Source organism: Thalia democratica, chromosome 5, assembly GCF_965202585.1.
Source record: "Thalia democratica chromosome 5, ktThaDemo2.hap1.1, whole genome shotgun sequence".
NCBI lineage: Eukaryota > Metazoa > Chordata > Thaliacea > Salpida > Salpidae > Thalia > Thalia democratica.
In genome coordinates, this window is record NC_139169.1 from 49,747,001 (window position 1) to 49,819,089 (window position 72,089).

The 72,089-nt window shown below is 24.5% G+C and overlaps 2 protein-coding genes across 3 annotated transcripts; both read right to left on the minus strand.

Moving 5' to 3' along the window:
• Nucleotides 1-16,087: 16,087 nt before the first annotated feature.
• Nucleotides 16,088-49,629, minus strand: LOC145835486 (uncharacterized). Of its 2 annotated transcripts, XM_082943103.1 has the most exons (17): nucleotides 49,567-49,629; nucleotides 43,907-44,044; nucleotides 43,068-43,204; nucleotides 36,516-36,582; nucleotides 34,297-34,397; nucleotides 31,466-31,538; nucleotides 29,594-29,766; nucleotides 28,562-28,596; nucleotides 28,250-28,338; nucleotides 27,662-27,699; nucleotides 26,108-26,302; nucleotides 23,599-23,727; nucleotides 21,167-21,292; nucleotides 19,918-20,043; nucleotides 18,602-18,706; nucleotides 16,619-16,735; nucleotides 16,088-16,413 (listed from the first exon to the last, which is right to left on the minus strand). In XM_082943103.1, the coding sequence occupies exons 1-17, from the start codon at nucleotides 49,592-49,594 to the stop codon at nucleotides 16,312-16,314; spliced, it is 1,779 nt and encodes a 592-aa protein (XP_082799229.1). In that variant the 5' UTR covers nucleotides 49,595-49,629; the 3' UTR covers nucleotides 16,088-16,311. The 2 variants fall into 2 exon arrangements, with proteins under 2 accessions (XP_082799229.1, XP_082799231.1); XM_082943105.1 differs by lacking the exon at nucleotides 16,088-16,413 and having other exon boundaries at nucleotides 16,614-16,735; nucleotides 18,595-18,706.
• On the minus strand, nucleotides 49,628-50,426 carry LOC145835487 (histone H3.3A). The gene has a single exon (XM_082943106.1). It carries the CDS (start codon nucleotides 50,395-50,397, stop codon nucleotides 49,987-49,989), a length of 411 nt encoding a protein of 136 aa, XP_082799232.1. The 5' UTR covers nucleotides 50,398-50,426; the 3' UTR covers nucleotides 49,628-49,986.
• Nucleotides 50,427-72,089: the final 21,663 nt, after the last annotated feature.

Genomic DNA, 72,089 nt, shown 5'->3' on the forward strand with positions numbered 1-72,089 from the left:
TTGCTAACAAAACTGAAAACGAAAAAAAAATTACTGAAGATTTTTACATAAACCAAAAGAAAATTTGAATTTATTTGCTTAGTTTAACATTTTACCTTTCTAAAACATAAATTCCAATTTATATCAGAGTTGTGATTCATAACATAATTTTTATTTAGATACATATGTAGTACATGTTATTTAATTTTTAAGCTAGATGTTTATGCAGGCTAATAAAATTATTTTTAAAAAACAGTAAAGTTTAAATTAACGTATATCTAAAATAAATTTTGAGTTGAGTAAAAATGAATGAATTGTGTACGTTTTTAAGTTATTGCCAACTACTTTTTGACGATGAAAAATTCTGTAAATACAATTCACTAAAAGGAAACAACTATTTTTGACAATCTATAAAATGATTAAACATTTTGTTTAATATACACAGGTGAGGTATGTATCTAATACAATAAGTTAGACAGTAAATTGATTAATAAAAGCGTAAATCATAAGAAAAGTGGGTCAGAATCGCGTTGTACTAGACATTGACTTATAAAATCTGAAAAATTATGTAAACATACTTTAAATACTAACAAAACTAATCCAGATTAATTTCAAGGTTTTATGGCTATTAAAGATGAAGAAAGGTAAAAGACACAAAAAATTATTTTTTGATTTTACCATAATTATTCTAAATTTTCTTACCAAAGATTTATCTGAACATTGAAAGAAACATTTCCTATAAATTTGAGGTGTTTATCTCAAAAAATATATTAGGAAATATACTTTTAGTATTGCCGTTTTAGTTTTTTTTCTGCTATAAGGAGTCAATTGTACTTTTCAACTTGGCGAAAACTACAAACTAAGATAAATTTCTGATAAGTGATTTACCTGCCACCAATTAGTGATCTACAAATTTAGGATCCGGCCGAATATTTATTTTAAAATTAAGATTTGGCTGGATCTAAATAGACTCCTTATGGGAGGAAAAAACGGCAATCCTTTTCAAACTAAGCTTTATCCTAGTCCAGATTCTTCTAATATTTTTATAATAGAATTCTAAAGATTAAAGTTGTTTATAAAATACATAGAATACAAGCTTACAAAAAATAGATTTATTTAGTAAAAAAAGAACTTGAATCAATATTTTAATAAATCTATTGGTAAAGTTGGAATAACTTATTTCAAAAACAAACGTCTTGCTAAAAGTTAGAAAAATCAAGCTACATAAACATGATCTTTTTTTTTTTGATATGGATGCAAGCCACAAAAAAATGTGGTTTTGTACTTTGTATTGAGTAAAATAAACATAATATTTACTTCAATAATAATTGAAATGAATCACCAACAAAGTTGAAATATTTTACGTTGAACTTGAGACTAAATTATTTCTGTTACAACAAACGAATTAGAATAATTACTTTCACAGTATAAAAAACAAAGTAGAATTAAAAATTACATTGAACCGTCATAACATAGAAATAAAGTATCAACTATAGTAAAGGTCTACAATAATTTAGGAATTAAATTCAGTTTTTAAATTCGACTCAGAACTAACCTTTAACCATTACACAAAAGATATTAACTTAAGTAATTTTTTTAAAACATAAAAAGAACTACAATTGCAAAAAAAGTCTCTACAACAAAAATTCCAAAACTGTCATTCAAAGTCCCGCCTTTAAAGAAATTTAAAAAGCTATGGCCCCTTCCAACAAGTTTTTTCAAAAAAAATACAAATAATAACGCTAAACATCTTTTTATATTTTGTTCTTCGTCATCAACTCCAGAATATCTAATATAAGTTTCAAATAATGGTCTTATGGCTCCCTCTTTTACAGCTTATGGCCCCCTAATTTTTTCAAACTTTCCCAAAATATCTAGAATAAGTTTCAAAGCTACCATCAAAAACGGCGAAGTCTTTCTTTGTTCTTTCTCATCAACTCCAGAATAATTCAGAGTAAGTTTCAAATTGTGACCTCGTGGCTTCCCTGTGGCCCCTTTACTGCTTATGACCCCCCAAATTTATGTGATGGCCCCTTCTCTATATTCTTATACTACAAAAATACATTGCAGCTTTTTCAAGTTATTGTTAGAAGTAAAACCTTTTCACTGGTCTGTGTAAGAAATCGATTACGCTTTTGCTAGTACAAGTTACCAGCTTAAATAAATATTTTTTTAGAATACACAGAAGATGATGGTGCGGAAATATATATCCTTAAAAAGCTGGCAAGATAAGGGTATTTTGTTTTGTTTAATTTTTGTTCACCAATTTTAGACTTTTGCCCCTTCAGTTTCAGAATTCAAATTTTCTGTAGCAAAAAAAATGCTTAATTTCAGCTTCAATGTCTTAATTAATATAATTCTATTGCTCGTTTTTATAGGTAGATGTGTTTTTTATCTGTTTTAAACAAAGAATACTGAATTGAAAACTTCTCTGGATCAAAATTTGCAGAGCGATTTCGTTTCTGTGAAGGTAATAAAGGAGGATAAACGCTTTAATAAGCCTCATAACAGATATGCTTTTTCAACATTTAGTTGTAGCAGCTCTTAACCATTTTTTGAGATAAGAAGGGAAAGCGGAAAGTCGATATCTTAAATTAAGAGGTGTTGTATCTAACAGCAATTTGTTATCATTCAAGCCTAAGTCGTTGTTATTGTTACAGAACCTTCTTTCAAAAGCCTCTCCTTTTTTGACTAAAGTTACACAAACGTTTGAAACTTCTACTAAACTTGCTGAATCACACTTGATAGCAGTGCAGAGTTTTTACTACACTCCTTTGTTACAAAGAAATTTTTAAGTAGTTGAATATTTTAATTAACCAGCTGCCATTCTTCAGCTGTAACAATCAAATTAGGAGCGAATTTAACCACATTGTACTAGAAACTAGATTTTAATTTTTTTTGAGCACCTTCAGCTTAAGGTAAGTTTAGTTGTACCTTGTATCTAGAATTGAACAAGAAGCAAGGTTTTTTGTTTTGCGAATGCAAAGTCAAACTCTATCTGGATAGCTATTAGCATTTCGCACACAGAAAAATTAAAATGGTTAAGCAAAAAGATGAAATTAAACTCCTTAACTAAATACCATATTTTGTTTTAGGGTCTAAGACTCTTTAGAAACTCTTAATAAAAGAATCTTAACAAAGAAGTTTAGAGTCTAACTAAACCAAAGGTTGGAAGGCTTTTATTAACTGCAGGCCTAGAGTTTTTACTCATAAAAGCTGAGTTCGGGCTGCAGTTATTTAAAGTAAAGTATAATACATAATTAATAGTAGAATGATATAATACTAAATAATAATGTAATCTTATTTTTGTCAAACTGCATTTTAAAAGTATTTCAGTTAAATAATGTTAAACTTTTATATTATTTTTTTTCTAATAGAATTACAAGCTAAAAAATACTACAAAACTTTAAAATTCTAAAGTTTTGAAACTATAAAAAATATATACAGTAACTTCTCGCTTATTTACGCACATTGTGTCCACAGAAAAAATGCGTAAAGATACGAGAGATCGTAAAGATACGAGAGGTACCAAATATGGGTAGGTGTCACTTTTGCACGAGCATAACTTTTGCACGAAGGGTCACTTTTGCACGAGGGAACACTTTTGCACGGCGACTCTTTTGCACGAGCGTCACTTTTGCACGGAGGGTCACTTTTGCACGAGGGGACACTTTTGCACGGCGATATTTTTCACGATAACAATTTTTTACGGCAGCATTGTTGCACAACGTCACATTTTTACGATGAAACTTTTGCACCGCGACATTTTGGCACGATGATTTTTTCGCACGGAAAATCAATTTTGCATGCAGGCCGAATAAAAGTTTTTTAGCTAGTACCAAGTCTGTAACATAAAAAGAAACTGAAAACAAAAATTTCATAATATACCTATATTAAAGGCAAAAAATGAAAGATCTAAAATTTTAAACAGTAAAAGTTAATGTTAGAAACAACTAACGAAAAGATAAAAAAAAATTAATTATAAAAAATTCATACCAGGGACAATAAAGTTATTTTATTTAGAAATTAGAATAAAAAATACTTTAAGTGTAAATAAGTTGTTCTAGTTTATTTTGAATTGTAATATATTAATCAACAACTATGCCTTTTTATATATTTCACTATACGGTTACAAGTTTATTGTTCATATGATGAACCTATGCACCAAAACCTAGACCACTTAAACTGGAAGACACATAAAGATGTAGAACGATCAACATCAAGTATTTAAATTCATTGACTAACAACAAAAATAAAATCCTAACGCTCCAAGGACATTAACGTTAGGCTCTCATTGGCTTATTTCATGATCATGGAATGCTGGTGTAAGCATCTCTTGATACTTTTAATAAACATAAGTTGAAACTTCCAAACGTTACTCTCCCATTGGCTTATCATGATTATGCAACATTATTGTAATAAAATAACTAAATCTAAGTTTAAATCATGAAAAATGCGCTATTTTATTGCTTTATTTATTCTCACGCTAAATTAAAATATAAAAATAATCATCAGGTAAAATCTGAAGTACTCCGGCCGGAACCGGATCCGGGCTTTTTTTTCAAATTAGAATCCGGCGGGAACCGAATCCGGACTTTTTTTTCAAATTTGAATCCGGCCGGAGCCGGATCCGGGCTTTTTTTTCAAATTAGAATACGGCCGGAACCGGATCCGGACTTTTTTTTCAAATTAAAGTCCGGCCGGATCCGGATATCAGACAAAAATGGCAATATCCGGCCGGACCCGGATAGTGAATGCGGTACATCATTAGTATAAACTAGCCTGATTCAGAATGAGGTTTTTAAAAACTAAAAAAAAAAAAAGAACTTTAATCTAATAATAAGTAGAACAGCTAGCCACAAGGTTTACAAATTTAGGTGTTATTTACAATTAAAAATCTGTAATCAAGTTCTTGAACAAAATACACTAGAAAATTACAAAATATTGAAAACTGGATCAGCTCAAACTCATTCAAAATCTAAAAGAAAATTATCCTGAGTTTTTATAAAAAACTAAACTAGCTTGAGGCAGTCCAAGATTTTCTAAAATTCCCAAAAATTTTCAAACTAGCAGGGTTGCCACTGTTTAAGTCAATAAAACTAGCTAGAGTGAGTATAAACAAGCCTGAGTCAGAATGAGGTTTTTAAAAACTGAAAAAAATTACTTTAATCTAATAATCAGATAACAGCTAGCGAAGGTTGACAATTTGGTAGTAAAGTTGTGGACTGATTGTGGTACACTTAACTTATTAGTGCTACCCATCATAATTAAATCCTACCTTATTTAATTAATATCTAAAAAATACTAAATTCAAACTGAGACTACTTTTTATAATCAGACACGACAGTTTTGAGTGATGAATCTTTTATATTAAACACAACAAGAAATACTAGCATATACAAAATTATTAATTGCTTTGGTAACACTTTAAAAACTGGAAGCTATTTAAATCTATATCAAAAGACTTAAAACAATATACTAAAAATTAAATAAAACTTTTAGTAAACAAGAAACTGTAAAAATTTTCATAAACTATTTAACTATATACCTGGCTTAAATATTTAAACAATTAAACACCAGTTGAAATATTCACTTTTAAAACAAAACACGACTAACAATAAGCATTCACAAAAAGTTCAAGATATTTTTTTGCTTCAAGCTGCACACCAAACTAACTAACTGCTTACATATAAACTGCCTGTCATGTTCTGATGTTTTGTTGCATCAGTATTTAGTTTGAAACATTTCGTCATATGATTCTCATTGGCTCGTACATTCAACCGTATTAACTCTAAATATTCTCTGAGCTCAACTTTAAACAACAAATAATGCAAGTATTCATTCCAAAGTTTTCAGTTTTACAACATATGTAAAGAGTTGCATTTCTGAAATTTTTATTTCATAGTTTAAATGTAAACAAGTGTAAATTAGTCACGTGTACAAAATGAGCCAATCGGGGTAGTTGTTTAATTTTAAGTGACGAAAATGACTCTTATTAATTTACACAGGGTTTGTTTTTGAAAAAAAAAACTTTTCAGTATGCTCTTTTTTACTAACTAGATCCGGGTCCGGAATTTTTTTATTAAATTAGAATCCGGCCGGAACCGGATCCGAACTTTATTTTCAAATTAGAATCCGGCCGGATCCGGATATCAGACAAAAATTGCAATATCCGGCCGGACCCGGACCCGGATAGTGAGTCCGTTACATCACTAGTTAAAAGCAGACTAGGGGCTTTCCCACTTTAAACAATTTGTTTACTTTATTTATAAATATGAAAACAAAAGATTAAACAATACATATATTAAAAAAAAATGGATTTAAATTTGTATAAAATAATAACACTTGTAGAAAATTTTTACTTATTTAATAATAAGTATGTATATTTTATCTTTATTTGTATGTGACTTACTTGATACTTAACATTTATATTCTATTCTAATTAGCAAATTCAATTTATAATTAACAAAATAAAACAATTTTGCTTCTATTGACAATGAAACAACTGAAGAATACTCAGAAAGTATTTTAGATGAAGTTGAAGTGGCAAACAGTGAAGTTGATTCCACAAACATGCCTGGAATTTGAAAGGAACATCTTAAAACTGTTGAAGAAAATTTTTCAGAGCAAGAAGGTAGAATTTGAATTCGAGGTTTTTAAACCAATGTTAATGAAAACCATCAGTCTTAACGCGCATCTGTGTTCTTCCAAAGTTGTAACTAGTGCTGGTGAGCATTACAAAGAGTTATAGGCAACGTGCGAAAAATTTTCAACACTTGCTGTGCAAAGCAAGTGTTACAGAAGAAGAACTTAAACTAAAAAAAACGTCAAATGAAAATTAGTGATATGTTTACTTAAGATTTGTGTAGATTTGTCTTAAGTGTAAGCTCTATATTTATTAAGTACCACTGCTACTTTTTGCTAGGAAGTTTTATTAGATTTCTTTTTTAGATGTTTATTCCAATATAGGGCAAGAGTGCTGTATTATTTATTTGTACTTAAACTCTCATTATTTCATTATACTTTCATTATTTATCACAGTCATATTTTTTCAGAATTTTACTTTTATCTCTTATTGTTAACAAAAGTTCTGATATACTGAGATATTACTAAATCTTTATCAATTAGTCAAGGAACATAAGTTTACAAAGTCTAAAGATATAGAGAGGTGAGTTAGCATTTAAAAATATATTTTAACTTTAAAATATACAATAACACTAATCTGAGCAATATTAAAAAAAAAAAGTTTTAATTTTTTAGAATTCTAAAATGCGTAACGAAACGAGAGTCCGTAACGTCACAAGTGCGCGAAGATGCGAGAGGTTACTGTACTGTTTAATTTTATACCTTTTTTTCCTATTATATGAAGCTCGAAAGCAGGGTTTCCACTAACTCATTGACTAAATCGCCCCCTTTTCAGAAATTTGAAACAAATTGCTCCCCATGACTTTATAAAGTGCTTATTTTTCTTGAGTACTCACTTTTGAGCCAAAAAATAGTATTCGAAATGTAATTTAGTCTGGAACTTCTTATGCACGCACATCTGGGCTGTGTTCAAAGTAATTTACAGTGCTTGAAAAATAATTTACAGTTATTTTCTATAAGCCCAGTAAAGTGTATTAAAATATTTTAATATTAAAAAGCCTTTTGTAATCTGTAATCAATTCTGTTTAAATGTGAATTGTTTTGAAACTAATAAACCTTTAGGTTAGTCGTAGACAACTTTAGTAGTCAGCAAGTCATTTTTACTAAAAAAATCCTTTCTAGTGTCGACTTGTTGAAAAAATGTACTTGCTGGCTAGATAATTAAAAAAACTAACATATAAGAAAATTAAAAGAACTCTAGCGAAATTTTAATAAATTGATATACTATTATTGTGATCTAGGAAGTACTATTGTGAACTGAAAACCAAATTGAAAGCGTATTTCAAAGTATTAAGTATCAAAAAGCTTTTTTTTTTTTGCACAAGTAGTTTTCAAGTTACTTAGCTGGCCAAAATTTGTCTGGATCTGGACCGTACGTTACCCATCTAGAATCTTAACTGAAACCTGACGTTATAATAATCTCTTATATAACGAATTTCGGACATTTAGAAGTGAATACTAAGTAACTTATTTAAGTCGCACAACATACTTAAATTATTTTATAAATAGGCATATTCTAAAACTACTTTATTATAAATTAAAAAACTACAAAAGAATGAACAGCTTATTTTACACATAATGAAATAAATATTAAAACATCATTGCTAATCTAAATTTAGGAAGTTTCACCGACTGGTTGATTATGTCACATGAAAAGTGGTTTTATCAATAGTTTTTGTTAATGCAGAAAAATTATTAATTTCAATGCTAAAAGATATTATAAGTAAGTTAGTTGTAAACTTAAAAATTTAATTTTTAATTTTTTAAACTATATGTTTCGTAGTATAATACTATGAAACAGTATTTGTTTTGGAATAACCTTTAAAAAACTAAACCTTAATCCTAACAATATCTTATTTTCTTTATTTAAATTGAAAAAGTAAAATTAAAGGTTTTACAGTAAATTTTGTGAACAGAAAGTATTCAAATATTTTTTTATTTATTAAATTTAAGTTTTGTTTTGTAACTGTAGCAGTCTTTTCGATGGCTTATTTAATTCTGTTAAAAAATGAATTTGTTTTCTAGCTATCAACCTATAATAATTTAACAGAGGAAAATAGTGAAAAGTTAAAAGCTAGGGTTGAAATATTAAAATAAACAACACATTTTAATTGTCAAAATATTTTGAATTAAGATATAACAAAAAACAGTTGTACTAATAGTTTAAGTTCCTTAATTTACAGATTTTTTAACAATAATAAATCAAGTTAGAAAATAAAACTGACTTTAAGAATCTTTTTAGTGAAATAGTTAAAGTCGTTTCAAATAGAGACCTCAAATCTATACTCTTTTAAAGTCAAAAATTCTTTTTTGAAATAAAAACTTTAATGGTTTACAATATTTTTTTACTTATACAGATTATACAAGTAATAACAAAAATCTGTCAAATAAATATCTTTTAAACAAATATTTTATTCACTATGGTATAAAAACTTTTAGTGTAATGTAAAACAACAAATATAAACTACATGATTAACCAAGTCAAAACATAACTATTAATAACTTTAAAACATAAACCACTCAATAAATACAGTAGACTTCCGCTTGAATTTGCACTTTAAACAAAATCAAATAGTGCGTACTCAAAAATGCGTTATCACTTTTTTTACAAAATGGCAAAATTCAATATGTTATAATGCATTAATGTTATGAATGGACGTAAAATCCACTAAAACATAAAATAAAAATTCATTAAAAAAATTGATCTATATAAGCTATTGAATATAATAAAAAAAAATTATTAATACTTCGTTAATTATATACTTTATTTAAGTTAAATTTAAGAAATTATAAATTTGCACTTTTTTTGGATAAAAATTGCGAACTCAAGAGGAAGTCTACCGTAATTAATATTTATTAGGCATTAAGCAAACCTGTTGTACAATGAATAACTTAATAAAATTGTTAGTATAAAAAGACTACTTAAATACAATACTGACCAGCCTAAATAAGAAACCTTTAAAAAAATCAACTAAATTTTTTAGATAAAATTTAAGAAGACCTTACAGAAAATAATTTCTGCAACTGAAGTCTAATCTAATGTGAAGGATGAACTTCATGACTGCTTGCAGGTTTTTTATATCTGGTTCTCAATCAGTCAAATAAAGCCTCAAGTCACCTCCTATACAAATATCTAGATTATATCTTTTACTTAAGATTTTGATAACTGAACTGAAAGCTTTCTCAACAACATAGCAAGAAAGAAAAGCTGTAAACAACAATCTAACTTCCTCCCAAATGATTGGATACTTATGCCTTATTTTTTGTTGAGTCCAAAAGCTTTCATATCGTTATTTTGAAAAATTTTCTTCAAGGTCAGTTTGTAAGTCTGAGAACTTTTTATTAAAGTTTTACCTCAGGGTCAAATTATTAATGGCAAGCTAAAATTAATAAAATAATAAGATATAATGTAAAAATTTTATAACTGCCAAAATTATAAAATCGCCCCCCATTTGCCCCCTTACTAGTTATCTCCCACCCTTTCGCTCCTTTACTAAAATTCGCCCCTTGACTTAATAAAATCGTCCCCAGGGGACGATATCGCCCACTTTGAGAAACCCTGCTCTAAAGTTTGTTTTTATATTGTATATGTATTATTCTACTAAAGTTTCTAATTTTAAAACTCCAAAATACAATAAACAAAGTGATTTTTTCAAGTTATAAGACGCTAAAGAGCGGTAAACACTTTTACACTCTGGAGTTTCTTAAGCTATAAAATAATAACCAAATTATAAAAAGTCTAATAATCTACTGAATCCACAAATTTCGGATCCGAATCCGAGTATTTTTAAAAAATTAAGATCCGGCCGGATCTGGATCTGAATAGTTCTTTCAAACTTAGATCTGATCGGATCAAGGTATTTTTTTCAAATTAGGATCTGGCCGAATCCGAATCCAAAAAGGCATTACCGAGTCTGAATACTTAGATCCGGTAGATCATATAATTAATTTACTATCCTCAAAAACAGGAATTTGATAAATTTATTTTATTAAAACAAAGGTTTTTAAAAGTTTATACATATCCCGCCATTGAGGATAATACGGTAGTTCTTGAATTTCTAATGTATTAATGGGAAAAAACTACGAAAAAAGAAAAAATTGTAATATTTTTTTTTATGTAGTTTCTATATTTTTGAAAAAACTTTAAATTAATCTTTTCAAACAAAGCTTTAAAGTACCTTAAGTAAATTATATAAAAAAAATAGTTATAGAAAAGTTTCCTCTAAAAAAAACAATGTTTTTATCTGTTTTTCTTTGATGATTTGTTTTCAATTTTTGAATAAATAAAGGTTTGACCTCCACAAAAATCCTTCAATTCGTCTCGCGGCAACTGGCATAACTTCTGTTGTAAACGAATTTCTTTAAATAGGTTTGAAGCTTTAAACGCACTAGGAGCTTGGCTTTTTATTTAATAATAAAAAAAAACTTTATATCTAGTTGCTGGCCAACTTAGTATCTTTATGTGACAGACGACAATAAAATACTGAATCCTACTGAAACTCAAAAAGTTAAGGTATTACAGCTGAAATACCAAAATAAAAATCAGTTGTCAGATTTTGTAAAGTATGACTGAAAAATGTCTGTATATTAGTTTTATAAATATATACTAAACAAAATACTTAATATAAAACAGTTCTTGACTAATTAGTAAACTCTTTTTTTTATTTTTGTAGGTGTTTATCAGGTTTAAAATCTAATACAGTTTCTTCTGAATACTTTGAATAAAAACTTGTTACAAGTTTTTAAACAGCGTAAAATGTTATTATTTAACTAAATATTCGAAAATAGTTATTTGAAGTGAAATTTGTATTAGTTTAAAATCATAAAAAAAGCTATATACTTAAAAAAAAAGTCGTGTTGCTTTTTGCTAAAACTAATATGAATTCTACGATTAGTATAGGCTGATTCTAAATTAAATACAAAGCTCGGCATAAAAGTTTTTTTACTTTAGTTTATCAAAACGGCTTAATTTCGTCATAGTTTGTAATTAGACGCTAGAAAAAACAGAATAGCATACCATCTTAAAATGTTTAAGTATATTCATGAAATGATGAACAACTTTATAATAATCAGGTTACCTTAATTATTCAAGGTTTTACTAGAGAATATTAAAAGTTTTATACTTTCAAAAAATAAGTAGTCATCAAGTTTTTGTCATTATTACTTTTCAATCCTTTAGTTTATAAATAAACAAAAAATATTTTTTTTTAATATTGTCCAAAACATTAGCTTTAATGATATACAATCATAGCATCTTTTAAGCAAATAACAAGCATAACAATTAAAAATAGTAGGCGTTAGAATTTCACAGTGTAACTTTTATTAACACAGAAATTTTAATCTAGTTTATTTATCAACATTTTAACCAAGTTTCCTTAAACTTTTTTTTCTTTAGTTTTTTATATCCTTTTAAATATACATAGATGTAAATGATGATTAACTACATGACAGTTATTCAGTTTAATAAACTAATAAATATAAGAATTTGTTCTAACAATTTTTAAAGCTTCGTACTAAGTTAACAACTCCGATAAATAACTTAATTACTTGACTAACATAGTGTAAATTTAAAGTTTCATTTTCTATATTATCATTCACGGATTTGTGTGATTTCATAAATGAGAAGAAATTTAATTATCTGTTTAAATTTAAAAATTATCAATTTTTACTACAAACATAATATGCATGTCTAAATAGAAACTATATTTTTATGTCTAGATAAAGTACTAAGTAGTATACGAAAAACAATTAAATCAACCTAACATCACGTTAAAAAACTTTAAAAACTATTGTTTCCTTTAAAACTATGCTCTATTTCAAATTTTTATTTGAAAAATTTTTAATTAGCCAATCTCTTAAAGTTTCAAATCAAAAAAATAACAAAGCAAGAAAAAGGTTAAAAAATTTTGAGTTAAGTTTCTTTAGTTTATTTATAAGTTTTTAAACAAATAAACAAAATTTTCGTGAAAGAAAAAATAAAGATTACTTATATCTTGTTTTTTACTAATTTAAAGAAATATATCTATTTTAAAAAAATAAGGATTTTTTGAATAGTACATCAAATGCTTTTAGTGATAAAAAAAAGGTAAATAGTTTATCGAAAATAAATGATATCAATATTTTGAATTCAGATACATTGTTTATTGAACTGAAAAAAAAAGCGCTCAAATACTTGGTTCTAGAACCTGGTGCACAAAAAAAAAATTTCGGTTATCAAATGCACACCTTTTGGATACCTTTTAACGCCTTGTCGATGACAGATCTTTTATTTAAAGTTTACAGTCTATCTAAGCATACTAAAAATATTTATTTTTAAAGTATATACTGCTATTTCAATAAAACTAGTTAAAATTGAAAAAAAAGTTTTATAAATGTCTTAAATGTTTTTGTTTTAACAATTTTTTCTTATAAATAACTTCAAGTTAGCAAGGTATAACTTATTCTAATTTAAACCTTTTAAACAAACTTTTATACTATATGACGTAACTATTTTTAGCTAGAATTTTCAAATTCATTGTATATAACTAAATTTACACTATATTATTATCAGTTTTTAGCAAGATTATTCTGATGATGCGGTAAATGAAATTAATTATTAAAGATCTTTAAAATGAGTGACTTATGTTTAGATTTTTTAGTTAAAACCAGTACCAAAACCACACTAATCAATAAACTAACTCGAAAAATTTATTCAAATTTTTAAAACAATTTTCTAAACCACAAAAAATACTCTACATAAGAAGCACTTAAAAAGTATTTTTTTGTTTATTTTTAATTTTTTAATTGATATTCAAACCAAGTGATCACTTAAAAATTATATTTTATTGCTGCTTCCTCTTAATATTATTTTGAGTTTTCGCTTATAGTAAGAATCTCATTAACTCTTCAATTATTCTGTAAGAACACTTTTTAAAATTGCCTTTATAAAACATGATAAACTGTGTGTATAAAAACGAATCCCGGGTCTCAGTCTACCTAAGTCTTGGGTTTGATGATCCAAGTGGTATGATCAAACCTTTATGTTAGCTTGAGCTTGTCTAATGACATATGTAATTCTAGACCTAGGCTCTGTGAGACTTTCTTAGTTTTTTTCTCTGCACCCTTTTTAGTAATAGTGAATAAAAGCTTATCAACTAGGTATAGGCTAGTAGTTATTGCAGCAGTGCTGAGATGGTTTTTACGCCAGCATTCAACAAGTACTAGACTGCATCGTTTTACCATGAACAAAAGACCATGTGACAGTCTACGATCTGGTTTCGTCATCATTAGGACTTATTAGGCAGATATAGTCACGATTAACCGTTATATCAGTGAAAACATGCTTCCTTTTGCACTAAAGCGTTGTATGTGGGTGCAGCCAAAAACTGAAGCAACTAATTTGTTTACAATTTAACGCTTCAAAAAGAAATATTAAAATAAAAATAAGTCTAACAATACATAAAAAGATAATACTAGCAAGGATTTTTTAAACAAGTTTCTATAACAAAGTGTCAGATACTTGTCAAGCTTTTTATGAAGATTTTTCGCTTTCTTATATTTCATTTCGTTTAACTGATTGTTTTATTACTAAAGGTTTAAATATTTAAATGATAAAAAAAAAACTATGTGTAAGAAACTTTTTAAGCATGTGGTGTACGACTCGATAACCGAAAGGTTCCTTTGTACACCAGGTCCTTAGACCAAACTTCTTGAGCGCTTTTTTTATCAATAAACGATATACTTCGACGAAAAAAGGATATACTTAAATGCAAAAAAACATGTGTACAACAAAAATTTTCTGGTCAAAAAAAACAATACACTAGTTTCTTCTTTTTACAAGAGCTTCGTTTTATTCCCGATACAATTTTCATAAGAGAGTTCATGAAACTTTGAATTACCATAAAAATTTTGTATTAGTCTTTGTCAGTGTTCTCCACGTTGTACACACTAGCGAGCATAGAAGAAGTTTTGCTGTAAGGACTGAACTCAGTAAAGTAAAATATATTTTCAAATGAAAATATTGTCATTATATGTTGGAAAAATCATAACAAGTTAATTTTTTATTAAGACAGTCAAAACATAAAAAATAGAGTATTTTTCTAATTTTCTATGTTTTATGTAGTCTGTTATGAAGTTTTAAAAGGTTGAAGACCACTGGCCACGTTATTAAGCTTTAAAAAAAAAGCATTAAAAAAAGCTTGCCACTTTCATAATAATGCGAAAAAATGCTTTTCAGGCGTTTCCAATTACTCAACTATTAATATCTTTTTAAAATAATAAACATCGATTACAACTTTAAAAGTTTATAAACATAAGTCACTAAGTAAATACCTTAATACTGAGACTTATATATGTTTAAAAATGCTTATAATTAAGTTAAGTTTATTAGAAGAATTTCCTTTTTAATTATTTAATCTAGTTTTGGAGAAATAATATTAAACTAAATTTTAAGTTTTATAGCTTCTACCTTAGGTAATATTTTAATTTTGGATTTAAAAGTATAACAATTATACTAAATCCAACTTATAATTAGAAATAAAACTTATTTTGTTTAATACTTTAGCTCACTTACTGATGAAACTAGAATAAAATATTTAAAATTCCATAAAAAAACAAACATTAAGTGTTTAAAATATTAGTTACTTACGTTTTCTAAAGAGATCTAAAAAAAACAACCATGTTGGAATGCAATAACATTTTTTTTATAGTTAATTAAACTAACGATGCTATGAATAACAGAGCTTGAATTTTTTTTTTTGCTAACGTACTAATTGTTCTAGTTTTAAGAAATTTATTACTGTTCAAAATAGGTCTTATACAAAAACGACATTGTTTTTTTGTTTTAAATTGTAGGTTTTTTCACCATGTTAACTTTAGGCTTTAAATAAATAAGGTATAAAAAAACAAAATTTTGTGTTTTACTTTGTTTTGCTTTTTTACTAAAACCTTAAGTTTTTTATTGTTGTTTTGGCTATAACTAAAAAAACACACTTAGAAAAACATGTTATTTTAATGTTGAAATTGCGAAAAGTTTTTACTACTCAAAGCAAATTTTTAAAAACGTTGAACAGCTAAAAATGTTTAAGTGACTTCGTAATGCAGATGACAGGAGCAGAGTATATTTATTTTTTTTACTTTTTAACACTTGAGGCGACAAAGATTTGAAAAATGCTGCAAAAACTAAACTCTTTGGCGACACAAACTAACTTAAACATTCATTATTAAACTTTTTACATAGTCATTAACGTTTATTTATAAAAATAAAACAGTGAACTTGTTTAAGTTGATAAAAATTATTCAAAGAAAAATGTGCAATTAAAAAAAACAAAAATTCTAGTTCACTATGTTTAAAGATATATAAATAAACGATTTTTAGAATTAGTGTATCAAATACAGCAAAAAATACCAATACTAGAATTAACTAACCTTATAACATAATCTTTACAAAATTTGATACTTCTGTACTAAGTACAAGACTGTAAAGTATAACATAAAGAATTTGAAAATTAATAATTAAAGGTAATATTATTACATAAAAAGAATTAAAAATTTTAAGTTTTGCAAACTACTTACTTGACAAATTTTTAAAGTAAGACTATAAACTGTTTTAGAAAAAAAAGGGTAATGTATGTTGTACTCTTTTTGAAACATAATAAAAAACAAAATAAAAATATTTAAAAAAATTGTTTTACAAAAGTTAAATAAATATCATGACGTTAAAACAGACTCTTCATCACTAACAGTACTTTCGTTTTTTGTAATGCCATCTTCTTTTTTCTCATTTTCAACTCTTATAGCTTCTAGTTTTACCTATTTCAATATTAATTTAACATAATATTTAAATTTAATCCTTATAATTTTTTTAAAGCAAAAATTAATATCTGAACATTTTTGTATTGGAATTCCAATAGAAATTAGTTTGAAAATATTGTTGGTATTTACAACTCGAACAACCTTGTTTAAAAAAATGCAAAACAAAGGTAGGTTAAGTGACTGAAAAAATTAAAAGATTTACTTGCAACGACTGCGACAACTCAACAAAATCTCTCTGAACTTGTTCAGATGTATGAAGGTTTTCCTGAAGACTTCGAATCTGATTTTTGGACGTTAAAAGTTCTTTCTCCAGCTTTTCCTGATAATTTTTTTTAAATCAATTGTTTTGTCATACCATTAGTAATTATAGTGAGTATTACAACTAACTCTTCCAATTTAAATAAATGGTATTTATGATATAATAATCATCAACAGTTTTATAAACTAACATATGTTTTTATAAAATAAACTCCGAGTTATAAATTTGTCTAAGTATATGTAGTATACTAATAGGTTACAGTATCTATAACATTAACAGTAACTAATAAAATAAGAGTATAATATATTTTAAATCCTCAAGGAAATCATATATGAACAAATATTGTATTAAAATAAAAAATTGATTAAGAAATTAAGTACATTTAAAAAGGGGACGGGTCAAATATGCACGAAGGGTCACTTTTAAACTACAAAAACATAAGAGATAAAGTTAAGTCATAATCTTATTACAAAACAATTTTGTATAAAATGCTATAAATCAAAATTATAATACTTATAGTAGCTATCAATATACAAGTATGTAGTTAGTGTTAATTTTTCCACAATATTTTTTTATTTTATTCTACTATAAAGAAAAAAAAACAACGGTTAATTTGTTGCTTAAATACATGTAGAGAAATAAATTAGCTTAGACGTAAATATTCGAATATAAGTAGTATTTTAAGATGAGTGAAATTTAAGAAGAGTTTTACAATATTTTTAAGAAATGTAAATAAAATGGAAATGATGTTTAGCATAATAAATTTTGGTGTAACATTTTAAGAAAAAGTTTCGATTTTGATCATACCTATTGTATACTTTAAATTTCTAATTCAAATGAATTTTGTATATTTATTATTATTGTATTTTTTTGTACATGACATTGTTTTTGATATGACAAACTATGCTACTGTGGTTTCTTTTTTTCTTTTCGGCATAATTAAGGTCACTATAATCTAAGAAATGGTTAAAAATTTTTGTCGTATAACCAAAACGCGCTAAATTATTAAAAAAAAAACTTTTCAAGTTAATGCAAATACTTTCCATTGTAAAATACTTTACAAAGTAAAGTAGACAAAAACTTTTATTTCAATACAAAACTATTGCAAACTACGCTATACGGTTATTAATAACTTATGTTTTAGCTACTCATGTTTATAATTTTAAAGTTTACAAATTAAGAAGAAATTTAAATGTAACGACTCTAAACGTTAAAAACATCGTATAAAACGTGACCTCTTATACATCTAATAATTTTAGACACAAAGTTATTAAAGGTACAATGACAAGAATCCTTTTACATATTACTTATTTCATTTTAAGTTAAAATATATCTAAGCAGAGTATAACTCAAACAATTATTTGTACAAACATTTAGTGCCATAATACAAAGAACTTATTTTTTGAGTATAAAAGTCATAATATAACGAACCATTTTTTAGTCAAAATCGGCCATATACGTGGCGTGATCACAGAATTAGAATATAGTCATTTGATATTAAAAATGCCTCTATCATTAAGTAATGTAATGGCCCAATAAAAGTACATATTGTATCTTGAACTAATACTATACTTATAGGTTAAATTGCTATAGTGAATGTTAAAGTAACAAATCTCAAACACATACAAAATTAGCACTTCCTTTTAGTATTCCTCGTATTTAAACTAAAAATGCTTAAAAAATTTACCAAACTTCTCAATTCTAAAAAAACTTGTATAATATTTATTAGACATTAAGTTACAAAATAATACTTTCGTGTTAAAATAGTTTGTAGTAATAAGATAAAAAATAAAAAAGTATAAAAGTCATTAAATAAAACTACTTTTAAAAGTAATTGCACTAAATTAAAGATAATTTCAAAGGCTTAAATATATATAAAATGTTTAGATTTTCAGAATGATTACAAGATAATAAATCACTTTAAACATTTTCTTTATTAGCTGCAAGTATTTTATCTCTGAGACTGGTCACCACATCTCTAGATTTTGTACGTAAGGAATCTGTTGCCATCTGATGCTTTTCTATTTTGACCTGACATTACGACAGTAAAGATTAGCTAATAAAAGTTTCCTTTAAAAATATAATAGTGGTTAGTCAATTTTTTAAATAATTTTGTTTATTTCTTACAAAGTACTTTTATCTCTCTAATTTTAAACTTAAAATCTAAAAGTTTTATAGGATTTTTAGTTTTAATTTTATTAACTATAAACATTATATAAACAAAATATCATACTCAAGATAGCTTACTAAACATAATATTTTTACCATAACCAGACTAAATGTACTACCGTATCTAACTCCCGATCATTTGAAAACTGATCCTTTTAAACTAGATCATTTCAAACTTAAAAATTCTAAACTTTTACTTTTCAAATTTAATATTTTCAAACTGTTAATTAGTTACCGTACAATAATAAAATTTAACTGGTAGTTGTTTAAATTTTAATTTAAAAGAGATGATAAATTGCTTATTTTTGCTTTATTACTCATTAAAACAAACTGAGTCAATAATATATTTTCTTTAACAAACAGATCATTAAACTAAAAAAATATCTAATTAATGTTCAAAAAAATTCGTTAAAGTAAAACATTTAATAATTTAAATTAAATAAATACTTTAAAACTGCACTTTTTATAAAAAAACAGTAAGTTAAAAACCAAATTAACCAATTCAGGGGAAAATATATAAAGCTTGTTAGTAGTAAAATTTAAATGTAATTTCAGGCAACATTATAGTTTAATTGAAATTACATAGAATCAAATTTAAACAATTACTACAATATATATTAATTAAAACTAAATTATTATTAAATTAAGAGTTTGAAATTTTAAGTTCGAAAATAAAAAGTCTAAAGAATTATATTATATGATTAAGTCTAAAACTATTGAGTTTGAAATTATTATCTATAGAAATGGTCGGTTAAATGAACATTGCATTTTTACACCTTGACTACTTTAATATATAAACATTATGTTTATTATGTAAACTAAAAATAAAAACTATTTGATTGGAATAAAAAATTTTACATTTCATTAATGTTTATTAATTTCAGGACTGATACTATTTGAATTAGAGGAAGCTGTTACTAAAAACTTTAATCTTTACCTACTGACAAAATAAAAATTTTCTTCAATATACTAGTATACATTGCAAAACATAAGTAAGTAAATAATTCATCATGTTATGTAGGAAATTAAACATATTAACAAATTCATCAATTAATTGTTAAGTTAATTGAAACCTTTAATTCATTGTTTTCTTTCAGAGCATTTTCAAACTGATGTCTCATATTTTGTAGAGGAGTAAGCTGTGACTGTAATTGATCAATTTCTAATTGTAAAGTATTTTCCATTTGCTGCTTTGAATGCTAAAATTTCATTATTAACAAATTAAATTGTTTTCAAAACAAGTAAAACAAAACAAGCACACAAATTAAAAGTTCAAACAGCCTTAAATTTGTAAAAATATTTTAAGCAGAAAAAAAGGTTTGCTAAATGTTTTATAAATGACTACTATGTAATTCAAATTTACAAGTTAAAGTTTTCAAATAGTTAAAATAAATGTCTTAAAAACAAGTTCTAGATTTTAGCTATTTTGTTATTCAATTATTGTTTAAAAAACCTTTTTATGGTTTATTTTATATAATTATTTTTTTAATTTAAGCTTTAAAGCACACTCAATCTTTGTTTTTTTTTAGAATATATATTACAAAAAAATTTCAATTATCTATAGCAAAAAAAGCCTTTTTATACAAAAATCATTGACTTGTTTTCATCATAACACTTTTTACATCCTACATATACATTTTACATTCTGTAACGTTTTGTGTATGTGAGAACACTGCTTTTAATGAGTAGAAATTTTTACAAAATTTTAGGCTTTAATATTTCTTAATAAAAAGATAATTATAGTACAGGCATTTATCTTATAATTTACAAAATATTTTTTAATGAATTTAATTAGCTTAATAAATTTGTGTTTGTTTTTATATTATGTATGTGAAAAACATCGTTTTAAATGAGCAGAAATTTTTACTAAACTTTTGGCTTTAATTTTTTGAATAAAAATATAATTATGGTAAAGATAATTTATCTTATATTTTGCAGAGAATTTTTTAAACCATGCGTTCAATAAATTTAAGTAAAAAGTTTTATTTTTAAAAACTTAATTTCACCTATGCTCTTAAAAGTTAGTTTTTTTTTTTTTGTAGAAAGCTGTTACAAAAATTGTAAATAAGTTTAAGCAGGAAATTTAAATATTACTTCAAATAATAGTTCGGGAAAAATATATACTATGATCTGATAACCTGATTTCATGGTTACCAACTTTAAAAGCAAACAATAAGGTAAATTTAAGTAGTTTTAATCTAGCATGTGTTAAAGCATACATAGTTAAATGAAGAATTCCCTATTCTGATGAAATAATACATCAATAATCGAATAATTCAGAATTTCAAACATGTAAGTAAATATCAAAAAAAAAATTTTAACCTGTATAACATTAATTTGGTTTTTGAGAAATGAAAGTTCACTTTGAAACTTGTTTTCCATTTGGCTTTTTTCATTTTCAGCTGTATTACAGGTTTCTTTATATGTTGTCACTTCACTTTTCAATTGCTGAAATAATACTAATATGTCTTTAAAACGTTTTAATCTACGTATATGTTTTATATTTATTTGTATTTGTTTACTAAACCATTACATAAACATAAAATCTTAATTTTAAAATACAAATGTAAAAACATTCTGTAACTTTTTTTTTATTGAATTTAAGTTCAAAACTTATGAAAAAAAAAACAAATGTAAAAGAATGTTTAAAATAAACGTTTTTAGATTCTAAAAAGTTCAAATACTGTTAGTAAAAGTTTTGTCTGATGTAACTAGCTACAACATGATTAATGATGAGTTATTTTAAAAATAGGTTTTAAAAATTTATAAACAAACGCTTTAAAAAAGTATATAAGTTCTTTAAAGAAAATTATAGAACAGAAAACAAGTTATTAAATTATATGTTTCTGTGTGAAACTAACACGGAAGTTGTTACTAAATGATTTAACTAATAAATTTGGTTAACTATAATATTTTTTAGTACAGAGAGTCTACCCTCTAAATTATTTTAAAGTTAAAAATGTTGCATATGTTATTTTCAAAGATAACAAACTGTTATAAGTAAGAAAAAAAACCAAGTTATTTTTTCTTTTACCAAATTTTTGTTATAATTAATTTTATATCGGAAAAGCCATGTTTAAAACTTTGTTTTTAATATTTTTACAAAATAAAACACCCGAATGATTACAGATTTCTTTTTCTGATTAAAGTTATTTAGCTAACAGCTTTATCTTTTATAAACAAACTTACAAACAATTATTTTAGTTGTTTTATTTTAAAGCTAAGCAAACAAAATCTCTTAGAAAATTTGAACATTTTAGTTTCTAATTTTGAAATTGAATCCATAAAGTTTTTATTTTCTATACCTTTTCTAAAGCATATGCTTTTGCTCTATAAGTCAAAAGAAACACGTAAACATTAAAAAACTTTAGAAGCATATATAAAACAAATGAGTTGAAGAATACTTAGGGATAATATAATATTAAAACAGGAGAAAATAAATATTCTAGATGAACCTTTTTAAATACTACAGTGACTAATATTTTATACAAAACTAATTAAGCCAAGATGTTATGTACTGCAGCCATATGTTGCCGCAATACGAGGTTGCTTACGGGTTAATAAAGGGATAGATTAAGGATAAAAGAAGATATTGTGATCTGCGTGTCCTTTTATACAGCAACCATTTCATAGTTTAAAAGTGCGAATAGAATGCAATACTTTTTAAACGAAAAAGAAAAAGAAGAGGATAATGAACACTACACAACAAACCAAAATCATAAGTGATAACACAACAATTATCACAATAAAATAACTAAAAGATACATATAATTTAAGATAAAGAAAATCATATAAAACATTTATTTTTATCACACCGTAAATGCTACCGTAAATAACAGACTAACTGCACTATAAATGCACCAACTGACTCTGTCGAATAATAAAATGTTGTATGTTTAATATAGAAAGTAAAGAATATTTTCTTTTCTTACAGATTTATTTATTACATTACCAAAAACTTATATCGGTTTACAAACTTAAAAGACTCAAAAAAAAACTTAGATAAAACACATTACTTTACTACCGTCTTGAATAAAATGCATTTGTATTACATATTTCCACTAACAAACTTAGTTTTTATTTTAATTTATAAAATAAGAGACGCTCTTGTGGTATAATGTGAGTAAAAAAGCTCGGTAGTTTAAAAAGAAACTGCTAAGCGATGCAAAGAAGCTTTATATTATGAAAACAAGTAAAGATTCAAAAACAGGAATGAACTATATTAAAATTTTAGTTACTTTAATTAGACAATTACAAAATATAGATATTAGTCAGGGTTGCCACTCGTTTTTTAAAAAAACTTTCCAGGTTTTTAAAAGTACACATTTTTGGGTCTATTTTTAGTTTTAAGTGAATTTCTATATAAGAAGCTGTGTAAAACAGTATAAAAACATTGAAAAGATACTGTTAAGTTACTTTAAATGTTTTTTTTTAATAAATAAAATTGTTGATGATGACAAAAAATCTTATTAATACGATAGATTTTTTGTGTCAAATCGAAATTTTACTACTAAAAGTGTTAAAATTATTAAAAATCCAGGTTTTTCCAGGATTTTTTTTTCAAAATTTCTCAAATTCCAGGTTATTCCAGATTATTTTTGCCTAAATTGTCGAATTCCAGGTAAAGTGGCAACCCTGGTTAGTAAAAATAATAAATACAAAAAAATACATCTTTTTTAATTATTAATTAGTTGGTCCCAGTTTTTCATAATTAAGATAAACACTAATTGATTAAGAGTAGTATAAATTCTCACCTCAACAGTCTTGATGTGAAGTCGCTCCGAGAGCAAACTTTTACCGTGGATAACATTCAACTTATCTCTTTCCTGGGTGACTATCATCATTTTTTTTTTCAATATTTCATAGTTTGATAACAGTTCATTCTAAATTTAATTGAAAGTTAAAAATAATTTGAATGTCATTTAAAATTATTTATAACATTCATTAACTTGTATCTAATTTTCACATATAATATATTTTATAATATGTAGTTACACACCAGTAGTTACCATTTACGTAAAATATACTGTTTCATACAATTTTTCTGATATTTCACAAAATAATAAACGAACTATAAGTTTTTACGTTCAACTACCTTTAAATATAAAAATACATAAACACCTAGGTTCGGACCTTTAATTGATAACTACTATTTTGTTTGTCATTCAATGACTATAGTATAGTATTTATACTTACTTAAAGCCTTTTGTAAAACCATGAAATTCAACAACAACATTTTTTCAATTTTTTAAATATCAGTGGAGCTAAATTGCGCTTAGCTGAAGATATAGATTTATGAATTTGACTTTTCATAAAAATAAAAGTTTTTGATTATTTAAAAAAAACTAAATTATACGGTAGCCTAATATTTTGTCAATATATTCTTCAACTAAATTTAAACTTATAATAATACAAATTTTAAAATTTAAAGTAGTAGCTTTTTAGGATTTCTTTCTACATGCTTTTTGTGTAAATTCTTTTTTAGACTCGATAAAGAGGTAGATGAAACTCATATTTCAATTAAAATTAAAACAGCTAACAGATGATAAACAGTGTAATATATTAAATTCGGACTGTATCGACTAAGTTTTGAAACAGCAACTGAAGCTCTGTAACTAAAATACAGCATGGTAAGACCTAAAGCTGTTATTACTACTGAATATACTTTCAAAAAAGTTTTCATTGAAATATAGTAAATATAGTCTCTATTTGCTGTTATTTTCGCTTATTAAAAATTTTGAAAGAAAACAAAAGTAATGGATTAATTTATTAACTAAAACTAACAAACAAAACTTTGCATCAGATTTGCTTAACTATAAAAAAGGAAATCAAAGATTTACGTGATAAGATCCGTCTTAGATTTTTTAGGGTTGGTTTTATAACACTATAAAAATTTTATCAAAACAGAAACTATACAAATGACCTTGTACCGAGTGGCAAAGCTTCATTTAGGTTTTTTAAAACTTACTTTGAAGTTTATAAAATGAAGGGCTTTCTAATCACTAATTATCAAATAAAAACTCGAAATATTTTTTAATCCGAGCTCCAATATAACATGTGACTTATTTGTTTTCTGATTCATTATTAAAATAATCGGCGAAAGTCTACAGAGCTTAAAGCCTGGATTTTCGTATGCCTAAGACAAGCTCAAGTTTAACATAAGGTTTGATAATACCGATTCGATCATCAGACCACAAGCTTTCGGTAGACTGAGACCGGTTTTGTCCTTATGACATTCACAACCGAAAAAACTTGCAGTCTTTAAACTACGAACGGTTTATTATGCTTTCACGTGAAGCAACCGTTTGCTGATAGTATTGATCAATAACGTCAGCATTATATTTTGCCGTGCATCGTTTAATATATTGTTTACTAGGCAAGACAGCTGGTACGCTCGTATTTAATACGATCAACAAAAACATCGGCTTGTCTCACGGCATATGAAAGTCAAGGCTTAGGCTCTGTAGACTTTCGTCGATGTTTTCGTTGATCGTATTCAATACGAGTGTACCAGCTGTCTTTCCTAGTGAACAATATATTAAACGTTGCAAAGCAATAGACAATAAAGACGTCACTGATCAATATCTGCAAACGGTTGCTTCATGTAAGCATAATAAATTGTTCGTAGATTGACATCTGCAAATTTATTTATAGTGACTGACCAATAAATCGTTTAAAAGACGGGACTGGTCTCAGTCTACCAAAGGCTTGTGGTCTGATTACGAATTGGTATTATCAAACCTTTGTTAATTTATTTCTATATAACACTTCTATAATACTAATAAAGTTTAAAAGTAGCATCTAACTTAGCTAACAAAAATTGAAATAGAATCAACTTAATCAAACAGAACAAAAACTTCATACAAAAGACTAGTCTGACTTTTCTTATTAATACCTTTAAAAAGTTTATCACATACTCCCTTAATGGGTCGAAGATTTGCCAACCCTGAGTAATAAAAAAATAGATTAACAGTCTAACACAATTAAAATATATATCGTAATTTGAGTATTGTGGTTACAGTTTCATTTAAGCTATTCTATGCTTTACAATAGATATTTTAATTTTTCGTGAGCTTTTTAAAAAGTTTCAAAAAAGTCAAATACCAATAGCTAGCCTGATTTTTATTCAATTTCAAACTGACTTGAGTTAGCCTAAGTGAAAATCAACCGTGTTTAAGCTCATTTTTTAAATAACATTATAATATCAACATTAATTTAAATGTTTTGAACCAATTGGTTTACTAAAAATTTATTTAAACTAACAATTCTCTTATTATCATCAATTTCTTTTATTTTACGATGGTTTTGCAGTTCTTTTAAAACGCTTTCAAACTCATGAAGTTTATTTTCTAATTGCAATGCATCATTACTAGCATGTTTTTTTAATGTTTCAAGTTCACATTCAATATGCATTTTTTGCTTGTGTTCTTCTTCAAACTTGGTCTTCCAATAACCTTGCTGAATATTAAAAAGAAGCTTTTATTAAATACAAGGTTTGAACACCTAAACAAGTACAACTCTAAAAAGGTGAAAAGTACTACTTATTTTTCTAAACTGTTTACTCAGTAAATAACTTCAAACTCGTTTTATCACTTGATAAGGAAGTTTAGTTTTTTATTTCAAAAACGTTTAGGTATAACAAAAATTAAAATCAAAAAGAAAATAAGGAAAATCTGCTTATATGTATATATATAATTTTTTAAATAGTTCCATCTAAGTATATACTTTTCTTTGTTCTTAAAAAAAAATTGTAGTAATAAAAAAATTTAAACGTAGGATGAGTATATTTAAATTACATACGTTTACAATTTTAAGTGCGTATATTCTATTCTTTTAGCAATCTACTTACATTAGTAGTATTGCACACAAATTCAACAAAATTTTAGAATCACATCTCTAAAATATAAGTAATGCTTCAAATTACTTATCAGTAACTCTATCGTAAATTTGCGGAAGGATTAATGATACGAAGGCTTTACAGCTGATACATTTCAAAATGAGTTATATAAAAAACAACATCAAAATTTATGATGAGTATAGAACATAACGATACTAATATATCTATAAAATAAATAAAAAACATTCGTAGTAATGGATAGTAATTGTATATTGTGTATATTGTAGTTTATCACTTTTGGATGATTAATAACTAAAATAATATCTAGTATTTACAATTTTAAATTAGAAATATGAGCTGACTAAAATTTAATAATAACATTCGTAGTAATGACAAATAGTGGTATATTATAGTTCATCACGTTTGGATGGTTAATATCTGAAAAAATTATCTAGCATATACAATCTTTGAAGAAACAAAAAGAACCAAGTTTAATAGAATATATAACTTAAATTAAAAATATGAGCTGAAGAAAAATATGTAAAGTATAATAGTAGATACGAACTAGTGTTTAAATTTAAAACTAACAGGGGATTGTAATATGCAATCAATACTAGTTATACAACTTATCTACAATTGTATATATAAAATTTTACGACCTTTAATCTTATTGTAACTTTTAATAAAAATACTTTACAAAAAAAATTAAAACTTATAATATTTTGTGAATTTCAAGTATGAACAACACTGTTTAGATTAGATAATCTTACTATACTTGTTTATAGCAAAATGATTGCATCTTTCAGGGACATTTTTTTTTGCTATATAAGGACGTTTTTAATCAAGTTAATAAATAATAGATAACTATGCATAAGATTTTAAAAAATAATCATTAGTTCAAGGTGTATATAACAAAACACAGTAAGTACAAGCACAGTAAAAACTTTTAAACTACTTTTGATAAGAATTATCAAACTAACTTCTGATAGATTTGAAGATTCTTGATTTGCAGATCTATCTGTAAATTTTATTATTTAGTTACTCTAGATTTTATTGTAAATGCTAAAACAAATAAAATAATTGTCATATTATATTTATTAGCATTATACCGGTTTAAAACTAAAAAAATAGCACATAGAGCTACAAAGTAAAAACTGTTGTACATTTAAATTAAGGTAAATCTATTTTTAAAAGTTGTAAACATATGCTTGCTTAAAAACAGAGAATTTAACGAGGTAAGAAAGAGTACGTAAAGCAAAAAACGAACCAGATAAACTTAAATGAAAAGCGCAGCGCAAAACTTAAATGAAAATAAAAGAGAGTAAAAAGTGCAAATTAAATAACTGCTCTGTTTTCTTGTAGCCTTTCAGCTATTTTCTCATGAATTAAACATATACCGTTAGCCGGTAATTTTACGTAAAACACATTTCAAAATAAACTTTAACATGACAGTTTAAGTACTTAAATGAAAACAGTCTTCACGATAGTTTAAATTATACAATTAATAAAGTATAATTAAGTAAATAAAATCAAGCCCTTTAAAGGTTTTCTATATACAGCTATCAAACTTTTTGAAGTTTTCTCATGCATGAGTGAACTCGAATGCTCATCGCCAATCATATTACATACGTTCATGGTATCAGCATGAATTCCTCCGCTAAATATTAGTAAACAAATTTTCAACTTAGAAAACCAATACTGTTAAGAAAAAAGTTGTATATACTACAAAATAATCAAAGCAGAATTATTCGTATACTTACTTAATTTTATTTTTTTTGAATAACACATCTACTATGCAAAGATCACATGGTTATTTCATATTATGATTTTTATTTACTATTTAAAGATATGTAACAATTCTTTTAATATAATTTCCTTACCTTTCATTAAAACTGCTTTCATTTTCTAAACCATTCTGTAATAAACGTTTTATTAGTTATGACAATTCAATATAATTGTATCATTAACATAAACAAGCTTTTAATAAAGTAATATTATAGTTCTTTATTTTGTTTTTTCTAGTTGAGTTTACTAATAAGTTTTTTAAAGTCTTATAATCAAAACTTCTTTAAAGTATTACAAAGCTTTTTAGATAAACCATAAAACAAGAATTCGTCAATTCAACTAAGTTTAAGTTACATTCGTTTCTAAAAACAAGAACAACCAAAACGTTACAGGACAATAGTGAAAGTACTAAGTAAGTTATAAAACGAAATAAGTTTATAAATTATCTTTTTTTAGCTATTTAAAAATGATATTTTTGGGTAATTAATAAACGTAAGTATAAACACCCTTAAACTTTTAAGTACTCATTTATAAGCTCAAAAATTAATTTATACCAGTTGAATTTAGTTTTAATGTAAAAAATGTTTCTTGATTACATTTTTTATTCAGCTGTAATAAAAAAAGTTAATTAAAACATACATAAATTTTCTGATAATTTACCGTAAAAGTCATTAAGCCTGTAACATCTTAAAATTTATTTTTAATTTAATTATTCATTTCGACATGTATAGAAATACTTGTAGGTAATTTTTGTATGTTTTATTTCGTAAATATTTTTATGATTTTAATGTTTCAGTAGTTTTCTAATGAAATAATTTAAGATTTTTTTTTATGAAAACTTTTACAGAAACTGTTTTTATAAACACTAAGTTAATAGGTGTTTAACGATTGATAAATTTATTTTTGTATAACATTTTAGTTGAACTACAAAAGAGTATAACAAATTATAACAAATTACTTTAAACTTTACTTAACTATAAGTATTTTTTTAATTTTTTTTATTTAATAATTTTATTGTTATCTGAGATAAGTAGCTACATGTTTGGTTGTTAATAGATTAAAGCAATCTTACTAAATAAATATTATTTAAACAACTTATAGTGAAAATTTAATATTATTAAACAAACACTGCTCCTGTTTGTCTTGATTAGTTTCCACTGTTGACTAGTAAGTATGTTTTGTAAATACTGTATATCGCCAACACATAATCCACTATCATTATCTGGCAAGACCTTAACTTTTTTTACAGCCAGCTTGAGTGTTTCATGATCAAATAACTCATCTTTTAATTTCTTTGAGGCTGATTTTTTTATAAGTAAATTATACAAAACTTATAAAATGTATAATAACTAAATTGAAAACTATGCTGGTATTATTCAAAGTTGAAAGAAATTTTAGACTAAGATATAACTATTTTCATTTAAACTTAAATATAAATAATATAAAAATTGTATACATAACAACTAACTTAAGGTAGACATTTACCTTGTAAAACTTAAAAATATTGTGTAAATTAAAACTTTTTATTTGTGTACTATATACTATAATAAAAATTTGCATTTTTTCACGAATAAAAAATGTTACAGTATAAATTTACTGAAAGTATACAAACTCTTTTTTAAAGAACAATCAGATAGCTTGAGGTTATAATAAAATATGTTCTTACAGTAATACTGTTTTAAAATTTAAACAACGATAAATCTTAAACTAAAGAAAAAATATTAAAAAAATTGTAAAAAATCTGTTGTAAATTTACATAGTTTAAATACCTTGTGAAAAGTAAACATGATTAAAAATAGTATTATAAGATATAAACAAACTTTAATTTAAATCAGGTAGAATTGTAATGTTGAAAACTGATAAATTGTTATAAGATACAGATAGCAAAAAATACATATGCTGTAAAATATTACAAGTTTTCGTGAATCATTTTATAAAGTACTATATTTTAAACATTTTTGTTGAGCTTGATAAACTTAAGTAAGTTTTACTAATACAGCTATTTATTTAATAAAAAAAGCTTCCTATACACAATACTTAATTTCACACACCTTGTACTTAAATTAGATATGAAGTTTGTACAATTGTAATTTAGTTATGTATATAATGTAATCTACACTAATTTTTTGTTTCAAATAGTATTAAAACAACAGTAAAAATATGTCAAAAAGAAACATTGAGAAAGTTTTTTTTTTTTTTATAAAATTTTAACACATTACTTAAAAATTGTTTTATTTTTTAGTTATAAACTAATAAAACAAACAAAGAAAAGTAGTTCTGCATCTGAACCTAAAAATTAAGTTCTAAATTCAAATTGAAAAAACATATTTGCCTCGCTAACAGGTAAAATTAAACTTTACAAAACATTTAAAAAAAGAATACTAAATAAGAATAACTAGGTCTACAAACTAAACTAAATAGTAATAAAAATATTTTTTTTTATCTGTACAATATATAGTATAAAATATATAGAAGTTTGTTTAGCACAAACATAAATTGCATAACTTAAATTCATCATATCTAAAAATTGTTGTATACTTTTGAATTTAAAGTTAAATAAAATATAGTATTAAAAAAAACTTGAAATAAATGTAAGTGATCTACCTACTAGCTGTATTTAATAATACGTGTTGTCGAATTTATCGTGTAAAAACTCAACAGCTAATATACATATACACTTAGTTTGTCTAACTAAATAAAGTTTTTGCGGTAAATATAAATTATAAAATTGTTTTAATTCTATAAAAACATTTTAAACCTTTATTTTATTTAATACATTACCAATCTTGCTTAAATAATTATATAAACAGCTGATTTTCCATTTGAATAAGTATAATTAACAATGTTTAAAAAAACAATTCTTACAAAATTGAGATTTTTTTTAGTGATTATCAACAAAATATAACTATTAAATTAGTATTTGTGCGATTCTTTATTAAAAAAGGCTGACTACCTACCACACCTACAATTCTAAATATTTTTAATAAAAATTTTCTCACTTTCCTGCAACTGTATTCTGAGATCTTCATTTTCTTGAAGAATTACTCGATTATTTTCAGCTTGTTTTTTTAACTGCAAAGATTAAAAATTTGAACGAATTGTAAATTAATTAAGATTAGGTAATTTTTAACTTACCTATAAAAAAATAAGTAATTTACAAAAGTAGATTATTTATTTTAAATTTTCAAAAAAATTTGTTTATCAATATACAAAATCTTTTAGGCTTATTTTATAATTTAAAAAAATTAAAAACCATTATAATTTATAAGACTACTATAAAATCAGAAAAAGACTTTTTTCTTGTGTTGGCTCCACTGGACTGTCTTTTAAAGATCACTATACAAAACACAAATACATTTTCTAAGTAAAAAACAGGCAGTGACACAACTTTATCAAAGTATATATGGAAACTTATACTAACAAAATAGACTTGGTAATTAATTTGGAAATACTAGCAACAACAAAAAACAGTTATTATTAGAAAATAGTTGTAAATTATGTAACATTAAACCTATATAAACAAATATCTAACTAAAAGAAACAGACTATAAACCGGTGGTATACATCAAATAAATGTTACGTCAATTTAAATAGGCAATAAACTTAAAATTCTGAGTCTTAAATTTTTTACTTGTGTGTTTTTATTTTATTATTACGTAACAGCTAAGTTTTTGTAAGTTTTGTTTTGTTTGTAATCTACTTTATAACAAAATACCTACTGACGAACGCTTATTATACGCTTAAACGTTGTACAAAGAAAAATTTTGTTTTAAAGTACTACGTTTATATATGATATATAAATATTCATAACTTACGAGCTAAAAGTTTGTTAATACAGATCCTAACGAAGCAAGTTTGTTGGAATAGATAATAGTAACTACAACTGCTCAGTACTTTTCTTTATTAATACATTTTTTAAACATAAATTATGCATATATAAATTAATATAAATGTTAACTTATTTTATTATTTTATTTTAAGTGTGTGTTTTTTTTTACTTTTATTGTAATTTTACTCTTTTTTTTTTTAATAATATTACATTTATATTACGTCTAATTTATATATCTTTAAATATGATAAGTAATAATTTTTAGCTGAATTTTAGTAAACATAAATTATAAGTTTTCATAGTACTATAATTTAAATTTACAAATTAATGCTTAATGATTTACGCCATTTCACAATGTATAACCGTGGGATTATATAGCATATATTGTATCTACTTTAAACTACTAATCTTTAATAATTTATGGCTTTATAAATACATATATTCATCTTCTTTATCTTCTATTCTTTTCTTGCAGTAACGTTCTTAATAGAATTCCATGCAACTATGTTTTTTTTTTTGATACAGAGAAACATATGTTAGTTTGATAAAGAAATCACTGTTCAGTTTGCTGATATTATTGTAGGGTATAAAAAGTTTATTCGCAAAAAATAAATAATATTAAGCTTTTCGGATGAGCTCTTGAGAAATTTTAATTTAATAAAAAACTTAAACATAACTAGCTTAACAAACTGTACGGTAAAAGAAAGAAACTTAAGTTTAAAGATATACAAGAGATTCAAAGCAAAGGGGTAACAACTAACTATACTCTAAAACCAACTCCTTAAAACTTATAATTAAACAAAACTGTGTAAGAAATTTAATAGACTTTTATAAAAGTTCTACAGGCCTCGGCTGTTGGTCGAGTTCTGTGAACAAGCGACAAGTGCATCTCAAAGACTCTGGTGTACAATGAGTTGGTCCTTGGGAACATAAAACCTGTAGACCAAAACTGCATTATGAATACTCTTGCAAGCGCGACTGGACAGCTAAAATACAGAAATTGATGAGTGAAAAAAGCTGACTGATAATTTAAACAATCTGTGTTTTCCCAGCAATAAGAAACTACGAGAAAGAAATTTTTTGGAGACTAAAAATAGAGGGCAAAGAAAACAAAACTTGTTTATTTACTTTTAATTTTTTGTATTTATTACGTTCTGCCTTTATTTTAGGTTTTAGAATTTTTTATAGAATTAATAAAAATCTATAAAAAAATAATAGATTCTGTGGGCACTCCAAATATGACCGATTTAAGCCTCTAGCATAATTATTGTATTTTTTTAGTAAAAGTCAACTAAATTTTAATTCATTCAAAGGATCTTCAGTAGTAAGAGTAAATTAAAATTTTAGAAAATTAAAATATACAAAAAATAACAAATCATACAGAAAAATACAGAAAAATCAATAATTGTAAATAACTTTTAAGATGCACAAAAATATTTAGTAGACAATCTTAGTAAATTATTTAACAAAATTATTTAAATTACAACATTTCATGTACCCATTTGTTGTTAATAAGTAATAGCCAAATTTTTTCCATTAAACAATTTTATTTAAGCAGTGCTTTCAAAATTTAACTAATTTTCTTTTCAAAACAAAATAAATGCTTACAAAAGTAATTAATCAAACAAATTAGAGTAAACTTAAGAAATATTCAATAAAAAACTAATCGAATTGACCATAAAAACTAAAAAAGATAATTAGAACAAAAATAGTAAAACTGTTTAATGGAAAAAATTTGGCTTTTAACAATAAATTGGTACATTAAATCATGTAAACATCTTTCTTCACAGTCATTTTAAAGTCAGTACCGAATTTCCAAACGTTTATAAACAAAACATTATTAAACTTTAATAGCAATTTTCAATGTATTTTCATGTAGGCATAACTTCATTTCCTATGTTGGAAAGAGCAGTCGCCTTTTTTGTGCACAGCTTAAACAACGGGTTGTATTTCAAAATAAATACTTTACACCACAAAAGAAACTAGATAGAATATTTTTACTTGCTGCAACTGTTGACAATTTTTTTTCTTTTCCTGATCCCATCTTTCTCTTTCAATTTCAAATTGCTGATACATCTCACTACGCTGTTCTTCCATTGAATCTAAGGTTTTTATCTATTTTTCAAAAAGAAGTTTTATACTAGTAAACAAAGTTATAATTTGATTATTTTAAGTATTTTTGAGTAACTTTTTTCACATGTTAGAACCACTAGTAACAGTTAAAATAAAAATCATCAACAGCTTTTTCAAAAATATACAAATAAAAAACACTAATTAAACAACAGATTCGATAATTTTAGCATTTGAATAACTTTAACTTACCAGCCATTATATGAAAACAAACTATAATTTAATAACAAGACAACTTTACTTAAAAAGAAATAAATTTTGCTACACCAACAGTTTAATCAGGAATGAAAACTAAAACAAACGGAACATTATTCTTTGTCAAGCTTTAAAAATTATGCGTCAATTCGCTCACTTATTTTAGACTGCAAACATGACCTTTGAAAATGTCAAAAACTTGATTACTATAGTTTTCCCGTAACTTATATACTAAAATACTTTGTAAATCTTTTTTTTGTATAACACTTAGCAACGCTCAATGTTTATTCTAAACTTCTAATATAACTTTACTTAACTTCTTAGATAGCAAACTAATAAAAATAATACATATTTAAAGTAACTGTAGAGTTTCTTATTAATACCTCAAGTAAATGTTAAAAAGTTGAGTAATGACAAATAAGAACTTTTTATACGAAACGCAGTTCAAAACTTAAGGCATAATTTGGTAAACCTACAAGAAAGATAAAAATATACAGTATGTAAACAAACATCGATAAGATACAAAACTAGGCTCAACCTAACTAACAAAGTTTTACTGAGTTATTTAGTCATATATTAAGTTTAAATGACAAAAAACTTTAATAATTTGTTTTTAACTAAAGAAGTTTTAAATTGATTAAATAAAAGTTTTCAACCTTTTCCATGCTAGCATAATTAATTGTTCAAGTAAAAATTTTATGTGTCCAAAAAGGCTTTAATGTATATTTTTATAATCTTATAAACTACAAAAGACTTCAAGCATAATTTAATACTATTTTGTTAATTAACATTAAACTTTAAGATTTTACTTAATTTGACCCTGGTGGTAATAATTAAGTATTCCTAGAATCTAATTTGTGTTATTTTTAATCATCTAATTTGTTAGTATGTGAAACAAAAAAAAATTAACTAAAATTACAAAGCACATAATAAGGCAATAACATAATAACCGACTAAATTTATTTATGAAAATTTTATATTAGTAGAATATGAAAAAATTTAACAAAAAGTACCTATAAATAATATTTTAAAATAAACATATTCATAAAAATAAGTTAGGGATTAATCCGATCGACAAATTGGCTAGAATCAAGTCTTTTTTCTAATAAAGATCTGACCAGATCCGAATACGGATATTCTCAAATCGATATCCGGTCAGGTTCCGGTCAAGATACTTAAATCTTTAATTTAGTTACATTTTGTTAAATTTTCAATAGATAATTGAATAAAGTATACTAATTTTAATTTATTTGAAAATAAAAAAAGCAATAAAATTTAAAGCTGTACGAACAAAAACTAAATCAAATGTCATAAAAGTAAGAAAGCAAAATAATTATGAATTAACTAACCAACATGCTTATATTGATGTAGTTCAGAAAAACACATTCAATTTAGTGCAAATAAAAATTTACCTTTACTTCATTAAGAAGATTTGTAGCTTTTATAGTTACAAGAAAATGATATTTTTACATAAAAAAGTATCTAGTACTGTAGATTTGTTAATACTTGATTTTTTACCTTTTTTATAATTATTTATGTTAGGGGAGGGCAACATACGAATCGCGATGTATTTTTGAGCTTAAAAACAACTCGTTCAAAAAATATAAATTTTAGTTTTCTTATAACACGATTTATAAAATATTTTCTTAGTTTAATTTTAATACACATACAGTAGTGCTTATTAACTAATATTCATATAAGTACAACTTTTAAAAAGTTTTTATTGTGTACACATTGACTTTTCTAAATTACGCAACCCGTAAAGACTTTTTAAACAAGTCTGCTCACCGAGTAAAAAAGTTGCCCACCTCTTTTTATGTATTTAGAATATCTACATTTTATATAACATATTTCCATAATCTGTTGTTAATAATACACTTTTATCTTTAACCAACCCTGTAAAACTCGTTGTACAGATTCTAATTCATTTTGATGATTTTCTCTTATACTTTCCACTGCCTCCTAATTTTTTTAATATGTTGTAATAATCTAATTTTAAAAACTTTAAACATAAATGTTAACCTTAAAATTTCAAAAACAATTATGTACTAGTAGTAGAACAATTTTTAATTAAAACTTTCAGGAAGTTTTATATCTATTAAACTATTTACTTACTGTTTGAGAGATCTAGTAATTAGTATTATTACGACAACTCAAAATAATTTATTTTCTGTCAGCTAAAACAGTTAAAATATGTTTTTTTTTATTTACGACTATATAGCTCAGTTTAATATGTTTTAACTTCTAAACTGAAGTTTTTATAAGGGGATAGTGGGGTGAACACTTTTTTTACAATTTGATCTTATTTTATATAGTTTTTACTAAGCTACAGGATGCTTTTTACAGGTTCTAAAAATTCAAAATAGTTTTTGAGATAAAAAGTCAGAGGTAACAATAGGTTCCTTATGGTAGGCGAAAACTAAAACGGCAAATAGCTAGAAATGACTAAAAACATATCTCCTCCTACGTTTTTTGAGATAACTACCTCAAATTTTCAGGAATGTTCCTTGCAATATTTCGAAAATTCTGTTGGAACAAAAATTAAAAAAATTAAAAAATCAAAATTGTATAACAAAAAAAAAAAGATTTTTTTTTTTTTTTTATATAAAACTTTCATCTTTTAATTTTTTTAAAATTCTTTCCGACAGAATTTTCTAAATGTATCAAGGAACACTCTTAAAATTTTGAAGTGGTTATCTCAAAAAACGTAGGAGAAGATATATTTTTTGTGAAATAGTCTTATTTCGCCGTTTTAGTTTGCGCCTCCCGTAAGGAGCCTATTGTTGCCTCCAATTTTGACTGGCTATATCTCAAAAATTATTTGAAACTTTTAAAATGTGTAAAAGGCATCTTGTAGCTTAGTAAAAACTATATAAAATAAGATCTATATTGTGAAAAAAGTGTTTTTAACCCCCTATGCCCTTAATAGTTAAGACCGTAGGGGAGAAAATGATTATTTTTTACAATTCTGTTTTAATTTGCAGATATTATAACAAAATACTAGTTATTTTTTACTACTTTTTAAAACTTTAAAATATAAAATAACTTTCGAGAAACAGCGAAAAGAAATTGAAAAGTGCATAAGTATGTACCTTATAGAAGGAGCATAGGGATGAAAAGTAACTTTAAATAAAAATATAATGTCTCCTACTGTTTTTACGGTCAACTTCAAGCTTTCTCAGACTATTTTTTATTGAAAAATAATAAATGAATTTGAAGAACTTTGTTTTATCTTTAGTTTTATCTAAGTTAATAAATGCTTAATTTTTTTATATTTTTTAGATACGATTTCAATAATTCATGCCAGCAGTTAATGTAAATCCGAGGTCTTTGCAATAAAAAACCTTATAGATATATGTTTTTTTTTTTTTTCTGAGAATATTTTCATAAAAAAAAATTCATTTTATAAATTTGTACCCGAAAAGCAATTTTTTTTTAAGTTTTAAGCAATCTTTATAAACTTGTACCCTTACAAAGTTTAATTTATAATTTAAGGTTATAGGAAATCAAGGCATTAATCTTACAAACATTCATCTTCTCTATTGTATTAAATCTTAATGTTATAAAACTTAAATCAACTTTTGAGATAAAGTTTATTTTGTGAAGAGTTTTATATACAAAAGTATAAACCGCAATTTTTTTAATTTAAATTATTTAAGAAATTTGAGATGTCAACAAGCATATCTTTTTTAAAGCTAGAGACCTAATTAAGTAATAGCAAATTTAAATAGTATTCTTTCTTTATTACACTAACACATGTTTCTGTGTGTTAACAAGTTAACACACTTCAACGTAGCTCTGTAAAAAATAAATTTACTTTAAGGAAAGAATAGAAGCTAAAGTAGATTTATATATATGTGTTTATTAAAAATAAGAATAAATACTATAGATTATTTTAGATTAAGGATTAACAATAGATACAATATATAATGTCAAATCCGACTGTTACAAAACTATAAAATATTTGTAATTATTTAGTATAAATTATGATAAAGTAAAGTAAAATACAAAATAGAAAACAAATCATAGTATAGAGCACTCACATTAAAGTTCAAGAAATACTGATTCATGATATTAGAGTCGTTAAACATTCCAAAAATTTCAAAAAACTATACAATACTGACGTCACAACATTACGCTTTAATACATTAATATTTAAAGAAAGTCATTTATCTTGCATTGGAAACAATATAATTTATTATTTATGTTTGAAAAAAAGCAGTAAGGCACTTTAATTTATAAAAAAGTTTACGATTATTAGTCTAGAAATAGAAATAATCTAATAAGAAACATGAAAACTTAAAAAAATACATTTTTTTTTCAATTATAAAAAATATACTACACAAGAAAAAATATAGAGGTTAAGTTTGGTATACATAAAACCTATTACCAAAAATATTTTATTATTCAAATTAGTCTTACTGAAATAAGTAATCTATGTGAAAGTTGTAAAATGTTTTTTTTTTATATTACATGATTATTTTAACTTCAAATCTAAATAACTATAAATTCAATTATTATTTATGACACAAAAACTTACTCAAGGTTGAAGTTCTTCGATTTATTAACTCAAAAATGAAAGAAAAAAGTTAAAGCAGTACAGGGTTCGTGCGCGAAACTTTTATCATTTAGCCTGACTGAGACCAATTTAGCCTGACATTTTTTCAAAGTAAGGTCAATCGCTTTTAGAAGTCATTTTAGGTATTGGGGGGTCTTGATTAGTTCTATTGTAGTCTCCGACTTCAACCAGCTTTATCTCAAAAATATTTTGAGCTTTAAAAATCTGCAAAAAGTAACTCATAGCTTAGTTACAACTCAATAAAAAAAGACTAAATTGTGAAAAAGCTGATTGATAAAAATGAAACATAATTATTAATCCTAAACTCAAAAAAAATATAGTGATTGTTGATGTAATATCATATTTAAAAAGCTTATACTTAAATTTAAAAAAATCCTTTAATATTTTGTTTCTGTATAGAAAAAAGAATTGTACCTGAAGTTTATACTCCCACAAAACTTAGTACTTATATCTTAAATCTAAGTTTTAGTGTTGTGAATATCTCTAATAACTTTAAACAAACAGTAAAATATATGAATAAACTGCTAAGAGTTTTAATCTAAAAAGTATTTAGTATAAAGCCTTTAAATTGGAAATTAAAACAGTTCAACCAACTAAGCTCTGAAAAACATAGCTGATGTAAACAAATTCAAACAAACAGCTAAGTTGTTGAACTAAACTGTAATGTTTAAACTGTACTTTTTTTGACGTATATAATCCACTCAAAACAAAATAATGAAGAATATTAACTTTTTTTTAGATATTCAACAAAAGGTTTTAAGCATTTATTTTTACAAATACTGACTGATTTTGTCTTTAATAACTAAGTCTTTATTTAGAAATAAATTCACATTTCAATTTGATCTTAAAAAAGCCTTCTCAATTTTTTTTTAATCAAAAATTTTCAAGCATTTGAACTGAGAAAAACTGAGGTTCTCAAATTTTTCAATAAAAAACTGATTTAGCCTGACGTTTTTCAACTTTTTTCAAAAAAAACTGATTTAGCCTGACTTAGCCTGACGCGCACGAACCCTGGCAGTATCATTTAACTTTTTTAATTTAATAAAATTTATCGTAGGCTTAGTTTTACTTTAGTGGATTATATTTAACATAGATAACATTCTTTTGAAATTAAAAACTAAAAATTATATACTTTACAAAATATCATTAAGTCTGAAAATTATAATAAATAGTAAGACATTAACAAAGCTACTAGTTGTATTTTACATTATTTAAAACTCAAAGTAATTTTTAAGATATAAGTGATAAAACTTAGTTACACTACAATTCAAACACTGAAAATTTTAATTACGACATCCAAATTCAAAATACATAATAAGTAATCTATCATAAATAAAAATAAAAAACAACAAACAACAAACATTAATTACTGAATTAATAAATTAATCAATAGTTTAAGGTAATTAAAGCTATAGAGACTTGGGGTAATGTATATATTTATAAAGTGTTTATAATGGTTAAATCTGAATTATAAAATAAGCAAATTTAGATAAACTTAAAATAACATATTAATGTTAATGTATTAGAGCATAATATTGTGACACAGTTATTAGAAAAAAGTTTGAGTTTTTTAGAATGTGTAACGACGATTCAATCTTATGAATCAGTATTTCTTGAACTTTCATGTGAGTGCTTTATACTATAATTTGTTATTTTATTTTGTAATTTACTTTACTTTATCATTTGTAGACTTAATATATACAAATATTAAGTAGTTCTGTAACAGTCGGATTTAACATTATATATTGTATCTATTATTAACCATTAATCTACAATAACCTATAGTATTTATTCTTGTTTTGAAAAAACACACATATATATATATATATACCTACTTTAGCTTCTATTCTTTCCTTGCAGTTTTTATTTTTTACAAAGCTCCGTCGAAACATCCTCTACAGAAACATGTGTAAGTGTAATAATGAAAGAGCACTGTTTAAATTTGTTATCATTTATTATTTCATTAAACTTGTTTCGCTAGGATCTTTATTAGCAAACGTTTAAATTTATATTTTTAATAGATTTAACTTAACATTTTTTAACTTTTATAGTTTATTTAACTACTTTCTTAGTTATTTTTTTCGTTTTTTTTTTAATTTATTTAAATAAAAACAATTAACTTTAAATTTTGTTAGAGACCTCAAACATTCAGGAAGCTTTTAAATTAACTTAAATTTTCGAATTTTTTAACTTCGTGAATGATTTAAAATACAAATGTTATTATAAAAAACACGAATAAAAAAGTGGCTTGTCTTTTTTTTATTTAATTATATGAATTTTATGGTAGAAAAATTGTAAAATAGCATTTGAAATTTTAAAAACATTAATTAAAAATTGAAGTAGAGGGATTTGAGCTTTGTTTAACAAAATAAAAATCTTAAGTTAGTTTTATTGGCTCCTCCAAAGTGTAGCTCTCTATAGATTTAGCTGTTACCTTTTACCAATGAAATAAAGATCTGAATGCTTAAATAAAACTCAACAAATAAAGATCAATAAAATAGAAGGTCCTAAGCTTTAAATAAGGGTAAATCTTAGTTTTTGTAAAAAAAAACTAGGACTCCATTTTTCTCTTATTTCTTTTTCATTTTTACTATCACTGTTACTCCTAACCCTTACCCTCGATCGGTAACTTTTTTTCTTCATTTTTGTTTTTTTATTAATTTAATTTTTCTTGTTTTTATTTTTATTTAATATTTTTTTTTTTACTTTTGTGCAAAAATGACATTTCGTGCAAAAAGGACTATTCGTGCAAAAGCGTCTTCGAGCAAAAGTGACCCTTCGTGCAAATATGTCTTCGTGCAAAAATTTTCCTTCGTGCAAAAGTGCCCTTCCTTCGTGCATATTTGACCCGGCCCCGAAAAATATATATTATCAACAATTGGTTGAGCATCATATCACTTACGATAAAAACACACAAAAGTTAGAAATGACAACAAATCATAAAACAAAATTTTAAAAACTTAAAAGATGAAAATAAATTTTAAACTTAAAATAAACAAACTTAAATGTACATCGAAAATAGCTTGTTGTTTTATCTTATAAACATTTTTTCAATAATGCTACCTAAAAAAGTTAGAATTACTAACTTAAATTAACTCAAATATAATATAAATAAAATAAAATAAATAAAGGTCCGCATATAAAAATAAACATGTATTGTGAATTTAATACCGCGCAACCTCAAAAAAACAGGCTATTTAGAAAAAATTGCAAAGTATTATAAATACTGATTGCATAAGTATTTTTCCACGTTAGAGAAAAGATCTTAACATAAGTATATATAAACTAAAAATTTATAATTTATACTACAGGAAATTAAAATCAACAAAAAAAAAGTATCTTGTTTGCCAGCCAATATCGTGAGAGAAAAATTTAGATTACCAATTGATTAATGATTCACTTATAAAAATTATAATTTTACTATTTAGCTTTATATCATTAAATCGTACATTAACAACTAGACTTAGGACAAACTAGCAAAAAAAAAACTATAGCTAAAATGTGATATAAAAAATATATAAGGTTTTTATACAAGACGAAAATATTCCTAAAATTTATGCTCACATCAAAAATACTATACAATACTACTATAATAAAATTCATTATCTCATTTTTGTCAGACTTAATATCTTCAAAATTGAATAAGTTTTTACTTTCTAAAAAAGTATAGTAAGCCTATACAGATAATCACACTGTATCTAGAGATATAAAAGTTGTAAAATTATAACATAAGAATACGTAGTCACTTAAAACATGAATGTAAGTTCCTTAACAAACGAATGGCAAAACAAACAATAAATAGTTGGACATAAATAAACTTACTACATCTGATCTAAATTACTAAAACTAATATTAAAAAAAAATAAACCTTTTTAGTACTTTCAGAAACAGAAGCAACGATTTTGAAGTCTTCCATATCCTCAGTGAGTTTTTGTATTCTTGACTCATACTCAGCTATTTTCAAGTTAGCTTGATCAAGCTTTGTTGACTGAACTTTTAACAAGTCTGTTTAAATTTTGTTACTTAATATTAATTTCTAAATCAGATAGTAATAAACAACTTATACAGTTTCAGTTTTAAAGGTTTATTGAGAAGCTTACTAGAAAAATTTTCTATACTCCTACTTTTGAAAAAAAATATCTTACCCAGCTTAGAGTTTTAATATTGTTTTAAGAGTCTTTTATTTTTAAAAGTTATGGATTACTACAACTATATAAAGAAAATAAAAGTTGTAAAATTTAAGTTGCATTCTTATTGTTTTCTAGATTTTTTTTAAGTTAAAGATATAATAACTACTAGATTATTTTTTCTCCTTTCCTTACCAACTTTTACAAGCTTTGAAACCTTAATAAGAGGTAATCTTAGTTAAACTTTATTAGAAAATTCCATTTAAGTATTTAAAAATATACATTATATATAACAGAGATTACTATTTTTGTTTCGAACATGATGCTTTATGTTTCCTCAGAATAAATTTAGATACATACAGTGACGATTTATTATTATCTTTACTTTATTATAAAACTAATTTAAACTTTAATATCATTAATTTAAAAACTTCTTTTGGTATTTCTGATTTTTAATACTCTTCTTCTTTTAAAATACCTGATTATAAATATATAAAACAGGGATTTAAAATGTACTAAAGTATCTTGTATCAATATCTTATAAAAATTTAAATAAGGATAACTACAACCAATCACTAACTTTCTTTTGCGTAAAACATATCTTTGAACTTTGATTTTTTTAAAGAAAAATCTTCCTCCATGGTAATTTTTTCGCTTTGTATAATTTCCATATTAGTTTTAAGTCCCTTAAGTTCCGCTTTCAAACTCTCAACAGTCTCTATAAATAGTTATAAATATGTCACTATACTTTTTTTTATGTTTCAATGCAACCTACGAATACGAATTTGGTACAAAAAATTAATATATATTATATTACATCTACAACCTTTACATACAGAGCCTATACAAAATACAATGTTATATTTTTTTTTTACTCATTGTTTAAGTAGTATTAAAAAAAATATTTGTATGTAGTATAAGCATACATATTTTACTTATTAAAAAATTATAAAAAAAGGTAGTTTTGAAAAAAAATTATTCTGCTTAATGATATACTTTGGTGTAAAATTCACTTCATTTTTTCTATATTTCTAATGCAATGTCAAAGTATCAAAAAATTATTCTTAATTATATTCTTAAGTAAAACCAAAAATGATACATATAATTTTTAATATGTAAATTTGTAGCTACATTGAAATCATTACAACATCTGATTTTTCATCTAAAAACTTTGACATGTTTATATTTAAAAACTTACTTAATATTGAAGCAAAAATTTTTTGAAGTTTTATTCATCTTAGTGTCACTTACTACAGATATATAAAAATAAACTTCAAAGGCTTACACAAAAAAATATTTTAGTACTTTGTTGAGAAACATAATAGTATTGAAGTAAATCGATTATCGAATGTTTTGAATCTAAATCTCTTAATTTAAATTATGATAAAAAATTAAGTTGAAATGAAGGTTACATGACAATTCAAATTCGGTCAATTCAAGTTCTGACAATTCTCATTCATAAAAAAATATTTAAGAGGTTATATCTCAAAAAGTAACAAGTTTTTAAAAAGTAAAAAATACGTATGTTGGTCTTATAAATATCTACAAGCCATTTTTTCTTTTTTGCAAACTTTAAAATACTTTTTAAGATATATAAAATTTATTTATAGTTACTATATTTTAAATATTGTTTTGGCGTTTCTTAAAAACTATTTTAAGTTTTTCAAAAAAGAAAAAAAGACTTGTAGGTACTAATAAGACTTAATTATATGTTCTTTACTATTTGGAATTTGAACTGCCCGAATTTGAATTGTCGTGCACCTAGCATACATATAAAATAATTGTAATCTATAAAGCATTATATGACTTATATATTTAACAATTATTAGCTGTTAATAATATTTGCTAATTAAAGATCCGAACGTAATAATTTGTAGGAATATATCACCAACAATAAGAAAAGCACTCAATTTATTGTAAACTAAAGACTTCTCTATGTATAATCAATAACACAGTTCTATTGAGTTTTATAAGGACATAAGTACTTCAAAGAATAGAAGATCAATAATAGAAAATAAATATGTTCTTGATTAACATAAACGTACACAAACTACACCTTATGTGCCTATCAATAAAAATATATAAAAAATATAGATTTGAACAAACAAAACATAAAATTTTAATACCAAGTATAATACTATAATGAAAAAATATAAGTTTTTTAAAACTATAAATATAAAACTTTTTTTTTATAAACCTTTTAGGAATAGTACTATCAAGTTAACAAAACAGTAAACAGTAAAAAGTTTATGAAGTAAGTTATTTTGTTTTATTTTTATATTATTATGATTTCCTTGTTAACTACTCCTAATTTAAATCTTATTAAGTTTTTTAAGTAGTTATGTTAAAATCTAATCCAAAGTTTTATTATTTGTTAGTAAATTTAATTAATTTATTTTTTAGAATTAATATTATATATTATAATCTGTATAGTTTAAATTAAACGTTATATGTGAATTATATTTGTTTACTTATAAATACAGTTTGCATATTTCATGAGTAGGCAGCCTCCTGGCGGTATAGGAATAAAGTGTTCTGCAAGCAGCACTTATTATAAATTATTCAAGAAGACTATAAAAATAATACATTTTAAATTCATTGTGATAAAATGTCAACAAAATAAAACACTAGTTGTTCTTAATTGTTAAGAAAGATCCTTATTGATAGTTTGTATCTTAAAAATGTTGTTTTAAAAAGAATGATTTCAGTTGATAAGACATCATGGTAGCAGAATTTACATTTTCAGTATGTTGACTCCTGATATATAATTATAACTATAGAAGAAACATATTTAACCCTTACTCTTGATCTTTTGTTGATTTAAATACTTATGTTTACAGAACTTTGTAGAACTCGGTTACTAATTCAATAAAATCAGTACTTATCAGTATGCATTACTTAAACAGGTATGTCAAACAAACAACAAACTTTAAAGTCTAGATGAGTATAACATAAGCTAATCAGCTATCACTTTTCTTATTAATTTGTTACTTTTTTTTAACTACCTTAAAAATATAAGATAGTTTTTAGCAACAAATATAAAACCATGAAAATCTTGTGCAAAAGTTTACAATACTTAATAAATTTTGTAAACATTGATATTGTAACATTTCACAACAAAAAGCCAGTCATTTATATGTTTAGTGTTTATAGGGAATGAAAGGGTACATGCTTTTTACCAACATTAACATTTCACTTTAAATGTAAGCTTAAGAGTATGAATTACAGAAGTTAGTTGTTATAAAATACAAAAACTTTGAATTGAATTTTGAGACTTATTCATTTTCAATAAGTTTCCCACATGGCCTGCAATTTCTTTAAGGTTGATTTTTTTATAATTCATAATATCTTTTAAAATCTCATCTTTTTTGAGGTAGAAATATCAAACTTAAGAAAAATATTATTTGCAATACACTCTGAAATATTTTTGAAGATATTTTATAAAAGTAGAAAAAAAAAAGTGTTTTTTTAACTAATGAAAAAAAGTTTAAAAAAAATAATATTCTACCATCAAACTTTTTTTAATTTAGATTTAGGTAAAATTTTAAAGAAAAAGACTCTTTTATTTTCTTAGCTTGGGCCTTCCATACCTGAGAATTTAACCCTTAATTTTGATAGCTTATATCTCATAACTAGATAGCTAGTTTAGATTGGTAATTAGTAGTAGAGTTATTTAAGTCCGAAATCACACTAAACAAAAAGTTAAGCTGTTAATGTTGAAGTACAACAACTTTATTTAAATCTCATGAAGTAGCTACTTTCATTCTATTAATGATTTGAAATATTAGTGAAAAGCAAAAACTAAGTATTTGTACTATATGAAAGTTTTAAAAAATATCAAATTTTTAAACTACTTTGTTACTTTTGTTTTTACAACTTTATGTTAACATTAAATGCATAATTTAAAAAAAAACTTCCTTAGACATACTTTATGTTAAAGGCAATGGAGGTAGTTAATTGACGGTTTTTGGAAATTAATACTTCCTTTTATATATAGGCTTATTATAATACATGTTAAGAATATTTCATTGTTTTTTTTAAGCACCATTTATCAAGTTCCTTGTACTTAAATAAGATTTATTATTCAAGAATTGTAAAGTTTAAAAAACAACTAAAACTATACTTTATGTAATATTTCTAAAACATAAGAAACTAAACTGTATAGTAGAATACTTATACTAAAACAATTCAAAAATTATATCAATTACCTTTAGTAGATAATTATCTGTGAAACTTTGAATAATATTTGAAGTCTTAAGCCTTAATTTAAGTAACTAATATTTATATGTTTGCGTGCTAAACCACATCTCTACTTAGAGCTTAGCTGTGTCAACTGTTTTATTCACTAATTTCAAAAAGAATATTTTACTTTACATTTTTGTTGCATAACTTCTTAGATTAAGCTTTTATTACAAAATTCGCCACATTTACCACTATAATTTGCGGACTCATTTTTTCTTGTGTTTTTAATATTCGGAGGTCTTAACTTTATAGTGCAAATGAACGAAATATTTTATACTGTTTAGAATTAGCTAATCACCGAAGTTGTGACAATGTAAATTTTACAGAACCTTCATAAAACTTAATTAAAATTACCTTCAAATGTTAAATCATATAATTGGTTACATGGCAATTGAATTTCTGACACTTAAAATATTTACAAAACCTTGACTTTACTTAAATGGACAAATTTAATAAAAAAAAATTATTTGAAAGAATCTGATTTAGGTCTAATTAATAAGTTTGTGATGATAAATAAAAATTATTTATCAGTAAAGAAGATTGTTAATTATGTAGGACAATGGTTTGTTAAAATTTGAAATGTCAGTAATTGAAAATTTGTGCACCAATAAGTTTATTTGTTAACTTACTAGGAGTTTCTCAAAGTGAACAGTACCGCACCTTTATGAGGATTTTGTTATGTGCCGTTAAAAAATGTGTTTTGTACCATAAAAAGGTGATTTTTTTATTAATTTCTGCCAATGCGTCGTTTATGTATGAGTTTGGGAAACCATAGTATAGACTGACATTTCCAGAAGCCTTGATGATCTTATAATCAAATAATAGGATAGCATATTAGTTTAGTTGTAATAGAGTAGCATGAATATTATTATAATATTATTATAATACCTTTTAGAATATTTTTAAGAAGCTAAAATTATTTTGTTAGGCAGGACTCCTTAAAAAGTATGATAAAAAATTAAACCATCATTGTAAACTCTAAAGAATGTTTCACATTCCACTTTTGAAAAGTGTTACCTCACTTAATATTTATTTAACTTGAACTAAAACATTTTTTGATGTTTGAAGTAGACCTTTAAGTAGTAAAAAAAAGCAGAAACTATAGCATATTAGAAAGCTACTACTGGAATAGGATAAATTTTTTTTGCAATAGGATTTTTATGATTGAAAATTTCAACTAAGCATTTGTTTAAACCAGGGTTTCCCAAAGTGGGCCAAGTGGCCCCCTAGGGGGCCATGACAGATACTCAGGGGGCCATGAGCAGCAAAGCGGGAAGAGGGGGGGCCATGAGCAGTAAAGGAGCCACAGGGGGGCCATGGCCATGAGGCTATAACTTGAAACTTACACTAGATGTTCTGGAGTTGCAGTTGAAGAGCAAAAAAAAAGCTCATATGTGTATTTTTTTGTAGTTTTTGAGTAATCTATATGTTGAAGGGGGCCATTACTTTTTCAAACTCTTTAAAGGGGGCCATTAGTAAAAAAGTTTGGGAAACCCTGGTTTAAACTAACCTAAAAATTTGACAAAAATTGCTTTAATTTTAAATAGGTTTTAAATACAAAAACCAAAATTGTACTTAACAAGAAATTCATTACTTGATACCACTAAATAAACTGATTTTTAAATTGCTACTAGATTTTAATTAATAAAACTTGACATTTTGCCAATACCCCTAAAAAACTGTTTAGGTCTGCCACATATGACTTTAAATAGTCTAATAAATTAATTTTCATATTTTATTAGTGATTTCAGTTATCTTTGAAATTTTTACATATTGCTAAATAAAAATTTAGAAAATGTGCAAGAAATTTCATGTGTATAGCAATAAAAAATTCAGATTTTATTTTTTTACATAATTTAGTTATTTTATCGAATTTTTAACTTAAATAGTACTTTGTTTTGAGCTTATATGGTATGACAATTAGACTTGGAGTTGAAGTAACTTTTTTAAATTTTTAATATGTGATTAAGAATTATTTAAGGCATTCATAACACTAACCTGCGCTGTTAGCTGCAGGAGAGTACATGGCTGTTTTCAATTAACTTTAGATAATCCGTACCTAAGTAAATAAAAACACATTTAATTTGAGTGAACACATTTAATATGAACGAAAAACTAAACAAACATACAAAACAATTACACTCATAAGGTAACAGATTTTATCTTAGTCAATGAAAATTGCTATTAACAAAACTAGAAGAACATTAAAGTATTTCAATTTACATCTTATTTAAAATGTTAATAATATATTTTCAAAATAGAATTCAACTGCAATCAAATATATTTAATTCTAATGAAAAACCACCATAACTACACTGGTCATATTTAGAATGCTAGAAGAAAGTCTATAAGATGTAAAAATCAAAAATAGTCAGATCCACTGCTTATGTACATTTGCTACATGCATTTGGCAACTGCTTAAGCACGTTCTCCTCTAATACGGCGGGCAAGTTGTATATCCTTGGGCATAATAGTCACTCTCTTAGCATGAATTGCACACAAGTTGGTATCTTCAAAAAGACCAACAAGATAAGCTTCACTTGCTTCTTGTAGAGCCCCAATGGCTGCACTCTGGAAGCGGAGATCTGTTTTGAAGTCTTGGGCAATTTCCCTAACTAAACGCTGAAAAGGAAGCTTGCGAATCAGCAATTCAGTAGATTTTTGATAACGACGAATCTCACGAAGAGCAACAGTACCAGGGCGATAGCGATGAGGCTTCTTAACTCCACCAGTTGAGGGTGCACTCTTTCTGGCTGCCTTAGTTGCCAGCTGCTTGCGAGGAGCTTTTCCTCCAGTTGATTTTCTTGCTGTCTGCTTGGTACGAGCCATGGTTACTACTATTTTTTATTTACCTTGAGTAAACTGAAAAAGGAAGAATTGTTAATTGACTATCATCTATAATTTTTATTTATATAACATTTATTAATTTAACAAAAGTATTGATAGAAAAAGTAAAAATGCTGGGGCCTTTAAAAAGTTTTTTTTGAACAGTAAAAAATACTTTAAAAGCTGGTATTATTATTTTAAAGACTTGTCAATACTACTTGTAAAATCAAGGAACGAGTATTTGTTATTAATTTACAGTATTATTAATTTATTTTTATTTTTTGCTTACATGGTTTGATTATATTTGGAGTTTATTTATTTAACTTAAAATTGTTTTTAGAATACTTAAGTGATAATCAGTATTTTAAATGTTCACTAACATTGGCAAACTGATATGTACAATACAGGGTTTCCACTAATTTGTTTATAAATCAGGGTTAGTTTTTTTAATTTAAGTTAAAACACTTAAAGACCAGAATTTATTTTATTCTATTTTTGTCTCATTTTATTGTTGTTTTTCATTTATAAACTTTTATTCAAGTTATTTGAGTTACCTTTAGAAATTTTGCTTTTATCAGGTATAACTAAGTTTTTTTCAAGGTTTTCTTAACTTCTTCTAGCTTCTTAAAAGAACAACTTTTTTGTTTATTTTTGTTAAAAAAGTCACTTTCAATTAAAGGTCAAAAATTTTATAAACAGTATAACATTGATAAAAACTGTTAACCTAAATAAAACTATGTCCTTTTTAATAAACATTTTAATAAACATTTTAATAAACATAAAAAAAATATTTGTTGATGATAGATTTTTTGTACCTAGGTAAAATTTAATCATTATAGAGGAAAAATTGCTTGAAATTCTAGGTTTTTCCAGGTTTTTGTTCAAAATTTTAATATTTTCCAGGTTTTTTGGCAAACTTGTTTTATAAAAACCACAAATGTTATGTGTTAAAACTTCTCAAATTCAAAGTTTTTTCAGGCTTTTTTTTTGCCTTAATTATCAAATTTTAGGTTTTTTGGCAACACTGTTTAATAAGATTCACAACTTTTATATTTCTAAGAACTTATTTATAAATTAGTTTTTTGCCCTGTAGGGCTTATTATAAAGTTATATAATTTTTTTTATCGGAAATTTTTCAACTAAATATCTGCTGTGTAAAGAGTTCAAGAAACTCTAACCGAAGCTATTCAGGCTAGTTGTGAAATTCTTCAAAATCTCAGGATGACTTTGACTAGTTATTACAATCTAAGGCCAACTAAGGCTAGTTAGTTTTATTTTATTTTTGAATTTGAGGCTAGCTCAGGCTAGTTAATATTTAATTATTTTCTTTGTACTTATTTTTTACTTTATTCTTCTTTTTAACATATCCTTAAAATTAATGTTTTTGCTTATTATATCTCTTTTTGTTAATATTTTAGCATTTTTAAGTACCAGACTGCTCAAGGTTTTTTTTTGAAAAAAAAATTAGGTTTTCTAAATTTCTAGTTGTTTGAAAGTATAAGTCTTTGTCCATTTTCAGTTTAAAATTTAACTTAGATAAAAAATGTCTTCAATAGTACAGGGTTGCCACAGATCAGGCTGAAATACTTCTTAAAATGTAATCAAATTCTTAATAAAAACCAATTTTAAAATACATAATAACCAAAGACTTGAAAGATCTTAATTTATTCTAAAAATTCAATAAGACCCTGAAAAAAGGTTTAGAGGAGGCAGAAAATTTTAGAAAATAACATTAGCAAAATGCAGTTCCTAGAGATGATAAACTTTTTTATTTTGAGCATTTTTATATGAATTTCCTGAATTTTTATAAAAAGCCCCCTTTTTTTAATTTCTTTTTCCTGACTTTTTCTGATTTTCCAGACTTTGTAGAAACCGTTAGTATAAAAACATTAAAAAGATACTGTTGAGCTACTTTTATTAATACATTAAACTTATTATTATACATATTAGACTTTTGTACCAAATTAAAATGTAATCATTTTAGGTGTCAAAACTCAAAATTAAAGGTTTTTTGGTGATTTTTGTTAAAAATTCAAAGCTTTACTAGTTTTTTTTTAACTTTCTAAATTCAAGGTTTTTCTTGCCGGACTGTCAAATTCCAGGTTTTTCTTTGATTTAAGGATTTTTTACACTTTTGTTTTAAATTTCAATTAATTAATATTAAAAAAATAATTTCTGGGTACTTTAATTTACTCATTATAGTTAATTTAAGGGCATAGGAGAGTTTTATCTGAGCTATCAGACATTTTTAACCTCTTAAAAGAAAATCAAAGTAATTTTTGAGATATAAACAACCAAAGTTGGTGACCTCAATAGGTTCTTAATTAACTAAGCTCAAGTTTGAACAATATATAAATTCACATTATATACAATACATATATGTCTTCTTTATCTTTTGAGCCAAACCTTTATTTTATGTTCTATTTTTTGATACTTAACATTTATGTTCCAATAAGTTTTCTTAAAACAGCTTTACAATTTATACAGCTTTTGTCTTTATATGTCAATTCTGACGTCAATATTGGTTTATTTGATTTGAAACTTAACACTTGTTCTAGGAGAACTTATCAAACATAACTGCAAGTATCAAACAATAGTATCAAACGCAAAATAAAAGTTTGGCGCAAAAGATAAAAACAACAGATAAATATGATATTTATCGTGTAATTATATATTGCTTAAACTTAGGCTTAGTTCTTAATGAAAGGTGCAAACCAATAACAAAAAAAAAGATAATTTTGTTAAAAATCTATCTTCTCCATTTTTCAACAATTATTTTAGAAAATTTTATAGAAAGTCTATTATTAATTTTCAACAGATATAATGCAGGAGCTTTTCTTATTTAGAAAAATAATATTTATAATAAAAAGTTCTACAATTTTTTTATTGTTTTTTATCTACAATTCTTCTTTTCTAATATTATTAAAATCTAAACATCAAAAGTCTTTTTAACTATAAAAGGAACATCTCCTGAAAGTTTGAGGTCTCTAGCTCAAAAATGAAGTAGAAGATATATTTTAAGTGATTTTTTTTTAATTTTCAAGAAAACTGACCCAATAAAATTTGCAGTTTATACATTTGTACTGGAAACTCTTAACAAAAACTAGTAAATCTCAAAAAGTAAATAAGATTTTTAAGTTCTAAAAAAACTGGCTCGTACTTTGTACTTATAGCTTTCATATAAGAGCCACTGTTATTTATAGTAAAAAAAAATTATCTTTGAACTGTACCTTTCTAATATAAACTGAAATCATGATTTACATTAATTTTAGATATAAAAAAATTTAATTGTTATTTCTACCAGTAACAGGGTTCGTGCGCGAAATTCCTTTTCATTTAGCCTGACAGAGACCAATTTAGCCTGACATTTTTTCAAAGTAGAAAAAATCACCTTTAGAAGGTATTTTGGGTATCGGGGGGGGGGGGGTCTCAATTAGCAAATTAACACAATAAAAGTATTCACAAAACTACTTTTAAAGAATATAAAAATATAAATGAATTATTTTTCAACATCTATCAATTGCCTACCCAGCAACTTTAATATTTTTAACTGGTCATTGTAATTTCTGCTTCAATGAATTCAATTTTATTAAATTTTGGGTCTTAGTTACATCCACCTATTATCACCCATATACAGGGTTCGTGTCAATTAGTACTTGAATTCGTCAATTATAAGTTACATGACTGGACCAGAAGCTTTTATTAAAACAGAAATGTGTTTAAGTCTGTAAAAGAAAAACAAAATGTAATTAAACACATCTCTCAAAAACTTTATGTTATCATTAAAGCATCTTAATTTTTAAAATAACTAATTAAACTAATCATGATATTACATAAGTTATTTCAAAGAATCCTTTTAAACGAATACATAAAGATAAGTATTAAACACATGATCTGGACTCTAAAACTTATCTTTTCATTAACAACATAATTTTGAAAACAATAAGTTTATCATATACCTGTTTTTAAAATACATGCTTTTATCACTTAATTTGAACTTTTTAAATAAAAAAACTAAATTTTAAAATAAGCTTCATTTTGCTAAGTAAAATTATCTAAGCGTTATAACTTATAATAAACTGAAACATTTAAAAAGAGTAAAATAAAAGTTACTATCAACTCATTAACTTGCAAAATATGATTCTACTACTTATGAAACTTATATCTTTAAGCTAAGTTTTAGTCTTGTGAATATCTCTAATAACTTTGAATGAACAGAAAATAAAATATATGAACAAACTGCTAACAGTATTAATCTAAAAAGTATTTGGTATAAAGCCTTTATATTAGAAATTAAAACAGTTTAACCAACTAAGCTCTGAAAAACAAAGCTCATGTAAACAAATTCAGACACACAACTAAGTTGTTGAACTAAACTGTAATGTTTAAACTGTACTTTTTTATGAATTTTTATAATTATGACGTATATAATCTACTAAAAACAAAATAATAAAGATACTTAAAATTAATTTAGAGATTCAACAAAAGGTTCTAAGCATGTATTTTTACAAATACTGACTGATTTTGTCTTTAATAACTAAATTTTTATTTAGAAATAAATTCACATCTCAATTTATTCTTAATTAAAAAAATTTCATGCATTTGAACTGACAAAAACTGAGATTCTCAAATTTTTAAACATAAAAACTGATTTAGCCTGACGTTTTTCAACTTTTTTCAAAAAAACTGATTTAGCCTGATTTAGCCTGACTTAGCCTGACGCGCACGAACCCTGCAGTAATGAACATCCAGCCGCAAATTTGAAAAAAATTTTAATAAGCATTTCAAAATCAACTAAAATCAAGTAATTGGACAATACTTGTTACATAAATAAACAAATATTCAAACAGGATCAACTAAATGTCATTCTACATTTAGAAGAAATGTGAAAACTATTCTGAGATTTCTATAAAAAATCAAAACTGCTAGAGTCATCCAGAGTTTTTAAAAAAAAAGTTAAAATATACTTAGTTATCCTAAGTTTCCTGGAGTTTCCCTGAGATTTTTTAGAATTTTTAATTTTCATGAGTTTCCTTAAGTACACTGAGTGTGTGGCAACCCTGTGTTTTTGTTTAAATAAATTTTAAATCATTGTGGAGTTCAATTTCAGATTTAAAATATAAACTTAAATTTTAGAGCCAGCTAGCTGCAATGCCTACACACCTGAAGTAAGAATTTTAAAATCATTAATAAAAAAGTTTTTGAAAATAACTGGTTCTACTAAGTTATAAATAATATATTTTCAGTTTGATATTTGTTCTACCTCATCCTAGGTAATTACCTAAATATATATACTAGAATCTAAATCAGTTAAATCTTGTTCATTTATCACAAAAATTATATCCAGAGATTTTAAAAAAATCTTCTAGTCTATTAAGCAATCATAACTTTTAAAAAATAAAAATAAATTTCTACAACCAAGTTGGATATAAAATATTTCAATACTGAAACTATATCAGCTAAATCTCATTTAAAACCTAGAAGAAACCTGTTGTGAGATTAAAAATCCCTGAAACTGTTGCAAGTATAGAAACAATAAAACTTAAAATATACCAAGTTATCTGGAGTATCCTGAGTGTGTGGCAACTCAGTGATTACATATTTAAAATTGACAGATTATTTAGAATTAATCTGTAATTACAATAACACACAAAAATTTTAGAGTCAATTTCATGAGTTACTGACAAAAATTAAGCATTTAATAATTTATTGTTGAAGTAACTTAAGTCATTATTTATATCTGCTTATATACTTTTTTCACAGTTTGATGTTATTTTATAGAGTTCTAACTAAGCTACAAGATGCTTTTTACTGATATTAAAAACTCAGATAGCTTTTTTAAAGGTAGTTTTTGAGATATAGAAAGTCAAAGTCAGAGGCAACAATTGTTTCCTTAAGGGAGGCACAAACTGAAGCAGCAAAAAGTGACTATTTCACTAAAAATCTATCTATAGGATTGCCATTCATTTTTTCAAAAAATTTTTAAATTTAAAAGTACACATTTATGGGTCTATTTTTAGTTTAAAGTAAAGTTAAAGGTAAGAAAATATTTAAAATAGTATAAAAACATTGATAAGATACTGTAAAGCTACTTCAAATGTTTTTTAATAAAAAAACTTTGATGATTACAATTTTTTTTTTTTTTATATGATAGATTTTTGAGTCAAATTGAAATTTTTCAACTGAACATGTGAATGCTGTTAAAATTCTAGGTTTTTTTGCCTAAATTGGTCAAATTCCAGGTTTTTCCAGGTAAAGTGGCAACCCTGTATCTTCTACGTTTTTTGAGACAAATACCTCAAACTTTCTGAAAACTTTCTTGCAATTTTTAAAAACTATTTTTGAACAAATTTTAAAAATTAAAAAATTAAAATAGCTAAAAAAAAATACAACAAAAGTTTTTTTTGTCATTAATTTATTTTTTGACTATGTTCAGACATAATTTTTTAAATATTTCAAGGAATATATCCTGTAAGTTTGAGGCAGTTGTCTCAAAAAACGTAGAAGATAGATTATTATTGATTTCTAATTATTTGCTATTTTAGTTTTTGCCTCTCATAAGAAACCTATTGTACAACTTCAACTGGATATATCTTTAAAATTATTTTGATTTAAAAAATTTGTAAAAAACAACTTGTAGTTTTATTAAAACTCATTTAATTAGACAAAATTGTGAAAAGGTGATTTACCCCCGTACCCTTAAAACTCTAAAAAATAAGATCAAACTGTGAAAAAAAAATTGTAAGATCTAGTCAATATAATCATTACTAAGATTTATAAGCAGTAATTGGAAATATTCTAGAGGTTATTTAACTTCTTTATACAATTAAATTGTCAAGGATTGATTCATTTGAAATAAAATGATGACAATTTTTTACATCTATAGAAACAAAATAAAACACAAAAAGCCATTTTTTCAACAATCAATTAATACAGCTCAAATAAATGCATGTAAAATGTTATGTGAGTAAAATAGATCAGGTTCTATAAAAAAACTAAAAACTAAATTCCTAAATAAAGTCCTTAGAATTAAAAACTAGTTTCATTTTAATTTTATTTTTATAAAATTATTGAAACAAGAACAAAAGTGTATATGCATCCTTTAACTCCAAAATTAAAAGTAATAGTAGGACACTTGTGCAAAATCTTACTTTTTGTGTCTAAAATTTAATAATTCAAAAAAATCTTTACAAAAACTGTTAAAGTTACTAATTTAGATAAAATATATATAAAACTTTATTCTTAAAAACCAAGGTTTTACATTTAAAAGACAATAAAAGTCAAATTCATTCTAGTTATATTTTCTGATTTCTCGATTGAACTAGAATGAGTTGTTCATGAATATTGTACTAAAGTAGACTCTTGATGAACTCGATTAAAGTGTGTAACTATCAAGTTACATTAGCTCATAAACTTAACTAACACGCATAGTTGCCAGAATTTTTCTGCTATTTTTGCCCTCATTCAATTTGTATAGGAAAATTGACAAATACAGATTTTTAACCGTTAAGTATCGCCCAAGAGCTAAGTTTGGCTTTTTTTGAATTTCAGTAAATGAATTAGTCTACAACTAAAACACTATACTATAGTGCTATTCTTATTAACTTTCAGTTTACGGAAAATAACTTCTTTATACTAAAATACTAAAAGAATAATTCTTGCTAACTTAAAGTACAAATTCCGGTATCATTCTTTAGCTGATTTGAAAGTTGCTTGCAGTTTTTTGTTCATACTTAAAATTTTCAAATGCAGAAGTCTATCAGTTAGGTTCGTGTTTTTTGAGTTCGCACAGTCGCTTAAATTTGCAAAATTTGAGTTCGCACTGCTGTTTAAGTTTGGATTTTAAATTTAAAATATTTGCTTAGTATGTAACTTTTTCAATTTTAAGTTAAGTGAATTTGAGTTTAACATAAGCTTCAAAATATTATTTTTAATTGAGTAATTTTTTTCTAATGTATTTAAATAAATATATAAAAACTTTAAAAAAAAACAAAACGTAAAACTTTTAAATGTACTTTAGGTTCTAATCAAGGAAATAAATTTAATTCAAAACTTAAATTTTATATTTCTGTAAACTCAGTCTCGAAATAACAGTAATAAACACTTTTATTTGAAAAAAAGTAAATTATAATATTGTTTTTTAATTTTTACTAAAAGACGATTCTTTTAAAAATATTTAAATGAAATTGTACTTAATGTTTAGAATATGATTTTTTTTATAATTTACAGTAACTTCAAAATATGTAACCTTTTTGTAATAAATGTTGGTTTAAATTTTAACGATAACAATGGATAAAATCATTTTTTATTATTAATAGATTAATTTATAAAATACAGTAACTAAGAATTGAACTCTAATATTTATATAGCTTTAGACTTTTACACTGAACACAAAGTGAAATTTAGTAAGTGTATTTAAAAAAAAGGTTATTTATCAGTTTTATAATAAATATTATAAAAAGAAACTCTTTAGTTTATTTAGTTTGCATATATTCCTACAGTGAACAGGATTTTTGGATAACCTTAGAAAAACAAATGATATCATTTCTAATAATTGGACTTGTACAAATTCGGTGCATTTACCAATAGGATACAGAAAACTTTTAATTGTAAAAAAAATCATCAGTTTAAAGTTTAGTTTTTAAAGCTAATTTAAGTATTTTTTCCAATACTTGAAATATATTAAGTTATTTGTTGAATAAATTTGCGATAAATTAGCTAAAAAGAATATATTAAAAACTAAAGCTTTATCATAGTCAACATATAAAAATTACAAATTATAAAAACAAATCAAAGCAATTGCAGAAATTATTAATTGCAGAAATTGTAAATAGTTCACTGTCTAAAATCCAGCAAAACTATTTACATAACTAAAAAACACCTTAAAAAACATCTTATAAACAGTAAAACTTATTTTACAATAACTTTACAATATAAAACACCTAGAAGAACTTATTTCAAATTTTATGCTGGTCTTTTAATCTTTTTTGTTCATCATAATAATGAAAAACAAATGGATTAAAGCTATTAGAACTAAATTGCTTCTATTGGTACTTCTTGAAACTAAATTATAAAAATAATAGGTATTAATTTAAGCTTCATAATTAACTGTTTTATGTCATTATTTTAGGTATTGATATGAAAAATTAATAAGAAATAGGTCAAAAAACATCATATAATCTACTGTGAAATTAAAAAGACTAATCAAATAGATTTAAGATATTTTCTACACTATTTATTCTTAAAAGGTAGTTTTCACATAAAAAGTAGTTTCAAAATTTCGTTTCTATAAAAGCTTTTGTGATTAAATAATTATGAAAAACTTAAAATTTGGTATAAAGAAAATTGATAAAAAGATACAGCTTAAAGTGCATTTCAAGATCAAAAATACTGAATATCAAAATGTTCTATTAAAAACAAAACTTCCAAGGTACAAGGTAAAAATTTCACTTAGTTTTAAGCATCTGAACGAAAATATCGGTTTAATAAAAACACAAATTAAATTTAAAAACAATTTGAAATGTTACATAAGCTTGGTTTATACAACTAATTTGTTTAAGCATTTCTAAAAAACTAGTAAAGCAGTAAATCAACAAGACAAATAAGTTTTAACAAAACCAACAATTCATAAGTTGACACACTGAATAAAAAACTGTTTACTATTTCTAAAATTTTAAATAAAGTTAGTATACTAAATTAGTAAATTTTTACATTTAAAGTAAAAAATAGACTAAATAGACTAAAACTAAATAAACTCTTATTTAATTAAAACAATCAGAAAAAAACATCAGTAATAATATTGTAGATTGTAAAGTTGGCTTAAAACATAAAGAAACTCTAAAGCAATTAAAACAAATTGCTTTAAACAGTAACTGTTTTTATTTTTAAGCCACGTAATTATTTATTTCTGATTGAAAAATAACACTAAAATGGAACATTACTACACAAAGGAGAAATTTTCTATTGAAACCATTAATTTTTAACATACATCACTTTAAAAAGTCAATTGCTACAGTATATAACTTTTAAAATGTTTGTTCTTTTAATAAACATGACTATAAATAATAACCAGAAATTTATGTTTTTGTTCAAAATTAAATAAATTTAAAAGATCTAATAAAACAAAAAATATTTTTTGAACACATTTTAATTAAAAAACAAGTAGTTTATATAATTACTAAAGTTGTTTTACAAAACAGTTAGTGATAAAACTATTAGTTCTATAACTTCAAAAAACACAAGAACAACATTTTGTGAACATATTTAACAGAACTAAATTTACTTAAGTGCAAAATTTGTTACATAAAACTGTTAGTAATAAAAAAAAAAATATACACTGAACTAATTAAAAATTAAAAGAGTTAATTTTTTTATTAATCTGAAAAAACATTTAGAACAAATTACTTCAAGTTACCCTAGCAGTGAAGTTTGTTATTTTTAATGTATAATAATTAAAATTGCAAACAATTAGGAAATGAAATAACTGGCATAAAACAAACATTTATTTATTTATAGTTACAGAACATATACCTTTTTATATATTTATTTAAAACTTATTTAAAACTTTTCTTCTAGTTCAAATGTTTATCTAAATCATTTAAATTTTTATCATTGTAAATTTAAATTTTTGAAATATTTTAAAAATTATTGTGCTCTCAACTTTAAACAGTTATATTTCAAAATTTGTTTAATAAATTAAATAAACAGTAAATAAACAACATAAAATTTAGTTAAAAATCTACAAAGTAAGATCGAGCTATACATTGTTTTAAAATTCTTTAGAATCTATTAAACTTCAATTCAACTGATACAGTATTCATGAAGTAATACTTAAGTTAACCAAAAACAAAAATTACAGTTCTTTTGATCAGAAAGTTGTATTACATAACACAAAGCAAGAGCAAATTGTAACAAAAATAAAGCACTTTGAGTATTTTTAATCTCTAATGTTTACTTAAACTTGGATTAGCATTCTAATAAAAATCTTTATACAAAAGTTTTAAAATTTGTTGATTTTTGAGTAAATTTATATCTAAGTTTAATTGATAATTTTATGTTTTTCTTCATTGCAAAAAAAAAAAAATTAATTCAAGGTTTTTTGCTTAAGAACATAAGAAAAGTTGTGTAAATTAATTAAAACTTTTAAATATAACTACAAAAGCTTTGTTTTACATATGTTTGTATTTGAAACTTTTTATAGAGAAGTAGAATTTCAAAAACTTGTTTATCACTCAAAAGTATTTTTTTAAATATTTGAAAATCCATTGTAGTTAAATATAATATTATTATACATTTTAAAACGAAGAGTTAGAAAAACAATATAGATATTATGAAGTGGAAAAATAGGAATCATACTTTTATTTAAGTTGAAAAAAAACTTTAGAAAGGTAAAAATCTTTTTTTTTAACTAACTTAAAGACCAAAGTATCTTTTTAATTAGGGAAGATGGTCTAAAAATAAATAAATAGATAAATTACAAACACTGATGAGTTATATAGAATAAATGAAATATTAAAACAAAAACTAACTTAAAGAGATGAGTGCTCCTGGAACAATTAAAATCCTACTTGTTTTACAACTTTGACAGGCACTATCAAATTGAAAAACTCTCTTGAAATCTTAACTAACTTTTTGCGGTTGGCTTTACTAAAATCAGTGCTTCAAGTGATATAAATTCCTGTTTAGTCAAAAAAATTTTCTAAAATAGGTTGAACTAGAACAAACACATTTAATACTAAACAAAAAATATAATTAAAAGTAGAAAGCTATAAAATTTATTCAAGTATAAAACATTAAAAATTGATTAATTTGTACAAATATTTGAATTAAAAAGTTGAACAAAAAATAAAAAAACAACTTTTATACAAATACACTTTATCAAACTTAATAGATTACTAGAAATAATTGTATATTTACTGATAATACTTTTATCATGTTTATAAAATGTTCGAATATAATTTAATTAGATTTAAATTGCTTTTATATGCAAAAAAATGTACGTGTAGTACATTATTCTTAATTATTTTTAATAATAAATTTTAAATTAAATTAAAAACTTAATATTAAACATTCTTATTAAATGAAAACTGTGGACTTAAATACTTTGGAAGAAACAATATATCAGTAAAAAAAAATTATAAAAGTATTGAATATATAAATATCTCATTTGTGGCCTGGGAATAAAATTAAATTATGTAAGCTTAAATGAAGCAAATTTTTCCTTTTTAAAAAAAGAAAAATAAGTTGAAAAAACCTAAATTTTTTATCAAAATTAAGGCCACCATCAACTGCTAAAAAATACTTTAGAAGCTTTTATATAAAAACTTTTTTAGGTTTTTCGATTTCTTTGGTTTAGTGTTAAAAAATGTCAGAATTCTTTAAAAAATTGAAAAAAAAGTGTATATTTTCTCAATTTAAAACTTATGATCTTTTGAAAATTTCATTGATGATTTATGGTAATATACTACAAAGTATTTTTAAAAAAGAATTTTTCAACTGCTTGGTGCTGAAATATCTTCATTTTTTTATGTTTAAGCAAATGTGATGAAAATTATATGTACAATTTTACAAAATAAAGCAATCATTAGGAAATTAACTAATTTTAGGTTTATACAAGCAACATCCTGATGCCTATTTGCACTTTTTTTTTTTTTAAATATCAAATAAAAAAAATTAAGTTAAAAATTTTAAGTTTTTAAATAACTTATTGTATTTTCCAATACTATTTCAACAAAGTTTAAGAAAAATGCTAAAAAAGTTTTCTAAATTAGTCTTACAGAAATTTTTCTCTAACATTCTGCAAGAAAATTTTGTCAAAACTATTAAGAATTCGGAGTAGTTTTCAAACTGTATAGGCAAAAACTAGTTGGATTTAAACTTACATAACTTCTTAAATACTTCAAGCAGAAAAACAACAAAACCAATTTTAAAACAAAAAGAATCAAACTTTGTTAAACTGTGTTTAAAAATTTGTAGAATTTTTTTTTTAGCAAGATTATTTTGTTATAACCAATGGCCGCTTTAACCCGTTTTCAGCTTACTGTGTTCCGGTAAAGTTTATACAAAATGATAATATTTTAGAAAACAAGCATGCATAATCTAGCCCATTTATGAAAAAAATAATGAATAAAACCTGTTATTGAAGTTTTAATCATGAATATCTATGAAAACTACATGCTAATAGTAGAGCAGTATGAAAATTATTTTAGTTATTTTTAAAATCAAGAAATGCAAACAAATTTTAATAAAAATATCAAGGGCATAGGAGGGTTAACACTTTTTTCACATTTTGATCTTATTTTATTGAGTTTTTAAGCTACAAGATGGTTTTTACTGGTTTTAATAATAAAAAAAAAATTTGAGATATATCAGGTCAAAGTGGGAGGCAACAATAGGTTCCTTTAGGGAGGGGCAAACTAAAACAGCAAAAAAAAAAGACTACTTCACTAAAAATCTATATTCTCCTACGTTTTTTGAGATAAATACCTCAAACTTTCAGGATATGTTGTTTAAAGTACTTCAAAACTTTGTCAGAAAGAATGTTTTAAAAATTAAAAAAATAAAACTATAAAAAAATAATAAAAAAAAAAATTTTTTTTTTGTTTTTTTGTCACAAATTATCTATTTTTATTTGTTTAAATTCTCTTCCGACACAATTTTTTAAAAATTGCAAGGAGCATATTCTGAAAGTTTGTGGCATTTATCCTGAAAAACGTAGTAGAACATAGATTTTTAGTGAAGTAGTCTTTTTTTGCTGTTTTACTTTGCCTCTCCCAAAAGGAACCTATTGTTGCTGTCCAATATGACCTGCTATATCTCAAAAAGTAATTTTAATTTTTTAAATTTGTAAAAAGCAACTTGGAGCTTAGTTAAAATTCAATATTATAAGACTAAATTGTAAAAATGGTGATCACATCCCTATGCCCTTAATATGTTTTTAATTGTTATTCAAAATTTTTGGTAGGATGATTAATTGAAACTAACTTTTTTCAAATGTTGGCTAGTATTAGCATGGTATTTAAGACTTAAATCTCTTCTTAAAATATCTACACCATTACGTGGTATGAACTAGAAACATCAGACATAATCCAGTCTATTAGTCAAATCATATTCTACATTTAATAGATAAGTCTTATTTATGTAAAGCAATAATCAACTACTTTACCTTTAAACTCAGGAACAGATTTCCATTTAGAAGTGTATTTTTGTTTATTCTTCCTAGTAGGTGCTTCAATTTTGACAGCTATCATTTTTAACCAGCTGTGACAATTAAATGTTTTAGTGCTTTATATTAAATAGGCTGTTATAAAGTTAACTATCATAAAATAACAAATAATATTTTTTTAGTATTTTGGATTAAATAAATATTTGGAATCTTAATTGTACATATTTTTTTAGTAATATTGTTACATTTTTTAAATTAATCAATTTAAAGTTCTTGACTTAAATGCCTATTTCAATATTTTGTTTTTAATTTTATTTTACTTCCATTTATTTGGTCAAACTTTTTTTTTCAAATTTGTTAACAACAACTGAGGATCTCCTATATGCAAATACAGGAGTAAAACATTGTTTTGTTAGTAATAAGCTATTAAAATAAATATTATTATTTTTCCTTTACTAAATAATTAATAAAAATTCATTAGTTAGTTAGATAGATGTTTTTCCTACTTTTTAAACAACTTACAAATGTATACTTTGCTTTTAACTATTCTAACTACTAAGTTAATGTAATTATAATTTAGCTGAGGTAATAATAATCAGAATTGCCACTCTTTGAGACAAAATAGTCAGTCTGTGTTACCTCAGACTAGTTAGAGTTCATAATTAAATAGAAACAAAACGTTTTTGTTATAAAATTTTTGATTAAAAATAATACTAATTAAGTTTAAATACGAAAAGATACCTAAATAATTACAGAATAATTTAAAAAGTCAATATTTGTAAGAAATAAGAAATAATTAAGGCATAAAAACTAGAATGAGATACTTAAAGGATATCAGCACTAGCATGAGATTTCAAAAAAAGTTCATACTAGCCTAAGAGTGCCACACACAGTATGTATCTGAAACTTTTTTTTAACTGAATATATCTTAAAAGTTAATTGAAACTGTTTTTAGTTGTATAAAATATCTTAGTATAGACTTGATGGATGATACTATAAAAAAAACTAATCTACTGATGTTAAATTTTTACATGATACAAACAAACTTTAAAACTGAAACATCAATTCTTAGCACAAACATTTTATCTAAAGTCCACCACAAAAATTAAAGTACATTTTCATTGACTATTTGAATGCTTTAAAAGCCATAACTTTACTTGTTTGCTCATATATTGTAGGATATGGGAAATGTGAGCTGAAAACTTTTTTAATGAAGCAAATCCATCAAATTTTATAATGAATATTATATTAAAACTTTTCTTAATGATTCTTTTTTATAACAATTAGATGATTAAGATCAATTATTTAACTATTATTTTGTTATACTTATTACACAAAACTTATTTTTAATTTTTTTAGGTTTATTTTACATAATACTTGATTAATTGTTTTTAGTGAATAAAAGACATTGTTTAGTTTTAATTTAAACACAGCTGTTTTTAGAAAAAATTGTACACTTCTAAACTTAAGCTATAATATCATAACTTCTAGAATTCTTGTAAAACATAATTTATCAAAACCAAAATTGTAACAAAACTATTTATCAAATAACAGAAGAACTTATTTAAGAAATCAAAAAAGAGCTAAAAAGAGTAAATAAAATGATAAATATTAAAAAGAAAACATTATATAACTGTTAAGTTCTAAAATAATAGGTAAAGTGTTTTTTACTAGTCTAAAGTCATTTAGATAATTCTTGAATAATTAATAAGTATACAGTTAAAATATTTAGTTGTTACAAAAGGAGAGTCTTCAAAGATATTTTTAATAAGAGTTAGCTTATAAAACTGGACTAATTTAATAACACAGGTTAACCAATTTCATCATTTCAATGGTTAACACAATTATGCACATTTGTAGGCTACTTTGTATATGGCTCCTATACAAACAGTCCTAGACTTTATATTGCAAGACATAATTAAATTATAATTTGCAGATAGATTGTTACAAGAAATCTTATTTACCAATTTCATTAAGACTCAATCTGTTTTTTTTTTTTTTTTTGAGTAAAGAGTGACCAGCAAAAATGTGCAAAAATTAAGTCAAAGAGACATTTCTAAAAACTAAAAAAAAATGTTAAACCTTATTTTTGTTTTTGAAAAAATGATAAACTTATGTTTGAATAAATAGTAATTTGAATATAGTAATGTTTTGGTTATAAACTATATTACTTGAATGAAGTCATAAAATTTGAAATTTAAATAAGGCATTTGAAAATGCATTATAACATTTAACATATAAAAGAGAATACAAAAATTTAAATAAAAAGAAAACTTTTTGATAAAAATCTTTAAGTATTCTAAGACTTTAATCACAATTTATTATTTTATTTCTAGGATATTTTAATTTTTTATGATAGACAACAATCAGATTTACTCCACCCTCCTCTATTTTGCTTCTTAACATTAAATTGAAAACTTTGTAAATTTAAAAATTTGTATATTTAGTGTAATTAAGGATTTGGCAATGTTTCATAAACAACTTACTAAGCTTACTATTTTGCTGAAAGTCTTATTTCGTCTTATTTTTGTAAAACAATATAAAAAAGTTCAAATAAGTTTAAATTAACATTTAAATAAGTTATTTAATTTTCTATCTCAAAAAATGAAAAATATATATAACTAATTGAAATTTTAAAACATACTAAAAATTGGCTTTTTAATACTGATGATTTTTTTTATAAAAATTATGAGCATGAGCATTTCTTAAATATTTCCAAATTTACTTTATTTGAAGAGCAGTGTTCCTTTAGAACCTTTTACAATGATTTAACTTGTCACAGTTTAAATTTATTATTTTAAACCTTACAACTTGTAGTTACAAGCATTGTTACTACAGTTTATAAACTTTGATAAATTATTTTTCAAAATGTTTTGTATAACGGGATTCCCCTTTACGTGACGCCCTTTAAGGCCGTTCTGCTACAAAAATAAAAATTTAGGTTAAAAGAGGTTTATGCTAAGCTAACAGCTATTGTGGAAAATAGCTCATTTTTTAACCAATTTTCTGCGTTTCAGCTACATTTGGCTTCTATGCTAACACGTTAATAAAATGCGCCAAACATCGCAATATATGGTCTCAAAAACGGTTAGATTAGTTAAAGATTACGCGGAATTAAAAAAATGTGTATAAACTCTAAAATAGAACGTGAATTAGGTCATCTACCTCAGAGACAACTGGAAGAGGCATGCTGTCACTCGAATAATTGGAGCATTCGCCGCAATTTTACCAATCTAATACTCCAGCATAAACGTTTTACTCGTGTCAATTTTGATGTAGAACTCTGATGAATAAGCCCACGCATACGTTGACATCAACTTAATACTTATATATTTCAACTTTATATTAAAACATTGAAACTTTTTATCTCGCCAAGCTCTACAGCCTGTGTCAACGAGGAAGCATATGTGCAACTGTCCTGAACCAGTCTATTGTATGAGCAACCATCTCTTACCACACAACTAGAAGTCGTCAACTACAAGAAGCCTTTTTGAATATATAACGGTAACATTGTTTTATTTTGTTTATAGATTTATTGCCAAATAATGTATATACATTGTTTTTAGTCTAAATTTAGTTTAGATCTATTATCAAAATGTTTCTAAAATGAATATTGAAAACGGTATTGTGACTCTAAAACTTTATGTAGCTATGAAAAGGTTTTTAACTCTTAAACCATCTCACACTCGGTCGCAGACCGAGAGTTCAACCATAAATCAAGATTGCCCTGAAACTACTGCGAATCTGGCTCCTAGTAAAGCGGTTTTACATAAAGCTTGAAACGCAAGTAACACGGAGAACATCATAACAAAAAACTGAAGTCTGCAAAAAAAAGCAAAATGTTTGAACCCGTAGTAAAATTCATTTGAAAATTAATTTTTTAATTTCATTTGGTGTTTATAAATTTTAAAAACTTAATGATAACAAAATATTTTACTTAAGTTTAAATGTAAAAAAGTAGTTAATAAATATTGTCAACTGAAATCAAAACATTTTTTCGTCTTAATGATCCATAGATAAGTTAGTACAACAAAAAATTAAAAGATAACAATAAATATATTAAAAAACACAGTAAACATTAATAATTATAATTGTTCATTAAGTTTTTATGACGTAGGTTAGTTTAGTTGGTTTATTACATCAAGAAAATTCTTATGATTTTATCAAGTTTAAAGTTAAAGTAAACTCTTGCATAACATTAAACAGAAATTCAACACTTTGAGAATTTTAATCATTATCAAGCTGATTAAATTTACATAAACAAATTTAGTCTAAAAAAGTCTATGAAATTAGTTTTCAACTCTGCGGATTGTAACTCAACTGATTTTCTATCCGAATAAATTATAGCCTGATCGACTGCCAGCTCTAAACTTACAATTTGCTAAACACATTTTTAAAACCGTTTTGTTGTAATTTACAAATAATGCTTATCAAAGTTAGAATCTTTTAAGAAGGGCAGTAGTAGTATAAATTTAAAATAAAACAAAAAAATTAAAAAACAACGAAATATTTATGCTAACGATGCATAATCCTAGAAAATTCTTAATACTTAGTTTGTTTTTATAAAAAAAAATCACTTTTCTAGTAACATAAAACTTAAGAAAGATTTCAATGAAAAACATAAAAAAATAGTGTTCGTAATTAAAATTGCTTTAACTTTAAACTATGAATTAAATATTTAAAAGAAATGGTATGAAAATAAAACCAACTTTTAAAAGTAAACAATATTTTTGGAAATATAAAACCATAGAAAATCTTATAAACCTTATTGAGCGACAAAAAGTCGCTTAGAATTTTTGGTTCTAGGACCTGGTGCACAAAGAACTATTCGGTTATCGAGTCGCACACCACGGATACCTTTTAACATCTTGTCCAGGACTAAAATATAATTTCAAATTTGGAACACGAACTCTAACTCTCGGTAATAAACTTTTTAGTCATTGAAATTTATAAGAAATTAATAACTAAACAAGATTATAATATAAAATAAAACTTCAGCCAAGTACTTTAACGATATTAACTTATCTAAAGTTTTAAATAACACAAAAAAAAATCTTATTCAGATTTTTTATTAATTACAATTTAGTATTTTCAGTGAGCTAAGATTTATAAGTCTGCTTACGATAAAAAAAATCTAGAATATTTTACAGTTTTGACTAAAACTTTATAAATAAGTTAACAAACAAAAGATCCAGGTCTTTTTTTTTGCATGTACTATCTGACTTAAGTATTACTCTTAAGAGATAATGATGATGACTAAGACTTCGAGTCCGACACTAAAAATTACTTTAATAACGGACCAGTTATTGAAAAAAAAAAAAATTGAATAATTTTTGCAGTTATTTAAAGTTATAAGCTTATGTTAAACACATTAAGCTTAAAGAACTTTATTATATAACGTTATTTTTTTGGTTTAGTTTGGTATGCGGTACCCTTGAGTTTTGAGTAATTTAAATGAAATTTTAAATTTTACTCTAACTGTAAAAAAAACTTTTTGTTCAGTAAACATATATGAGAGTTAATACAAATTGTGTTTTGCGTATGTTAGGTAAATACTATTTTAGAATAATAATCTAACTAAGTTAGATTTTTATTAAAAAAAAATTCAATTGCCAGAAATGTTTGCTTTTTGTTATGAATTTAAAATTGTTTTTTTAATATTGAAAACTATCGATTTAGTTCGAAGCTAAATATATTTTTGCTGAAACTAAGAACTATAAGACTAAATAGGCGGTATTATCTAATAATTTTTTTGAAGAGTTTTATCTCACACTTTAAGCTTTAAAAAATACTCATTAGAATAATTAAAATCTTAATGTTTTTCAAATTAAGTGATAAGGTAATAACTTAAAAATTTAGATAAATATCTATATTTGGAGAAAAATACCAATAAAAATAAATATGAGAAAACTTTACTCAAAAAGGTTATGAAAATTTACTTATTTTCAAAACTTTAAAATTTATTGTGTCTATTATAAAATTAATTAATTTTAAAGTTTGTTAGATTTTACGTAAGCAGCAAGATTTAAAGCCTAATTTAATGAATTAGTGTAAACATTAATCCACCTCTCTCACATGTAACAGTTGTTATACTGTATATAATAACTCTTAAATGTTCGACAATTAATACGTTTGGAACTTTTAATATGTATTTACATTAGAGGGCTTAAACGGCGACCTTTGAGTTTTGAGATTAAAAAAAAAACATTTTAGAAACATTACAAAAACACGGTTAAATGACAATTTAAATTCGGTCAATTCAAATTCCGACCATTCAAATTACGACGATTCAAATACGACAACTCAAATTCGGAAAATTTAAGCTCTAACAACTCAAACTCCGACAATCCAAATTCCGAAAACTAAAACTCGTACAAATTAAACCCGACAAGCCAAATTTCGACAACTAAAACTCGTACAATTTAAACCCGACTAGCTAAACTCAAACAACTAAAAATCCAAATAATTTAAATAAAAAATATAAATAAAGTTTTGACAACAATAGTTTTTTTTTTCTTATTAGCTCAATAAATAAGTTCTAACTAACAAAATACAAAGGTTGCTAGGAGTAAAGTGATTTTTAATAAACAGTTGAATAACAAAGTTATATTATTTTTGTAAGGCATCTCCATATGTATTTGTTTTATTTTTAGCGATGTGTGTCTGAACTTATTAATGTTTTTTTTTACAAAATGCTGAGTAGATTACGGCATATTTATTTTGTTACTTTTGTTATGTTTGTTTATGTTAAAGTTACATACTTTAGCGTTAGAATGTACAGGTTATAGAGTTTTAAAAAAGTAAATCAAAGAACTATAAAAAAATGTTTAGCTTCTTTTAAACTTTAAAACATTTAATTGTAAGTTTTTTCATCTTACTTTGCATATTAAAAAAAAAATACGAAGTATCACTCTTGTAGTAAACTATGAAAGATCTTTAGTTGTAAAAAAAATTAAAACTTTAACAAAATATTTTGCAATTAAAATTAATGTATATTGTTTTTTGAAAAATAAATAAAATTCTCAAAAAGTTTGGTCGTGCTGTACAAAAAAACCTTTAAGTTATCGAGTCGTACACCACATGATTTTAAATTATACTTATAGCTGATAACAATTAATTTATTAAATTTTTAAGTGTTTAACCTCAAAAATAAACGAACAATAAAAAGAAAGAAAGAAAAATTAAACAAATGTGTATTGAAAACATATTCAAAAAATTGTCTAAAACATACAAACGAAAATAGAATCTAAGCCTAAAACTTTAACCAAGTAAAAATAGGTCAAGTAATAAGTAAAACAAAAATATACAAAATAAAGAATATACAAGGGCTAGAAATCTAATGGGTTAAAATCTAATGTTTAATTTTGTTGTAAACAATATAAAGCTTAATTATTCTTTTAAAATTCATTGAAAAATCAGTACTATTGCTGAAACTAAAAAATAAAAATAAAAGTTAATGCTACGTTAGGCTCATAAAAACTAAGCCTTAAAAAACATCAAGCTTAATAGCTATAAAAACCTTAAAAAGAAT

Coding starts and splice junctions, on each gene's coding strand:
- LOC145835486 (XM_082943103.1), bottom strand. CDS start 49,594: ATGTACTCTCCTGCAGCTAACAGCGCAG. Junction 36,583..43,067: donor TTTCTGAAAGTACTAAAAAG/GTTTATTTTTTT, acceptor TAAAAAAATTAG/GAGGCAGTGGAAAGTATAAG. Junction 16,414..16,618: donor AGTTGTCGCAGTCGTTGCAA/GTAAATCTTTTA, acceptor ATATTGAAATAG/GTAAAACTAGAAGCTATAAG.
- LOC145835487 (XM_082943106.1), bottom strand. CDS start 50,397: ATGGCTCGTACCAAGCAGACAGCAAGAAAATCAACTGGAGGAAAAGCT.